At 44.3% G+C, this 69,980-nt stretch overlaps 5 protein-coding genes and 1 pseudogene across 6 annotated transcripts; 4 read left to right on the top strand and 2 right to left on the bottom strand.

The window, feature by feature from the left end:
- The first annotated feature begins 1,382 nt into the window (after positions 1–1,382).
- On the top strand, positions 1,383–7,698 carry Dnaaf2 (dynein axonemal assembly factor 2). Its single transcript, XM_032907849.1, has 3 exons — positions 1,383–3,270; positions 4,720–4,863; positions 7,139–7,698. The coding sequence occupies exons 1-3, from the start codon at positions 1,465–1,467 to the stop codon at positions 7,640–7,642; spliced, it is 2,454 nt and encodes an 817-aa protein (XP_032763740.1). The 5' UTR covers positions 1,383–1,464; the 3' UTR covers positions 7,643–7,698.
- Positions 7,699–10,795: 3,097 nt separating this feature from the next.
- Mgat2 (alpha-1,6-mannosyl-glycoprotein 2-beta-N-acetylglucosaminyltransferase) lies at positions 10,796–13,410 on the bottom strand. Its single transcript, XM_032907851.1, has one exon. It carries the CDS (start codon positions 12,907–12,909, stop codon positions 11,581–11,583), a length of 1,329 nt encoding a protein of 442 aa, XP_032763742.1. The 5' UTR covers positions 12,910–13,410; the 3' UTR covers positions 10,796–11,580.
- A 52-nt stretch (positions 13,411–13,462) lies between these two features.
- Positions 13,463–14,902, top strand: Rpl36al (ribosomal protein L36a like). 2 transcript variants are annotated; one of them, XM_032907852.1, is made up of 2 exons: positions 13,463–13,570; positions 14,474–14,902. In XM_032907852.1, exon 2 carries the CDS (start codon positions 14,503–14,505, stop codon positions 14,821–14,823), a length of 321 nt encoding a protein of 106 aa, XP_032763743.1. In that variant the 5' UTR covers positions 13,463–13,570; positions 14,474–14,502; the 3' UTR covers positions 14,824–14,902. The 2 variants fall into 2 exon arrangements, with proteins under 2 accessions (XP_032763743.1, XP_032763744.1); XM_032907853.1 differs by lacking the exon at positions 13,463–13,570 and adding an exon at positions 13,605–13,811.
- A 3,374-nt stretch (positions 14,903–18,276) lies between these two features.
- Positions 18,277–26,357, bottom strand: Lrr1 (leucine rich repeat protein 1). Its single transcript, XM_032907848.1, has 4 exons — positions 26,130–26,357; positions 23,721–23,819; positions 20,889–21,610; positions 18,277–18,517 (listed from the first exon to the last, which is right to left on the bottom strand). Exons 1-4 carry the CDS (start codon positions 26,334–26,336, stop codon positions 18,277–18,279), a joined length of 1,269 nt encoding a protein of 422 aa, XP_032763739.1. The 5' UTR covers positions 26,337–26,357.
- A 6,567-nt stretch (positions 26,358–32,924) lies between these two features.
- Rps29 (ribosomal protein S29) lies at positions 32,925–34,300 on the top strand. The gene is made up of 3 exons (XM_032907847.1): positions 32,925–33,060; positions 33,287–33,386; positions 34,182–34,300. The coding sequence occupies exons 1-3, from the start codon at positions 32,999–33,001 to the stop codon at positions 34,188–34,190; spliced, it is 171 nt and encodes a 56-aa protein (XP_032763738.1). The 5' UTR covers positions 32,925–32,998; the 3' UTR covers positions 34,191–34,300.
- A 16,023-nt stretch (positions 34,301–50,323) lies between these two features.
- LOC116906117 lies at positions 50,324–50,867 on the top strand (annotated as a pseudogene).
- The last annotated feature ends 19,113 nt before the right edge of the window (positions 50,868–69,980 follow it).

The raw sequence follows: 69,980 nt of genomic DNA, 5'->3' as shown, positions 1-69,980 counted from the left end.
GGAAGCTGTGACAGATGACGGGCAAGGAAAGAAAAGAAGGAGAATTCAATATTGAAAATGAGAGAGGAAACCAAGGCAAGGAGCCCATTTCCAGCCCTTTCAAGCTCCAGGGTGTATTACTCAAATGGAGACATCCGATGGACAGTTGGACGAGTCTAGAGTTTAGAATGTGAAACAGAAGTTGGTTACTTGAGTTTCATTTACTTGTTTTGGTTTTCCAAGGCAGGGTTTCTTTGTGTAGCCTCGATTTTTCTGGAACTTGCTTCCAGGCTGGCCAGGAACTCAGATCCTACTGCCTCTGCCTCTGAGTGCTGGGTTAACGGTGTGAGTCACTACTCTGGCCAAGTATATATATTTAATTTGTGAAAGAGATGGCCTATTAGAGATGAGATGCCATCCAAGTCTTGGGACACTCTACTTAAAATCGAACAGAGGAAGGCCTGCAGCTTGGGGGAGAGAATGCTTGTCTGGTACGTGTCAGGCCCTGGGTTTGGTTCTGTGGACATTCCCTTCCACAAAAAAGGATGAGTTAAGAGAGAAGCCAGGAAAAGCTCTTGTTATTGAAGTAATGGCAGTGTAAACTGCTAAATGCTGCACAGACAAAACCGGTGTGGGACTGACCAGCTATCAGTACATAACCATACTCTGGACTCAGTGGTAGAGCTCATGCCACAGGTGGGACGTCCTGGGTCCCACACCTAGCCCTGTAACAAAACAAAGTTTCTATAGTCTGGCGCTGTAAAACTCCATTATCTAACTACAGTGTCTGCTGCATTAGTTCCTGTGGAGCACTGTTAGAGACGACAGAATCAATCTAAGGATATGTGGTTTAAAAAAAAATAAGTGAAGTTATAATTCTATTCTCAACCCAGGGAAATTGATCAGGACAAAGTCTATAATTTTGCTAAGTGATTTATGAGATCTGACATTTACATTACAAAAAGTGAACACCTTTCCAGTGCTTACTGGACTCTGGGATCTGCTTGGGGAGTCATTTTTTGCCCCCAAGGGTTTCTGAGGGACAACTATGAGGTGAAATACCTGACAATGGAAAGAGCTTAAACATTGGTTCTGTAAAGTGCAAAGAGTCAGATAAAGTTAGGTTTGAGAATTGTAGCCTTGGCTAGAAAACTTCTCACTTGTCCGTGAAATTAAACAGTTAATAAGACACAGCCACAGCGCTGAAAACGAGGACAATTACCATGACAGACTGCAAAATACACGTATCCTGACGCAGTAGTTTAAAGCACATAACAGGGGAGCCTATTTCTAGCAATTTCCACTAGATCACTGCCCCTCCTCCCGGGTGTTACCATGGCAACAAAGCACGCGCTGCCCTGATAATTCAGCCGTTACCTTTCTGAGCTGGTCAGTTCCTCATGAACCTGACTCTGAAGCGCATCCTAGACGCTCGGTTCACGTTGATCCTTCACTGGGTCTGGGCAAGGGGCCGCGTGGGTCACCATGGCCAAGACGGCAGCCTCCTCAGCGCTGGAAGACTTGGATCTGAGCGGAGAGGAGGTGCAACGGCTTACCTCCGCTTTTCAGGACCCAGAGTTCCGCCGAATGTTCTCCGACTACGCCGCGGAGATCACGGACCCTGAGAACCGGAGGCGCTACGAGGAGGAGATCACAGCATTGGAGCGGGAGCGTGGGGTGGAGGTGCGGTTCGTGCACCCTGAGCCGGGCCACGTGCTGCGTACCAGCCTAGACGGGGAGCACCGCTGCTTCCTCAACGTGTGCAGCAACTCACTGGTAGGCGCGCCCAGCAGCCGGCCGGGCCCCGGGCGTGGCGGCACGGCGGCGGGCAGCCACTGGTCCCTGCCCTATAGCCTGGCCCCGGGCCGCCAGTATGCGGGCCGCAACGGTAATCGCTATACCGTCTACGACGTGGTCTTCCACCCAGAAGCGCTTGCGCTGGCCAGGAGCCACGAGCGCTTCCGCGAAATGCTGGACGCCACGGCCCTGGAGGCGGTGGAGCAGCAGTTCGGCGTCAGGCTGGACCGCAGGAACGCCAAGACCCTGAAGATCAAGTACAAGGGGACGCCCGAGGCCGCAGTGCTCCGCACGCCCCTTCCCGAGGGCGTCCGGGCTCAGCCCGAGGGGGAGCTGCCAGGGCTTCTCCCGTACCCACCATACCCGTACCGCTATCCCGCGGCGGCGGAGAGCACCGCCCGCTCGCCCGCGTCCCCGGCTCCGGAGGCTGTGCAGCGCCCGGAGCCCACCGAACCGCGCTGCTCCGTGGTGCAGCGCCACCACGTGGACCTCCAGGATTACCGTTGCTCGCGCGACGCGGCCCCAAGTACCGTGCCGCACGAGCTGGTGGTCACCATCGAGCTGCCGCTGCTGCGCTCGGCCGAGCGGGCGGAGCTGGAGGTGAAGGGGAAGCTGCTGTGCCTAGATTCCAGAGACCCCGACTACCGACTGCGGCTCTCCCTGCCGTACCCGGTGGACGACGGCCGCGGCAGGGCACAGTACAATAAGGCGCGGCGGCAGCTGGTCGTCACGCTGCCGGTGGCGCTGGCGGTCGCGCGCCAGGACTTCTCGACGACACCGGAAGGGCCTACGGCCGAGACCGGAACTGACAACATAACCTGCACTTCCGCGGGCGATCTTGCCGGGGCGCGGGAAGAGTCTGCAGATAGTACTGGAGCTGACCATGGGAGAAAGAGCTGTGTGGTAGCCCCAGATGCCGGGGCTGCAAAAGCTGAAGGGGAGCTCGTTCCCGAGGCGGAGCAGGACTTCGGAGGGGACTCAGTGACACCACTAGGCTCCGGGGAAGGGACAACTCCTGAGAACCGAAGCCTCCCTTATTCCGCTTTCCAGAGCGGCGACGCTGAATCCCTTGTGGAAAGATCGGGAGTGTACAGAGACCTCAGTGTCCAGACTAGTGAGGAGCAGGAGGGGACCTGCCACGACACCTCGGGCTCAGACATGGGTGGCCCGGGAACGGAGAGCATCAAACCCTTGTGCCCTCCTTTACAGTGTAATCAGGATGAAGACTCCTTGACTTTGCTCATCCAAGTGCCTGGGATTCAGCCGCAAAGTCTTCACGGGGATCTGAGTCCCTTCAGTTACGAACTGTGCTTCTCCACACAAGACTCAGGTTACTCCTTCACTTTGCAGTTTGCTCCGGAGAATAAGTTGAGTACCAAAGAACCTGAGATTAGCATTTCTTTAAACAATGCCGTCATAGTACTGGCAAAATCTCCAGAGAGCCACGGACTTTGGCGAGAGTGGTATTGTGGCTTGAACAAGGATTCTTTGGAGGTAACCGTTCTCACGATTTGAAATATTCTATCTTACTATAAACATTTTTTGTTACATGGACATAAATATTTTCTATTCATATGATAGTGCAGGTTAAGCTCATTCGCAAATCTTTTGTCTTAAAAACTACTTAGTATAAGTAACTATATACACATAAAATATTTCACTCTATACTATACAACTATATACAGTAAAATATTCCAATTCTTAAAATTAAAACATATGGTGACTTCTTTGAAAAGTCCACACTCATATTTCAAGTGTGTCTCTCCTGAGTGCCTCTCTTTCGCTCTCCTCTTTTCCTGAGACAGTGTTTCTCTGTAGCCTTGGGTGCCCTGTCACTCTCTTTGAAGACTACACTAACCTTGTCTTTTGCCTCCTGAGCACCGTGAGTAAAGATGTGAGTTGCTATGCCCAGCTCTGGGCACCTTACTTTTCCATTATCCTTGTTCTTAAAGTCAGTATTAAAATATTTTTGTTAAACCCTGACATTGCTTCAAAAATTAAAAATATGGAGAGATGGCTCAGTGGTTAAGAGCACCGACTGCTTTCCCAGAGGTCCTGAGTTTAAATCCCAGCAACCACATGGTGGCTCACAACCATCTGCAATGGAATCCAATGCCCTCTTCTGGTGTGTCTGAAGACAGCTGTACTCACATACATAAAATAAATAAATAATTCTTTAAAAAAAAAAAAAAGAAAAAAAATAATTAGAATGTACTTTTTAAAAATACTGTGATCAGCTCTTACATGGCTAAGAACTTTCATTTATTGTTGATTTCATTTTGTTAATGACACAGGATCTGAGGTGGCCTGAGCTAGCCTATGTAACTGAAAGTGACCTTGAACTTACAATCTTCCTGCCTCTACTTCCCAAGGGCTGGAAAATAGATGTTTGTGCCACAGTTAACAGTCAAGAATTTAACAGGTATATTTGAACAGATCTAGTTCTGTCTATTTCTTAGCTGGTTCATTAGGAATTAATAGGAGACTGAACTATAATGCCTAGGTTTCCTTTGTAGCCTTTGCTGTGAATATTCCTAAGACATCAAGAGGCACCAGCACTTAGGAGATGGAGACAGAAGGATTACCTGCAGGTACACAGAGGCTTCCCTGGGCTACCTCAGACACTATATATCTGGAAAAAATAAAAGAAAAATGCTATTTGTAAGTCATCCTGGTAGGAAAGCACACTTCTACTTTAGTAAACTTAGGGAAACCATCACAACTTCATTTTCTTTTCTCTGTCTCTTTAGGTAGATCTCACAAATACATGTTTTTCATATTCTAGGCAATACTAGATGTCTTTTCAAGACAGCACTTAGTGCTGGTGAGATAAGCATTTAAAAAGCTGTAACAATGAACGTGTAATAAACTTTTGAGCTGCTTTTAGTATGACTGTTAAGTGTGACCTGTATGATAGAGTATTTTTTTCTCCTTTTACTTTAGGAAAGGTTGTTTATTGATGAAGAAAATGTTAATGAGTTTCTTGAAGAGGTCGTTCGCTCCCCACTGAAGCCATCGAGGTCTCTGTCCCCTCCACTGATTGAGGTTCTTCAGGTCACTGAGGAGCAGATTCAGATCCATGCGAAGGTAAGACTTTAGTGGGCATTTAAAAATAGTGACTGATGGCAAGATTACGTCACGAGACTATTGGCCAGATGACTGTAGTTCAATTCTTGACGTCGGAATTGGAAATAACTTGTATATAATGGCTGGGCAGAGTGGTGGCAAGACTTTTTGCTTGTCTACTGTGTGATAAAAATCTTCATTTTCATGGTACAAATCAATTTCTTGTGAGTAAACACTAAGGGGATTAGAAAGTCAGACGAGGGGCTAGGGAGATGGCTCAGTGGTTAGAGCACCGACTGCTCTTCCAGATTCCTGAGTTCAAATCCCAGCAACCACATGGTGGCTCACAACCATCTGTAATGGGATCTGATGCCCTCTTCTGGTGTGTCTGGAGACAGCTACAGTGTACTTCTATACATAACAAATAAATAAATCTTTAAAAAAAAAAAAGAAAGTCAGACGAATTTAAAATTTACTAAACAGCAGTTGAAGGTGGAAGTGAACCTTGGAATCAGAATTTTAACCTAGACAAACTTAGCAGTTTGTCTTGTGGTTTGAAACCCAGAATCTTATATTCTGCATAACATTTATAAAAGTACCACAGCAAAAACATTTGAAGGCTCACACAACTCAAAAAGATATTCATCATGGCCTCACTGCTCAAAATATACCAACAGACAATTTAGTTAGCTAACCCAAGAAAAATATTTATATGGGAGCGACTTCTGCCTATGCACCGTGTCACACATGTGGGCACACAAACAGTGAAGAATTTTATCTTATGTGTATGAGCGTTTGCTGCATGTATGTCTGTGTACTACACTTGTGCCTAGCGCCCATGGATACTAGAAGAGAGCATCGAACCCTTGGAAGTGCAATTACACAGCTGTAAACATCATGTGCGTTGGGAATTGAACCCATGTCATAGAAGAGTAGCTATTGAGCCTCTTTTCTAGCCCCTAAATAAAAGATTTTTTAACTATGATTTTTAGAAGGATAGATGTTTTTAATCCAGGTATGCATATATATTTAGAAAGTTTGCAAGATAAGTCTCGGCTTTCCAATCAGGAATGACATCATAGAATTTACTCATTGTCTTTTAGCTGAACCTTGTTTGGTTATGCTTATGGCCTTCAACACTGGACAAAAACCACCTAGGAACTAGTATTCCTGACTGAAAAAGAAAAGTTGAGAAATTCAACAATGCCCTTGTAGTAATTAAAGGTGTTTGTAGGCACTCCTTAAAAGCTTAGTCTTGGGGGTTGGGGATTTAGCTCAGTGGTAGAGCGCTTGCTAAGCAAGCGCAAGGCCCTGGGTTCGGTCCCCAGTTCTGAAAAAAAGAAAAGGGAAAAAAAAAAAAAAGCTTAGTCTTTCATTGTGAAGGAGATGAGATAATTGGAAGGAATTTTCTTTTTTAAAAGTTTTAATCAGGCTTGGTAGTGGAGGCCTTTAATCCTAGAAATCAGGAGGCAGAGGCAGGCCAGCCTGATCTACACAGGGAGTTCCAAGACAGCCAGGGATGTGTAGAGAAACCTTGTCTCAAGAAAAGAAAGAAAAAAACAAGAACGAAGGAAATGTGCATATAAAGATTTTTAGTTTATGTGTATATGAGTGTTTTGTCAGCATGTATATAGCAAGTGTGCTGGGGGTGGGGGAGGGCTGCCATATGGATGCTGAGAACTGAACCTGGTCTTCCCAGCAGGTGTTCTTAGCTGAACCTTTTTCCCAGTCCTAACTGAAAGAATTTAATCACAAAATAAAGCCACCAACCATTTTGCTTAATTTCAGGCAGATCTCAAGTTCCAAGCCAGACCCTATCTAAAATGTCTTAAGGGCTGAAGAGATGGCTCAGCACTGACTGCTCTTCTGGAAGTCATCCTAAGTTCAATTCCTAGCAACCCTGTAACCATCTATACTGAGATCTGGTGCCCTCTTCTGGCCTGCAGGCACACATACAGGCAGAATGCTGTAAACATAATAAATAAATCTTTAAAAAAAATTTTTAAAGAAAAATTGAAGCTAGTTTGAGGTTGAGATGGCTCAGTAGGTACAGGTGCTTGCTGAAACCATGTGAAGGCCTCCAGAAAACACACACACACACACACACACACACACACACACACACACACACACACACACACACACACACTCTAAAGGCACTCACTGCCAAGCTTGAGTTTGATCCTTCTGACCTCTTTGGGCTTTATCATGCATGAACACATATACATACATAAAAGCTGTGATTCAATTTCTGTTGCTTCAAATAATTACTAATTTGCTATTTCTCTTGATACAGTTGCAAGAATGTAGTGATCCTGATGGACTTAAAGGAAAGGAAAAAGGAGTCAAAGAAGAATGTCCTCTAAGTGAAAAAGAAAACACTGAACATTCTACCACCTCTACAGCTGATTCGGATTCATCTGTAGCAGTTGAAGGACTAAAAATAAACACTTGTGGAGCTGTGGGCCTCCAACACGGCTGTCCTGATGTTCCTCATGTGCTGTCTGGAAAACATCTGCAACCAGAGGCAAAAATGGATCCTGAGTTTATAAGAGAAAGTAGTACTGCCTACTCAGCTGAGGAGAAGGAAAATATAAAAGAGCCAGTAATAACTAAGGAGAAAAAAATAGATGGAGATCACCTATCTTCATTACCGAACAAAACTGCAGTTCAAAACACACATGACTTTGACACTATAAAAGAAACCAATATGCAGGATGGTAGTGTGCAGATTATTAAAGACCACACAACTCATTGTGCATTCGATTTTCAGAATTCTTTGCTATATGATTTGGACTAATGTATATAATTTTGAAATTTAAATGTAAAAATGTAAAAAAAAACTGGGACCTAAAATAGCCTCTTTGTGTTTTTAACTATAAATTGATGTATAAACAAACATTTACAGTTGATTCTGTCTGGTGAGAAAGCTAGCAGATTACAGCAGATACCTGTAATCCCAGTGCCTAGCACTGGATACCTGATGGTCAGGTGAGGTCAGGCTCAGCTACATAATGAATTAGGGGCCAGCCTAGGCTACATGACACCATGTCTTTTTAAAAACAAAAAACCCCCTGGAGATAATTTTCTTGAACAGTTTCCTTAATAAGAGAAAATCTTTGTGATTTTTCCAATAGAAATATTTTTCTCAAGCAAAGTATTTTTTTTTTTAAACATTTGGAGTCAAGGAGATGTTGGACACATAGGTCACCACATGCATATGGAAGTCAGACAATGTGTCTCTGGGATTAAACCCAGGTCATCAGCCTTGGTGGGAAGGGTCTTTGCCCACTGAGCTATCTCTCTGGCCCCTTAGTTTGTGAGATATAAGTTGGTTCTATATTCCCTATGTAGCCTGGCCTACCCTCAAAGTTTTCCTGCCTCAGTTTCTGAGTGCTGAGACTATGGCATGCATTAGCATGCTGGGCTTTAAAGATGCTTAGTTGTTGGCTCAGTGGTTAAGAGTACTGACTGCCCTTCTAGAGGTCCTGAGTTCAATTCCCAGCAACCACATGGTGGCTCACAACCATCTGCAATGGGATCTGATGCGCTCTTCTGGTGTGTCTGAAGACAGCAACAGTGTACTAATATACATAAAATCTTTAAAAGATAATTAGTTGTATTACAAGTATATACTGGGTTTGTGCTCAATTTTTATATTAAAGTTTTTATATTAAAGTTTCAAGATAAAAATTCAGAGTTAACGTTTCTTACCTAAATTTTCAAGAATGCAATTAACTGGAATATGATGCAGGAATATAATGCTAAAATTTGTTCATATCGTATGTTCCAACATATATGTTAGAAATAGATTTTTAGGGTTGGGGATTTAGCTCAGTGGTAGAGCGCTTGCCCAACAAGCACAAGGCCCTGGGTTCGGTCCCCAGCTCCGAAAAAAAAAAAAAATAGATTTTTAAGAAGGGAAAGAACTCTACTAACAGATAATGATCTAAACCAGTAGAAATGAAAGCTATTTTGTATTTTTTGAATTTGTCACATATACAATGTAAGATAATTTGGGGTGCAATTAGACAGTTCTGAAGATAAAGGTACCTGCTGGCAAACTTGACAACCTGAGTTCAATCCCTGGTACTTGCATGATGGAAGGAGAGAATCTACGTCTGCAAGTTTCTTCTGATACCTACATCTACTGTGGCACACAAACTTGTGCACACACACAACACATACAAAGATAAAAATATAGTTAAAAATGTATCTTCAAGTTGGGTATGGTAGTGCATACCTTTAATCCCACTTGCTGTGGCAGGTGGGTCTGTAAGTTCAAGGCCAGATCTACATAGCTCCAGGACAGCTAAGGCTACAAAGAGAACCTGTCTAAAAAACTGATTGTCCTTTTAGGGGCTGGAGTCAGTGGCTGAGAAGTTTAGAGCCCTTGCTCTTGTAGAAGACCCAGGTTTTATCCCTTCCACATCGTAGCTCATAACCATCCTAATTCGAGGTTCACAGGATTTGATGCCGTCTTCTAGCCTATGTAGGCACCAGGTGCACATGTGGTGAACATACATAAATGCAGGCAAAACATCAATACACATAAAGATAAATTTAAATTTTTTAAGATAACTCAAAACCAACTCTTAAGTTCTTGGAAGTTAAACTATTAAAAACATTGTTTGGTTTTAAAGAATATGTTTAAAATTTCTGAAAAGGCTGGAGAGATGGCTCAGTGGTTAATGCTAGCTGCTCTTTGAGAGGATCCTAGCAGCTCACAACTATGTTAACTCCAGTTCCACAGGATCCAATGCCCTCCTCTGACTTCCACAGGTGGCAGGAAGATACATATGCAGACAGAATACCCACACATAAAAAAAATAAATTTAACTCAAAACAGGAATTAAAGTCTGGCCATTTGTTCTGACAGAAAAAAAATGTCTCTTATATCAAAATCAACTATTTTAAAAATCAATTTATAACTCCTAAAATGAGGTAAAGAGATCCTAACAGTTTTGTGTTGTATTTTAGAACAGCATGAAAAAGACGTAAAAGAGAAAGCCTCTGGGTTCATCACTAGTCCCAAGAACACAAGCTGATCTAGTTCTGTTTCAGACAAGGCTACTAATTACAACTAGCCTTTGAACGCTCCTGGAAAACACTTTCTTTGTCCTTTGAACTGGTGGTATCAGGTTAAGATACTATACGGGGGTATAAACCTGGAGAATGGATTTACATCTTTCCTCATACAACACTGGGCATTATACACTGGGAGTATAGCCCTTGTATTGCATGCAAGAGGCTCTAATCCCAGTTGAAGGCAGAGGTGGGAGGGTTATAAACACAAGGCCAGCCAGAGCTACGCACCAAACCAATCTTTAAACAAGCAGAAAGAATAAGATAGCTCAGTGGGGAAAGGCATCTGCCACCAAAGTGCCTGGGGTTCTGTCTCTTGAGAGTCACAGGGTAGAGAGCAAACATCCTCTGACCTTCAGCATGCACCACCAACACACGTGCACACCCACACATATGCACACAGGATACAAATGTGGTAAGACATCTCAAAAGCCAAAAACCAGACAACTTTTGTTTTCACCTTGAGAAAGCACACACATTTCCAAAAACAGTAATTCTTGAGACGTTGGTTCAAATGACCAACAGTCATCTTTACACACAAATAAGCTCTCTATAACTTTTATGTAATTATATCATGGAAAAGTAATATAAAACATGGAGTAAGCCTAAAGAATGCTTCTTACTCCTTGGAGTTGGCACCGGTCCTGCTGTACGTTGGCAGAACTGGACTTTGTATCATTTCTGGCCTTCAGAAACAGTTTAGGCCGTACTTCCCTTATGCAGCAGCTTTCCTCATGGTTCACTATCTGTGCCTGACTAATTTGAAAGCCAAACAATTTCTTCCTAAGAGAATGCACTGTCATGAACAAGCTTCATTTTAAAATCATACAATGTAGAGCTAGAAAATATTAAGATGTAATGCTCATTCTCAAAACTTCTAGAATGCCTTTATTGATACAAATAGAACATTCTGAAGCAAAATGATTATGGAACCTTTTATGCAAAAATGAGTATTTTATTTTGGCAGCACTAAAAAGAAAAAAGTCAAAACCACTGTATTTCTACATTGAGGTGAAAACATTGTTTAAACTTTCTTATTAATCAAATACATTCCAAAAGAATCATGTAATATGAAGGTTGAAAGCACAGGCAAATCTTAACACAATAGCACAGGGATCAGTAATACTGAAAATGACTCTTCCAACAGGGTGCTTAACAAACTTAATTTCTGAGTTATTAAACCAGTCAAACAATTCCTAATCACTGTGTCAATAGTGAAACTGGGTCTGTCCCAGCAATACTCTAATGATTTATTGTAATACTTTTTATATTGTTGACAGTTTTAAATAAATTTTGCTGTACTTAAAATAACTTTTGAAAGTGGAAAAGTATACAAAGTTTTAGATAAAAAGATTAACAGATGTGATTTAAATCAAATTTCCCCCTTTCTTTTTACCAATAATCTAATCATTACTTTTAAGCAGATACAGACTGAATTTTAAAACCCAAGTCTCAAAATGAAAATTTCAGTTTGAAATTTTAATCAGTCATAACTGAAAAGGATTACTATGTATTTGGACACCTTTTACAAGAAGTTTATGTATTAAAGCAGAAACCAGTTCCTATATCGTTTATTCAATTGTATATCCCATTGAGACAAATATAAAAAATAGAAGACTGTCACTGTTGCTTTTGCAATTGTGAATTTTTTTCTCACTGCAGTCTTCTATAACTTTTACAGAGTTCATGGTCCCTAATATCTCCCCACCCTCCATTTTTCCTAGGTGGGGAAATGGCTGCCATAGGAAACTTCTCACCGATAACTAGAGTTTCTGGAAACAGGTACTGTTTATTATTATTTAATAATGACTCAATTTGGGCACTCTGGGTGGATGGCCTACATGTTTTCTTGTGATGCATACCACAGTCTCCAGCATGAAAAATCCTAGGAGCTTGAGGAACTAAGACTTTCCAGACTTTAGGAAGACAAGCTAGAGTCAAATATTGAAGAGTCCAGTCCCAGTTATAATCATCATAAGTACAGAAAGTGTCCGTGCACTCGATAAGCTTCTGATATGCATCTCGGGTCAAGGCTAGCCCCATATTGTGCTCTGTCGATTTCCAAGCTTTCACATCTACTTTGTCAGCAATACCATAGAAACTCCGAATGGTGGTGTAGGTCCCTAGAGAGAGGACGTCACACCCAGGACACTCCTGCTGCTTCAATTTCCACATCTTTTTGAAGACATGGTAAAAGTCTGGGGCTAAGTAGTGGTCCTCTTCCAGGAAAAGTATAAGGCCAGTGTAATCTTGAAGAACTTTGACTCTTTCCCATACAAAATGCAGCTTCCACCACCAGTGATGTTTGGTTTGTGAGAATTTGGCCTCTCTGTAATGGCCGAAGGAGTCTGGGTATTCGGCATTGATGCACCCCAACTTGAGAGCTGCATTCTTCTTCAGGTCTCTGGGGCAATCTCTGGGATCACTACCCGGAAACTCACTCGGGTACAGCTGAATGCTGAACGGAAAGAACACTTGCAGAACCGGACAGAAGTCCACACTAGAGATCAGACTGTTGATCTCTGCCGACCAGAAGTCATGGCTAAAGATGACTAGGACTTCACGAATACCCTGGGCTTTTCGAAGCGAGTCTATCAGCAGCCTGAGGTATTCCGGCCTGTTATGCACTTGGACCACCAGCACCAGCTCCCCCGGACTCCAGGTGCCGTCTTTATCGACATTCCTCAGCATCTGATCAAAGTTCAACTGGTACACCAGGGACCGGTACCGCAGCGTTAGGTTGTCCACCTCCGGCCGCGGGACCGCGGGAACCAGAGGAGCGGCCGAGTCGTTAGAAACCCTGCGGATGCCTACGGACGCGGCGAAATGGCCCGCACCCCGTAGGGGCTCCGAGTCCAGCAGCGGCGGGGCAAGGGCGTCGTTCTTCCTTTGTCGCCCATTGCTACTCCAGAGGACGAAGCCGCAGGCGGCCACCACAAGCGTCAGGATTAGCACCTTCCGTTTGTAGATGCGGAACCTCATGGTCTCCAGGGCCGGGAGCGCGGGCGCGGAAAGGAGCTGGCGGCCTCTGCACGGAAGGGGCGGGCGGGCGGCGCCGTCGCCTTGGCCTGTAGCCCTAGGAACTGGCCCCCGGGGCGGCCCTCGCTAACTCATCCCGGGCCCCGGCGTCCTGGGGCCCGAAGGCTTTCAACTGCCTCGCGCCGCCCGAGCTCCGCACATCCTCTGGCAGTTGCAGCTCAAGCAGCCGCCCGGCCGCTATGAGCCCCGGCTTAGTGTCGCCTCGGTCCTCTCCATTCAGCACCCGGGGTCCCGGAAGAAGCCCAGCCGCGGCCGCCACACCGTGGTTTCTTTACCTGCGCTGCCCGTGGCCCTGCGTCCTCTGCGCGCTCATCCCTGGTCGCACGGCGGAACGCCGACACCGAACGCCGCAGCCTCGCCCCGCTCCGGCAGCGACCGTTCTGACAAGCCGCGACTGGCCTGCGAGCGCCCCGGCCCTCCGGCCCACACCCTCCGCCCCGCCCCGCCGGCCACTGGTTGGCGCTTCCCAGAAGCCTCCGGAGGAGGCTGCTGCTTATTGGCTCGCAGTCCCGTCGCTCAGGTTCAGTTCCGACTTCCGCTTCGTCCGTCCCTTTCCTGTTCGGCGCGTGCGGTTGAGGCGGGGATCGCTGTTGCTGGTCTCTCGGTAAGTCTGGAGTTGAGCAGTAGCCGGTTCCTTGGGGACTGCGGTTGCCTGGAGGCCGGGGCCGACCGAGCTCCTCGAGGCGTGGGAAAGGGGCAGGTGCTGCCTGCCGTGGCTTGAGGTCAGCCCTCGGCCCCCTCAGAAGAGACGCTCCAGTATGGCGGCTACTGGGCCGGGAGGCGCGCTGGGTGCTAACGACACGTCAGCCTTCGGACCGGCTGGCGGGTGACGGTGCTTTAGAGAGGTAAAGCCAAAACAAACTGACGTGGCTCGGGGGAAGGAACGAAGTCGGTTGTTGCAGAAACTACTGTATTTCGTTGTACGCCAATCAAAGCTAGAAAATGGAGAGAACTGGTGTGGGGTAGTCCGGAAAAAGTTCATCTCTACCCGGACGCCACTACGTTGTCCTTTCAGAGAGCTATAATAAATTGAACTCTGTTTTGAGAACTGTATTGGCTACTCCAACTGTCTGTTGCTTTTTTTTTTTTCTTTTGGATGCGGGTTTTTTTTTTTTTTCTTTTATATGATGCTCAGGCTGACCTTGAACTAGCTACCCTCTGCCTCAGCCTCCCAGGACATACTCTTATCAGGTCTGATTATGCCTCGTTCTATTTCAAAAAGAAAAAGAAAAAAAGCTCCGGATTTTCTCTAGGCTTGAAGTGGTGAGGATTGAATCCCCATGTTTAAACACACTAGGCAAGTGCTCAACCACTCAGCTGCTTGCCCTCTCCTGCCTCTAAGGCACTCATAGTTGTACACGTGCCTGGCCTTTTATTCATGTGAAAAATGAGTAATTAGTGAGTTTACACGTTTTTGATCATTACCTTTTTTTTAATATATTCCTACAAGTTATATCTGTTTAAAACTTGCATTTCAAGATCCATAATGCCTAAAACTTTATTACAGTTTTCATCGCAGACACTTCTGCTGCAAAGATGGTCAACGTACCTAAAACCCGAAGGACTTTCTGTAAGAAATGTGGCAAGCACCAGCCTCACAAAGTGACCCAGTATAAGAAGGGCAAGGATTCCCTGTATGCCCAAGGAAAGCGGCGCTACGACCGGAAGCAGAGTGGCTACGGCGGGCAAACAAAGCCAATTTTTCGAAAGAAGGCCAAAACCACAAAGAAGATTGTGCTCAGGCTTGAGTGTGTTGAGCCCAACTGCAGATCTAAGAGGATGCTGGCCATTAAGAGATGCAAGCATTTTGAACTGGGAGGCGACAAGAAGAGAAAGGGTCAAGTGATCCAGTTCTAAAACTTGTGTTTTCTGAGAGGAAAATACTGAAGCAGTAGAAAAATGACCTGCTAGAGAATAAAAGTTATTGTTACTGGTACTAAGCCTTATGTTTTGATTTTAAGTAGAATTGCATTATTTAAGGGGTTTTGTTTTCAGACATACTTTGAGTCATGGTCTGCCTCTGCCTCCTAAGTATTAGGATTACAGAATTGTACCGTGTCCTACTTCTATGATGCTCAGTTTGAACCCAGAGCTTCCTGCATGCTAGGCTAGGTGTACACTCTACTAAGTGCCCTACAAGAAGTTACAGAGATAACCAATAGCTACAGAATAATGGGCACAAAACATGTTGTGGTTATGTAATTCATTTCCCAGATCTGGTGTCGTCATTCCACTCAGAATGGCTTATAGACTAACATTTAACTGGTCATATCTTCCATTAGGTATTTTCAGATTTGCTATTTAATTGTTCATATTTTCCATTATTTTAGATTTGATGTTGATTAACTTACCATGGACAGTGATATATGTGTTGGGTAACTCATTAAAAAAAAAAAATCCATTAAAAAGGAGGAGGGTAAAATTAGAATTCAACCAAAGAATTACTCCTTGGGTGGTGGAGGTAAATAATACAATTAGGACTGGAGAGATGGCTTAGTAGCCCTGGCTGCTTTTTTTTTTTTTTTTAAATCTTTTTTTTTTGGTTCTTTTTTTCGGAGCTGGGGACCGAACCCAGGGCCTTGCGCTTCCTAGGTAAGCGCTCTACCACTGAGCTAAATCCCCAGCCCCTTTTTTTAAATCTTATGTGTGTTGATTCTTTGCCTAGGAGTATATATGTGTGAGGTTATCAGGTCCCCTAGAACTGGAGTGAGAGACAGCTATGAGCTGCCATGTGGGTGCTGGGAGTTGAACCTCGGTCCTCTGGAAGAATAGCCAATGCTCCTTACGGATAAAAGCCATCTCTTCAGCCCATGGCTGTTCTTTTTGTAAAACATCCGCAGATCTACATGGCTCACAACTGTAACTACAGTTGTAGGGGATCTAGCACCCTCTGCTGACACCAGGCATGCATATGGAACACAGACATCTAGAAAAAGATACTCATTTGAATAACTTCTGGCTCAGTGTTTTATCTCAAACCAACTCTTACGTAGAAAGTTAAAGATAATGTAGAAAGTTAAAGATAATAAGGAAAGCAAGCTTTTTCATTGGTGGGTGTGGGGTGCCAGGAATTAAACCTAAGGACTTGTATATACTAGGCAAGTCTACTACAGACCAAACCATCATTACCTAATTAAGAAATAAAATTTTTGGGAGACAGGGTGTCTAGCTTTGACTGTCTTGGAAGTATGTAGACTAGGATGGCCTCAAATTCAGAGATCCACCACCCTCTGCCAACTTTAAGGTTTGCCACTATAACCCTTTGAATAAAGTTCTAATAAAAGTGTTCTATCCTGCTGGGCAGTAACTTTAAGCCTTTAATCCCAGCACTTGGGAGACAGGCAGGAGTTCAAGGCCAGCCTAGTCTACAAAGTTCTAAGAGTGCTAATATACAGGGAAACTATGTTTCGAAAAACTAGGGAGAAAAAAAAAATTTAGTAAAATGAACTATAGGTGAAATCTAGAGGGTCTCCTTTCTAAGCCAAACAGCAGCACATTAACACCAGGGAGGGCCGTCTCCAGTAGCCTCCATTCCTCCAAATCAATTAGCTCTGGCAGACCTAGAACTCATTATGTAAACCAGGCTAGCCTCCAACTCTGCTGGTCTCTGCCTCCCAAGTGCTAGAATTAAATGTGTATCATCACACCATGACTTTATGATTTGGGGGATAGAATATTTAGTGATAAATACTCCTCCCTGCTAGATCCTCAAGTAACACAATCAGTAAAAATGTTTCCACTTTCTCCTCAAAGGTGGGAAAGAAAAAAAAATCACATTATGTAAAGGACATTCTGAAATTTATAAAAGCTAACCTGCTTCAGTATTTGGTGAGTTTATGGAATGTCTGAAAAACATTCTGAAACTATACTCTGAGAAACATACTATTCTGAATCTGTAGTTATGCACAAGGATTATGCATCCCTAATTTGGGAGAAGTGTTGGATTTTTTAAATTTTACTTTGTTTTTGAGACAGGATTTCTCTGTATGGCCTTGGAACTCAGGCTAGCCTCAAATTTATAGATCTGCCTACCTCTGCCTCCCAAGTGCTGGGATTAAAGGCAAGAGTGTTAGATTTTTGAAAGATTTCAGAAATTTTGAATGGAGACCAGAAGAGGTATTAGATCTCTTAGAGCTAAAGTTACAGGCATTTTAAGCTGTCCAAGAAGGGTGCTGCAATCTAAACTCAGGTCCTCTGTAAGAGTAGTATTAGCTACTAATCACTAAACTCTGTGACTTTTATAACATTAAAAGTTACTTTGGGGTTGAGAATTTAGCTCAGTGGTAGAGCGCTTGCCTAGCAAGCACAAGGCCCTGGGTTCGGTCCCCAGCTCTGAAAAAAAGAAAAGAAAAAAATTATTTTAAACATTTATGAGTACAGGTATTTTTCTGAATGTATTTCTGTGTACCTGGTTTGTGTTATCCCTGCCTGAGAACATCAGAAGAGGGTTTCAGATTCTCTGGAACTGGAGTTACAGTTATAAGCTGGCATGTGGGTGCTGGGAACTAGGAGTCTGCTGCAAGAGCAGTGCTCTTATATTACATTTCTTAAGTTATTTTGTATGCTTGTGTGCAACTTGGAAGAATCTGTTCTCTCCTCCCGTCAGTGTCGGTGACTGAACTTAGATGTCATGCTTTCCAACAAGAACCTTCACCTGCCGAGCCCAAGAACATTTTTTAAAAACTTTTTTTTTTTTTTAAGAGCTGAGGACCGAACCCAGGGCCTTGAGCTTGCTAGGCAAGCGCTCTACCACTGAGCTAAATCCCCAACCCCTTAAAAACATTTTTAAATGTACTTTTAAGATTTACTTGTTATATATAAGCACATTGTGGCTGTCTTCAGACACATCAGAAGAGGGCATCATATTCCATTACAGATGGTTGTGAGCCACCATGTGGTTGCTAGGACTTGAACTCAGGACCTCTGGAAGAGCAGTCAGTGCTCTTAACCACTGAGCCATCTCTCTAGCCCAGGTATGTGCTCTTAATTGCTGAACTATGAGCCCACTCCTAAAATTAAATTCACCTTTTATTAAATTAAAATTCCAGAGTCAAATGATTGAAAATGCTAACATAATATACATTTTCTTACTGTGAAAATATACAAAAAACTTTTTTTTTAAATTTATTATTGCTAAAGCACAAATAAATACTCAATTGATATACATCTAGAAACCTTTCTCTTTCTTTTTTTTCTTTTTTTTTTTTTTTTTTTTTTTTTTGAACTGGGGACCCGAACCCAGGGCCTTAAGCCTAGGCAAGCACTCTACCACCTCGCTAAATCCCCAACCCCTTTCTCTTATCACACTAATTACTTTAACATATCAGAGGAATTTACAAAACAGGTTAAAGAACAAAAGTAAGAGATAATAGGAGCTTCCGTTCTACCCATAGTATCTATTAAGACCACAGTGTGGGCAAGAGAGTGCAGATTCATTGTAGTCGTTCCTTGAATGAAAGATTGTAGACAAAATCTTCCACAGACACAGGTTTTGGCAGTATCCAAATCTTGGCAAAGGTGGTAAGGAATTATATCAGGGCCATATGGAATCCTATGGGGAAAATATATATATATTGTTACTAGATTCTTAATTTCATGTATTTAGACAAGAATTAGAATACTGAAGCTGGGTGTAGTGGTGCATACTTTTAGTCCCAGCACTTGGGAAACAGAGGCAGGCAGATCTATGTGAGTTGAGCCAGCCTTGTCTACAAATCTAGTTCTAGGTTAGCCAGGGCTACACAGAGAAACCCTTTCTTGAAAAACAAAACAAACAAAAATCAAAATAATCAGAACACTGAGTTATAATGAAATAAGAATAAAGTGTTTCAGGACTCAGTATAACTTTTATACTGCTAAGAATAAGACAAACAGATGGCAAAAAAAATAACAAAATGTCCCTGGATTTTGCTAGGTATAATCCTGGAAGCACTCTGGAGGGTAAGGCTGAGTGAGGTTGAGGCCAGACAGGCCTATACAAGGAGACAAGTAATGAACAAACAGAAACAAGCTGAGGTCAACCTGAATGCATGAAACCCTGTCTTAAAAGCAAGCCTTGGTGGCACAAGCTTATAATCTCTACTTTGGAAGTTGGAGGAGGAAGATCCTAAATTCAAGGCCTGACTGGGCAGAGGATATAACTTGGTGGAAGGGTACTTGTAGCTTAAGGTTCAGTCTCCAGTGTAAAAAAAAAAAAAAAAAAAAAAAAAGGAGGGGGGAGGAGGGTGTGGTACTGTGTAGCACTTAGGAGGTAAAGGAAAGAGGACTGCAAGTTTGGGGCCAACCTAAACTACACAGTAAAATTTGTCTCAAAACCACCAAGATAATCTTTTTGGGAGGTAGGTGCTAGGGAATAAAGCTCGGTAGGTAAAGTCCTTGTAGAGTAAGCACGGGGATCTGAGTTTGATCCACAGATCCCACATACAAAACCTCAGTACAGTGCAGCACTTGTAATCTCAAAGTGAAAGAGACAAAACAGGTAGAACCCTGGACTCCCTGTCTACTTGATAAGTTCAGGATAAAATAAGACCATCTCTAAAAAGGATGGTCCCTAGGGAATGATACTTGAAGCGACATTTGAGTCATACTTGTGTGAGCATAAATATATATACACTTTTCTTTAAAATAACATCTTTCCAGTATTTTGTAGGTACTCAATAGTCCTGTTCTAATTTCATTCTACTGCTGTGTCAAAAGCAATTCGGGAAAGTTTATTTTATATTTCTGGGTCACAGTCAAATCAGTAAGGGAAACCTGGTAGGAACCCAAGCCAGAGCTTGAAGCAGAAACCACAGAGGAACAGGGCTTGTTGACTCACTCAGTGGCTAGCTCAGGCTAATGTTCAGCCGGTTTCCTTTTATAACCTAGGACTACCTGCCCAGAGACAGGGGTACCCATACTGGGTTGGGCCCTCCAGTGTCAACTGCTAATCAAGACAACCCTTCACAGACAACGCCACAGGCCAATTAATTACTCAAATGACATTTTTTTTCAGCCAATTGTAGATTGTTAAGTTGACAGTTGATGCTAATAGGCCAGTTCACTTACTAGCTTCCAAATCTGTATGACAGAAACATAACAAACGAAAACAAATGCAAAAGCCTATCAAATAAACAAAACCAAGGCAATGGCATTCACTCTCACAAAACCACTGCACTTCAGAGCTAAGAGCAAGAGAACCAGCAGTTACTGAGTCCTTCATGTGTAAAATGTTTTGGTAGCTCATTTAGCCTCAAAATCTTGTAAAATATTATCCCAATTTCTGATGAGATTAAGAGGTTGACTAACACACTAAAGTCATAGTCCAATTCAAGTATGGCTTGACAGACCACACCTCAGCACTGTGCCAGACTGGAATCAAACTTCTTGGTGTATTAGGATCAGATAGACTGCTGACCCCAGTCTTTTTGTTTGTTTATTTTTTCCTTTAAAAAAATTTTTTTAAACAGGGTCTTTCTATGTAGCCTTGGCTGTCCTGGAACTAGATCTGTAGACCAGGCTACCCTTGAACTCGAGAAATCTATCTTCTTCTGCCTCCAAAGCACTGGGATAAAGGTGTATGCTACCACCACCCAGCCAGGCACCCATTCTTAAAAGTCCCTGTAGCAAGGGTCAGGCTATGCACATTAGGAGTTATTAGGATTCACTGTTGGGGTGGGTGAGATGGCTCATTGGGTAAAGGTGCTGTGGCCAAGCCTGATGACCTGGGTTCAATCCCTAGAACCAATGTGGTGGAAGGAAGGAACCTACTCCAAGTTGTCCTCCGACCTTGTCCAAATGCTGTGGTGTTGTAAATGCTCCCACTAGTCCCTGATTCTACCAAATAACTAGAAGGTTAAAAGCCCAAAAAGACTATTACTCTGAGTTTCATCAGAATGTTAGGATGCTATTCAAGTACCATACTGCATGACTGAAAGTCTTACCTATAGGATAGCACGGATTGTTCACAAGCTTCCAGTAAAGTTAATGGTACTTGAAGATTTATGATTGGAAGGACTTCTGGTTTTTCAAAAGTATTCCCAAAAAGGTCCAAGTATTCCAGGGATAACATTTTAAATTCACAAGGTAGATTTCTAAGTTTGTTTCGAGCTGCTGATAGAAAACGAAGGTTTGTTAACCGTCCTATCTTGAAGGGAAGGTGAATCAATTCATTATCATTAAGGTTTAAGTTAGTAAGTTCCCGGAATTGACAAAACTGCACAGGGAGTGCTTTGATTTTGTTCTTGCTGAGATCCAAACTCTGAAGTGACTTCTGAAGTGTGGATTTACACAAGGGCACACTAAACGACGCCAGCTGATTGTCACTAAGGTTAAGCTCTTGAAGGTGGGTGAGGTCTCCAATTGTAGCTGGAAGTTTTTTTATACAGTTGTGACTCAGGTCTAACTTCATAAGACTTTTTAAGCACAGCATACGCATATCAACTCGGGCAAGCCTACAGTGAGAAGCCTGAAGATGTTCCAGAGAATATGGAAAGTTCTTGCTTAGAGGATAATCCTTTTTGGATGTGATAATCATTTTGGTTTTAAATTTTTCAAATTCTGAAGTCTTCACTGGTTTTAGTGTTGAAAGTGATGTGTTCACATCAGAGCCTCTATGAGCCAGTCTCATAGCTGAAAGGAATGTCTTTAAATTGCCAGGATTGGCCTGAATAAACAAAAACAATTACACAATTATAAGTCCCACCTTAACTACTTCACGCTTGCTAGTTCTTCCCTTAAAGCCCTACAGCTCCATACACAGGCATGCAGCCACAGTTCTGAAACGGACTGTAAAAATATTTTAGTATTTGGTCTAAATTTTAACTTTGAAAGATTTGGAGCATAGTGAGAGGGCTGGTAGGTAAAGGTGCTTGTTGTTAAACATGACAGCCTGAGTTCCATCCCCAAAACCCACAGAATGGAAGAAGAGAACCAACACTTGCAGGTTCCCCTCAGACCTCTACCCATGAATAGACAGACACAGACAGACAGACAGGCAGGCAGACAGAAACACACACACACACACACACACACACACACACACACACACACACACACACGCACGCACACACGGAATAATGGTGGGACTGGTAAGCTGGCTCAGCAACTAAGAGCACTTGTTACTCTTGCCAAGGACCCGGTTCGGGTCCCAGCGCCTACCTTAGGCTGCTCACAATGGTCTGCTTCTCTGCCTACAGGTCAGAGATAAGGATGTCATGGTCTCAGGCACTGTTGCAGCACAGGTCCTTGTGCTGCCATTCTCCTTGCTACCATGATAATGGATTAACCTCTGAAACTGTGTAAGGGAGCCCCAATTAAAGGCTTCTTTTATAAAAGTTGCCTCCGTCACGGTATCTCTTAATGCTAATAGAACAGTGACAGAGACAAAAATGCTTTATAAATAAATTTAAAATGTATTAATAATAACAACAACAAAAACCAGACAGTGGAAAGCTGTATGTGGTGCCCAGGCCTGTCTTCCCAGCACTAGAGAAGTTGAAACAGGGTTGCTGTCAGTTTTAGGTTAGCACGGTCTCAGACCCTATGTCAAACAGACACCTGCATGAATCTGTCTCTAATGCACATCTCATTTCAGGGTCTGCCAGCTGGCTCTGGGTCAAACGGCAGATGCTCCAACGTTATGAGACATGAGGGGACTGTCCAGTAATCAGCAGTCTCTACAATTTAAGTTTTGGAAGTTGGGGTTGGGGATTTAGCTCAGTGGTAGAGCGCTTGCCTAGCAAGCACAAGGCCCTGGGTTCGGTCCCCAGCTCCGAAAAAAAGAAAAAAAAAAAGTTTTGGAAGTTATGTTTTTATGCTTCCTAATATATTCAAGTAATATTTTATTCGTTCTTAGATTTCTGACCTGGTTGAAGACTATAGTCACATAAGCAAACTTGTTTAGCATTGAGAGATATGATACAGAAATGAAAGCATGATTTTCAGATGGTGATACTGGCTAAAATTCAGGGATAGAATTCTAAGCTCTTTAGTTAGGATATGATGGTAGAGTACTTTATCTACTTGACAAATGCGATGGACTGGATGTTACCTGTCTATCATACTCTGCAATTTACATTAACTGTTATGGTTATGCTCAATTTATGCCTGAGAGAAGAGCTTTTTTTATTTGGAAAGAAAAGGTGAGGCATTGGGGACTGGATCTAATACTTTAATTGGGAATTGGCGTGTCCAAATGCTGAAGATCCTTATCCCCGACTGGTTTTTGATCGATCAATAAAGATGCCAACAGTCATGGCTGGGCAAAAGGAGACAGGCCAGGTCCTTTAGAGTATCATGGGCTAAGAACTGGGAAAAAGGAGACAGGATCGCCATGACTAGGGGTGGGGGTGGATGGGACACAGGAGCTGCAGGAGAGAAAGTCAACCAGCCATGGGAGAATTGGGTTGGTGGGTTTCCCCAATTGGGCCGAGGATAGGTAGCAGGGGAAAGTTTAGGAGTGCCCAGCCTTTGAGGTAGCCAAGGCATTTTAAAATTAACTGCTGTGCATGTAGCCATGACTTCCATTCTCAAATCCTGTGCAAGTCTTTGGGTTTGCTGGGAGCCAGAGTGGTGTATCCGAACTCACTGCTACCGGCTGGCTAGCAAGCCATCTGTGTGGATACAGTCTCCCCGTACATCCCGGGATGGCCACCCGCTTGACATGCAGATCATACTATCGTGGGCTTACAGAAATCCTCCTGCCTTCCTTCCAGTGCTGAGGTCACAACCAGTCCGTGGTTTGCATATTTCTGTTACTATTCCCAACACCGTACCTTACTCAGACAGATGTCCACAGGAGGCTCCTTTAACCGGACAGTGGCTTTCCCCTCATCCACAAATTTGGTGAAGAGCTGCTCAATATTCTCTCTTAGCTAATTAAAATCAAAGAGGAAGGGGTTGCGGGGGACATAAAAGGAGAATTACTATTTAGTAACACTCACTGAAACTTGAATGCACCAGCCTTATTCCAGGTTTTAGTTTAGCTTTTAGTCCCATGTCTAAGTGTTTTATAAGTTTTTGTTTTTTAAGCAGATGAATAGTTACAGCTTCCAGCCAGCTGACACTGGGCATTACTGCTGTGTCTGCTGAGTGACTTTCCTGCATTTTCAGAGAATGTTTTCCTCTCTTCCAACCCAGTTACATGGCTATGGTCACAAGAGTCAGCAGTAGTTCTCTTCCTTCATAGTCTCGTCCCTTAGTCCAAGTGACAGTGCCTTCCACTAGACTATATGCAAACTTCATGAGAGCCGAAAGCTTGTCTTATTGCCATGGCAACCTCTGAACTAGATAAACGACTGACATAACTGATGCTTTTTGCTTTAGACTTTAACTCTTTACTGAGAGGCTGCTATGTACCAGGCACCATAATGAGCGTGGAGCAGCGTTAATAAGAATGGCATGCTGACAACAGGTACTGAGTTGACAGTCTGAGGGAGACGGTTATTGAGAAAGCACGACAGGAGGAAAGCAGGGGTCACTATAACCTAAGAAAACCTTACCCACTTTAGAGTAGAAATGTGAATTTAAAGGTGAGAGAATTAAAAGACTAGGAACATGTTGGGATACTGGTCAGGTGGATAGAAGGAAATGGCACTTCAGGTGGGGGTAACATATTTTCATGTTACTTCACGTTACCAGAAAGGGAGAGCTTGTTAACTTCGAGGAGCCAAGGACAGAGAAATGTACGATAGACTAAAAAGTGGTTTTTTTTGGGGGGGGGGCACAGATGAGTATGGAAAGAAAACAGCCAAGAGTTAAGGATTCAAGAACCATGAAACTTGAGGGGTTGGGAATTTGGCTCAGTGGTAGAGCACTTGCCTAGGAAGCGCAAGGCCCTGGGTTCGGTGGTGGTGGTGGGGGGAAGAACCATGAAACTCACAAAAGGATTGAAGTTAAACACTTAGATCTGCATTAAAATTTCTCCTGGAAAGCTAGGTGTGGCGCTCAAACCTTTAATCCCAGCACTCGCCCAGGAGGGAGAGCCATATGGATCTCTGTGAATTCCAGGCTAGACTGGTCTACAGAGTTCCAGGACAGCTAGGTACAAAGTGAGGGCCTATTTTAAAACAAAAACAAGTTCTCGCTCTTGGAGCCAGGTAGTGGCACTCGCCTTTAATCCCAACAATTGGGACAGAAGGAGGAGGGACTTTTATGAGTTTGAAGCCAGCCTGGTCTACAGTGAGTTCCAGACCAGCCATAGCTACATAGCAAGACCTTGTATGAGTACATACATGCATACATTTAATTTTTTTTCTCCTAGAACTGCAGTGTAAAGTCTTAGCTGAACTTGGCTGAAGGAGAGAAAGACAGGATAAAAGAGAGACAACATAGAATCAGACTCCTTAATAACTCGGACAAGAAAGGGATAGTTTAGATTATAGCTCGAATGGAAAATGTAGTTAAAATGATAGAATCCTTGCCTACCATGCATGAAGCCCTAGGTTCTGCCCTCAATACAGCAGTGCAAATCAGGTGTGTAGTGGTAACTCCAGCACTTGGGAGGTAGAGGTAGGTGGATCAGAAATTCAAGGTCTTCCTTACCACTACTACCCTAACATGCACAAGGTCCTGGGCTCAATCCCCAGCACTCCAAAATTAAATGAATGAATAAAACTAAGTTGAATAAGATAATACTCTCTTCCCTCAAGTTAAGTAATGTGAATTATAATACGTAAGGGAAAGAATCCCAGAAACCATAAAATCCGATAAAAAAAAATGAGATGAAGGGTGATGAATCATTCCCTCATCTCCAGTCACAGCAGACACGAAGACATCTTGTTTTGACCAACTAGCAGTGCCTGGTAATTGAGGAAAATGGATTTTATAAATCTTGTTTTCAAACTTCCGGTTCAGTTTCAGACAGGCTAGACCTGAGTTTGCCATTAGTACTACAGGCACAAAGAACCTTTGGACCCAAGTCGGGTGAAGCATTTTCCAAACAAATAACGCAGATATATGTGGCAAACTTCTTCAACAACAACGCCAAGATTTAACCCAAACTCTAGCTGGATAGTATTCATTGTTATATGCACTCGCTATGTGCTGGAGATTTAACCAAGAACCTCATATAGCTGCTCAGAGGCTTGTACACGGGCGGGATCGCTATCTACCAGCTCACACCCGCAGAAGCCAGTAGCTGAATTAAGGAGTGTGTGTACGCTCAACGAACCGAGGACGCGTACCCGGTAGCGGGTTCCTTGCCTGTCCTTCATGGTGGAGACTAGCAGGCAGGCGCAGCCGCTGGTCTCTGTCCTTGCTCCAGGCTGCAGCTCATTCTTGCTCGGGGCCTGGCACAGGCTCACCACCGCTCGCACGCCCTTTCCTCGGCTCTTCAGTCCCAAGGTTGGCAAGTGACAGCTACGGACCTCCACCTCGCAGGGAAGCCTCATCTTGCAGCTAGCTTGCCTTCAGGTCCTTCAGGCTTTAAAATTTGGCGCCTCCGGCCCCACAAGGCCGCCGGGGGGTCCTCGCATTAGAGCTGTCCGTGGCGCGCCTGCACCCACCGGCTCTGTGGCTTCTCGGAATTCCACCTAAATTCCCTGTAGGATGGTGGAGGGCCCAATTTTTAGCGTTATTTAACGTTTAATGACCGAACCTCTGCGTGCTCGGCGTTCTTAGAGGAGCCTCCTTCTGTCTTTGGACAGGCGGCCGCCGAAGGCACCATGTGTTTAGCTGGGGGCGTGGTGGGTGCGGGTGTGCGCTGCGGGTCTGGCGCCCTCAGCTCAAGGCCTGCCTACCCGGGGTTAGGGATACCTGGAAGGCGGTTGTCACCTTGTTTATAGAGACAGACGCCAGCGAGCAAGTACTCTTGTTAAGCACCATTGCGAGTCAGAGCGGAGCTTTAGGTGACAATACTGGGCGACGCGATTCCTGTTGAGCAAGGTTTACTTTGCAGCCATGGTCGGCCTTGGAAAGACCCACCTTCACTCCTCATTTCTTTTATTTACTGAGCCCGTGGCGGTTGGGGATATCCAGGGTTGCCCCCACCCGCTCAGAGGAGAGGAGGAAAGGGATGAGGGAAGGGTTGTGGGAGGGGGTAAAAGGGATGTAAAATGAATAAGTAAAATAATTAAAAACTGCACGTATCGGGCTGTCTTACCTTCAATCTCTTGGGTATCAATTTTCAAGTAAAAGCTGCAAAATCCTCAGCGACTATATATATATATATATATATATATATATATATATATATATATATATATATATATACTTGGTTTTTTATTTATAATTTTACTGACCACAGAAGCGCTTACTCTCTAGGTGAAGTGGTGCAATAGAAACTCCTTTTGCCTTACCCTGATTGTACCTTGTAGTAAACAGTTCATCTAAGTTGCATATTTGTCATTGTGAAATGGGTTCAGAAATACCAATTTTCAATTTAACCGTGGCAAAATTGCGATTTAGGCCTCAAAGGGCCATCCCCGTTCACACAGAGGATGCTGTAACTGTGTGCGCATTGGTTTCGAATCCTCAAAACCACGTATTCAGGAGATAGGCAGAGATAATAAATTGACACCCCACCACAAAAATTCTCTTATACATTCATAGTTTTTGGTTGCTTAACATTTTTTTCTCCAGGTAGGTATTGTCACCTAAAGTTCTGCTCTGACTTGATGGAGAGAGCGTGTCCCCTGCTAGAGCATCAAAACATTTATTGGCAGCATTCTCAGGCTTATGGAAAAAATATATTTAAGCTAACCAGAATTTTCAAGGACCATCAGGCTTCGTAAGTTACCTATTTTTGGTATTTGGTGGATAATAGTTCAGAACAAAATAGAACACCATCCTGAAGTGTCACAAGTGTGCATTAGGTACAGTTGAGAGCTAGAATTTAAATTCAGTTTAAAACTTGTGATTTTAATTACATAGTTTCTGAAATGTGAAACAGTCAAGAACATAAGGGTTTTGGTTCAGTAAAAACATTAAGCAGCTTCAGTATATGTAGGTTATAGCCAATAGCGGTTTTAGGCTGACACAATGGTATATGCTGCCACATACCTGTCAGACCCTCTCTTGCACCCACTGGCCTGAATATTGGACTTACAGTCTCATGCATAGTAGGCAAGCAATCATGAAGTATACCCTCCACCCCCAATATAATTTGAGCTTGAACTTGAACTCGCAGAGATCTGCTTGCCTCTGCCTCTCGAGTGCTGGGATTAAAGGTGTGTACCACCACGCCTGGCACTGATTTTCCTTCTCCAACACCTAAAATTTCTTTTTATTTTCCTAAGTTTCTGGCATATACTAGGCATTCAATTGATAATACAGTGAGTTTCTCTGATGGCTCTCCACATCTTTGCCCATAATAACATCGTTTACTGTGGTGTGTAGCTAGTTAGATTGTGGCAAAATAGTCGGAGCTGGAGACTGAGGTCAGTTGACAAAGATTAGCAGCCCTGGCCCCCTTGAGCTTCATATAACAAATGGAGCATGCCCAGTTTGTGGAAAGAGACTGGAAGGCCTTCCTCCCCTGGGCTTCATGGACCTAACAGAACAAGTGCAGGAAAAACTCTGTGGTACAAACTTGGGAGAGACACTTGGCTATGTAAAAGGCCCAGGGAATGTCTTTTTTACTCAGCTCCCTGGCCCACTCCTGTAGTGATACTTCTGGAATTTTGGTTTCTTTAAAAAAAAAAAAAAAAAACCCACAGAAATAGGGCTAGAGACATGGCTCAGAGGTTAAGAGTACTGGCTGCTCTTCCAGAGGTCTAATTCCCAGCACCCACATGGGTGGCTCATGAACACCTGTAATGAGATCTGGTACCCTCTTCTGGGCTGCAGGCAGACATACGTGCAGGCAGAACGCTGTGTACATAATAAATAAATACAAACAAAAAACTCCACATAAATAGTATAAGAATATGCTTTCATTTTAATCCCAGGTATAGGGATATGGGACTGTTTCAGACTGTCTGCAGCAGCTAATTATAATTTGCCTTGTGCTCTAGCAGAGGCATGGTTTTGCCTGCTCTGGATGGTTTCTGTGATTGTGTAACATTTGGGATTCTGAGAACTTTTCAGAGGGTGTATAAATTCTAGAACCCCAAGAGGCAGGGTGGGTGGTTCTTGGTCATTCAGGAGGGTTGGCTGTAGTTTGTTAATAATAGTGCTCAAATAAGAAACAAGAAAGAAATTAGATTCAGGGATCTCTCTCTCTCTCTCTCTCTCTCTCTCTCTCTCTCTCTCTCTCTCTCTCTCTCCCTTCTTTCTCTCCTATCTAGTGACAGGGAATGAAAGCCTTGGAATAAAGGGTGGGAAAAAGAGGGACCCTCAACGCAAAGACCTGCTACACACTCCCATTCTCCAGAGTGCTTTCTCTCTCTCAATAAATGGTATTTATCTTTATTTTCAACCATGCGTCCCACTGGGTCAGTTCTTTGTCTTGGAACGCGAGCACTTTGAACCCTAATATACAGAGCTATGGTTACTCATGCATTTCTTAACCTCTAGACCACACGCTTCCTGGGTTCTGAGTTATTAGTGTTAGCTACAAGACTTAGGAAAGCATATTTGCGGAAGGGTAAATCAACAGCAAAAGTAGATAGGCTACTTAAATTAAGAAGCATGTGCTATTTGTTTAACAAACAGAGCGGGCTCATCTTAAATCCATATTCCTTGAATAAATAGATAGCCATTTGAACTCTATTCTGATTCATTCTCCCTCAACCTTGGGGTTGGGGCAGAAAAGTAAACTTTAATGGATTCAAGTTTAAAAATCAAATGTGGGGGTTGGGGATTTAGCTCAGTGGTAGAGCGCTTGCCTAGGAAGCGCAAGGCCCTGGGTTCGATCCCCAGCTCCGAAAAAAAAGAACCAAAAAAAAAAAAAAAATCAAATGTGAAAAGATAAAAACATCACAGGGAAATAATTCCTTTTAAAGAACAACTACCACCAAAAGAAAAGCAGTGAAAGGAATTGGGGACTTCATCTAGGGCTTTGGGGCAACTGGAAAGCACCCTACCTTAAGGATTCTCCCTCACACGCATGCACACAAACACATGACACACAAACCTAAAGGCAGCAATTTAAGAAATAGAAAAAATTTACATAAACTTGAAAATTTCCACATGGCTATCAAGACGTCCCAAAAGGTACAGTAGTGACATCTTGGGGATAACGAACAGCTGTCTAATTGGACACAAGGCTCATTGGAGAGGTGGGAAATCCCGCCTGATACTGGAATCATAGCCAATTACCCTTGGCTAGTGAGGTCATGAGCAGAACCAACCACCACCGCCTTTCTAGACCAGTATAATTCCTAACTTCATTCCAAAGACTTAGCTGCCGTAAGAAGGACGAGCGTAACTGCCACCCTTCATCGGAGATGCTCCTCTAAGAAGCAGATGGACCTTTACAGAAAGCCACAGCCAGACTACGGAAGAGATCAACTGACTGTGGGAATGTACGCCCAGCCCCAGCTGCTACATTTCAACACAACCTCAACACAACACTACACCCGAGGCTCAAGGAACATCTCAGATTGGAAGGACTGGAGGATAAGCACTTCTGCTTCCAGGAAAACTGCACCAGTGGAAGAGAAACCCCGTGCATCTAAACAAGAACAACAGCATTCACATGCCAGTGGGAATGGTGAGCATCTGGCAAGGGCACCATTGGAGGAAGAGCTACAAGGGAATTAAAGACTGTTGAGAGAGTCTTCCTCAGGCCTGAGCCCTCTAAATGGACCTCCACCTCAAGTGGCCTGCCCTGAAAACACACACATGTAGGCAACAATAAGTGGATTCAGCAAGATGTATTTATATGCTTATTTAAATGTGTATGTGTGATGAGAGCTCTTGGTGCTGCTTCAAGGATTTCAGACAGAATACTAGACATTGGGCTAGGACAGGAAAGTAGGCTCCAGATGTGTACAGCTGAGGAATGTGTCCCTTGAATCTTGATCATCTTGATAAATCCCTAGGCTTTGTTTACTGCCTTGTCTGTTCCGTGATTATCTTATTTATGCCTTGTTTGTTCCTTGACCCAGAACTGACTCTATTCTTTGCTTGCACTTAGAATGGTATAAAAGCAGCTTGGGAAAAAAAATAAACATGCGTTAGCGCTTGCTGGAGCCATACTATAGTGTTGTCTAACTGTCTTTTATTTCCTTAATCTTCACTCCCTCCCTTGAGACCCCGTGGACTGACTGTGCAGGCTTGGTCATATATGTGGCAGTAATAATTAAATGGGTCATGAGGTGGGAGAGAGGAGGGGGAAATGATGTAACTACACTATACATATATATGAAATAAAAATAAATTTAATTTAAAAATTGATGCTTTGCACTAGCACACACATGATTCCTCACTAAAATGAATTTCTTAAAAAAAAAACTTTGCATGAAAAACATAGTGTGATGGTTAATTTTGGCCTGGTACTGGATTGATGGAAGAGAAGAGAAGGCACCACTGAGCTGGTCACCTGCAGCACTGCAATCTTCTCACTTTGTCTAGCATCAATATTAGTCTAGGCCTGTGCTCCTCATTTGTTTAGGTGCATCGAATGCCATCAAAGCAAGATAGAGACAAACAACAATAATGAATAGAACTGTAATTGGAAGGCTTGAGAGAATCCTCCGTGTGTGTGTGTGTGTGTGTGTGTGTGTGTGTGTGTGTAAAACACCAGATTTGAATTGAAGAATTTGACAGCAGAAATTAAATTATATCTGGTCTTTAAATCTGTGACTCTTTCATTATCAAATAATGGGTAAGGATTGTCTACCAACATCCCAAAGTAACATATTTTGTTTTTAAGTTCTCATTAGAGGTCGTCTGCAAAGGGCTTTTTTTCTTTCTTAATTGTTGTATACTGAGCTACATCCTATGTCTAGTTAAAGCTTTTATTTCGGGGGCAGGGCTTGTGCAATTTTAGGTTTCTGTGTAAGCATGGCATGTAAGTGTTTGTTTTTCGTTAGAAACTTGCATTTTGAAATTTGTTGTTAGTTGCTGTTATCAAATTATCTAATAAAAGCAACCTTTATTTCGCATTATTTCTTTTCTTCAGATTCAGCCACTTAAACTGCTCTTGATAGCACAAGCAAGCCCAGTATTGGAGACTGAAGCATTAGAATAGGGAGTTTGAGTCAATTTGGGGCAAAATAGCGAGTTCTGGGCCTGTCTTGTCTATACAGAGGCTGTTACAAAAACAAAAGAAAAATAAATTAGGTAACTACATCTAGGTATCAAGTATACTAAGGGTGACATAATCACATAAACTGAAGGCCTTATTCCTCACTCCATTCAAAGATGAGGAGTGTGTCTGGTCAGAAGATTAAAAATCTTTTGTTAATGAGAGGGAAAGAAACCCCTACCGTTGACGCCTACTCATTACACTTGATTTAAGTTGTCTTATAATTTCGGGACAGTAGGTGTCAGTGTCGAGCGAAGGTAAAATCGTATCTCTAAGTGAACGTTTGAGTTAAAAGGGAAGGTAAATTACGGTTGGGAATGAGAAAAGGGTGAATTTAATTTAAGAAAAGGTAATTAAGTTAACTAATAAATAATATAAGTGGCCAAAAGAGACGGGGTCTCGCTATGTTGCCCAGGCTGGAGTGCAGTGGCTATTCACAGGCGCGATCCCACTACTGATCAGCACGGGAGTTTTGACCTGCTCCGTTTCCGACCTGGGCCGGTTCACCCCTCCTTAGGCAACCTGGTGGTCCCCCGCTCCCGGGAGGTCACCATATTGATGCCGAACTTAGTGCGGACACCCGATCGGCATAGCGCACTACAGCCCAGAACTCCTGGACTCAAGCGATCCTCCTGTCTCAGCCTCCCTAGTAGCTGGGACTACAGGCGTGCGCCACCGCGCCCGGCGATCGCGGAGGGCGGCGGGAAGATACTAGAGCTTCGGCGGGCGGTGACGTCACCTATTGTGCCCGCCCGGCCAGCCTTAGAAATGTCACTCAAAGCACAGGGACCAATGTTATCGCACTACGCACGCGTCACGTTTTAGCGTTGTATTCTGGGTAAAGTGTGGCTCCAAGAACTTTGAAGAGCGCATGCGTGCGCCAGCTCGTTCCTTTTTCCTCCTTGGGCGTCTGAAGGCAAGATGGGTCACCAGCAGCTCTACTGGAGTCACCCGCGGAAGTTCGGCCAGGGTTCTCGCTCTTGGTAAGAAACCGGTTGTGGAGACCGCGGTTAGAGGGAAGGGCCACTGTTGGTGGCGGGGTGTCCGAAATTCAAGGCTCGCGGCCGGCGCGCCGCGCAGGGCCCTCGGACCCGCCGTCGCCATTACCGACTGGTGCTAGGCCGGGTGGGTCCTGCTTGCGGGTGGTGCAAGTGGAGGAATGCTGCAACTTGTAGGGCCTGCATGAACGCCATCTCCTCCTCTCTCCAGCCGCGTCTGCTCTAACCGCCACGGTCTGATCCGTAAATACGGGCTGAACATGTGCCGACAGTGCTTCCGTCAGTATGCGAAGGACATAGGCTTCATTAAGGTACGCGCGGTTGGGCTGGAGCGTTAAGACCCACACCCACACAGCGGAGGGTTTAAGCAATCAAGAGTTCCAGAAGGGCAGGGTGAAGGATTTAATGCCCGGTCAGATTCTGGTGTCAGGTGGCTGAAAATGTTTAACGTACGAGATAGTATATTTTCTACATAGTAGCTGAATATTTTCTAACCGAATTTCTGACAGGGGAAGAACCATAGGTTTCAGGCCTTAATAACCACGAACCACCAAGGTTGTGGGTGATCACATTAGTCCTACTTGAAACGTTAATTCCTCAAAAGTCACTTTTTTGACCAAAGACATTTTCTAATAAAATTAAATTATAAAACTCACCTGCTTTTTAATTTACTCTCTGTAGCTCTGGCTGTCCTGGAACTCACTTTAGATCAGGTCAGGCTGACCTCAGTCCTCTGCTAGGGTTAAAGGTGTGCATCATACCCAGATGCAGGACCAGTTCTAAATAAGCTTGTGTTTAATGGGCCTACATGTTATCTTACACTGCTCTCTGAGGTGCAGCAGAGAGTTTTAAGCTAGTATTGATCAAATAGTTACTGTAGGCCTAGTGATACATTTTAAAGATTTGAATGACTAAATTCCAGCCTGTCAAGTTTGGAGAACCATTCCTTCCTCTGGTCCCAAGTTTCTTCCAGTTAGGATGAACTGTAGAAACTGGCTACTTAGTAACTCTCCAGAATATATGACATGGTGAATGTTAGAACAAGTTAAAATGCCACAATCACATTCTAAGTAATAACTTCCTTCCCCTGTGTGCTTTTTTTGCAGTTGGACTAAGCGACCTGAATGGATGATTCGACTGTCTACCCAGAGAAACCAACTGTCTACCCTGTGATACCAATCATGCTAGTCTTTGTGCACACAGAATAAAAAAACTGAAGGCCTCTGTGTGTGTGCTGGTTTTTTATTTATTTATTTTGGAAAAAGGAAGCGAAGATCTGGTGTTGCATTTAGGAAGCCTTTCTGTTAGAAGTATACTAGGAGCTGGGCTTATTGCACTCTAACCCAGCTTAAGAGGCTGAGGCAAAAATGAATTTGAGGCAAGAGGAAATGGAACCAAGACAATTAGAAATGATCTTGGGTGGCACAGGTTGGAGTAGCTTAGTCACTGACTTGGGGAGCGTGGGAGTCCTTAGGGTCCCAAGGGTTTTAACTTGAAACAACTGAATTACTGTTGGCAGGACCGAAGACAGGTTTGGAGAGGAGTAAGTGTTGGTGTGCTTAGTTTTAAATGCCTGTTACATAACCAGTGCAGCTTTCTAGGAAATACTTGTTAAAATTGGAGTACATAGAGTGGGGACTGGTAGTAGGATCTTCACTGTGTAAAGACTTGTATTTTTAGTTATCATCTGAGTGAATATACTTGAGAGGGAAGACTTAGTTTCGAAAAGTAGGCTGAGGGTGGATCTAAGCAGGGTGTGGTTTGTGCCACCACTAATCCTAGAATTCAGGTGGAGGCAGGAGAATCAAGAGTTGGAGATTTTACCTTCAGAAGTCCAGGTCAGCCTGGGCTACATGGACCAACAACAGACCAAGTGTGGGATTTGTTACAAATAGGGAATGAGTAATATTGGGTGCATCTGACTTGGAAGCAAACTGGCAGTTTGTGTGACTGGGAAACATTTATTTGCATGTATACCTACATGCCAGAAGATTATACTATAGATGCTTACGAGCCACCACAATGTGGTTGCTGGGGATTGAACTTGGGGACGAGCAGCCAGTGCTCTTAACCTGTGAGCATCTCTCTAGCCTGAGCTGATTGGATTTTAGACAGCTAAGATAGTTTTTGAAATAGAGGGTGAATATTGCTGGTGGACCAGAAGATCCCGAATCCAGTTTTAAGTTTCATGGTAATCCATCTTGGCCTTTGACAATCTAGGTGTAGTGCATTCCTACAAACTGCATTTGGTAGGTCGGGGTAGTAGGATCAAGAGTTGAAGGCCAGGGTTGGGGATTTAGCTCAGTGGTAGAGCTCTTGCCTAGCAAACGCAAGGCCCTGGGTTTGGTCCCCAGCTCCGGGGGAAGAGTTGAAGGCCTGTCAGTCTTCTCTGCACAAAATCAAAACCATGCCTCAGTTGCTGTCAGGAAAGTGTCTAGGAAAGCTCTATCAGCCAGGAGGGTGTAAGGGGCTTTCTTTGTTTTTGTTTTTCAGGCAGTGGAATGGGCTTATTGCACAGTGAGGATGGAGGAAGTCGGCTGAGCAAATGTATGGAAAATCTGGGAGCTGAAGATAGAGAACTTAACACATGTCATGGTTTAGTGTGAGAGCAGTCTAACTTGATCATGAATCTCATGGATGAGCTGAAGTCTGTTCCAGCCTGTGTAATGTTCAGTACATGTACAACATGTACGGTGACTTAGGAAACAGCCAGTCCCAACCTTGTGGTATCGGAGGGAAGATTGCTGTGGAAGGTGTCCTGGCTACTCTACTAGGGTTGGATGGGACTCTCAATAGAAATTGTTTAAAATTTCTGTTTTAGATGTTATGTGAAGGGCTTTACAGATGTTTCCTTTTCAAGGATTAGTCCCTTTCAGTAGACAATGATCCTCATTACATAGATAAGACTAATCTTAGACATGAGGTAATTTTCCAAAGATCTTCCCAGAAGAGACAAAACTGAACTGGAACTTGGGTCTGACATCATTGCTTGAGCTCTCAACAGTCATAGCGCACTCAATCTTATTTCCAGATTAACATCCCATCTAGGCTTTAATATTTTATCTAGGCCTTAACATTTTCCCAAAATCACTTTCTTGGTGATTCAACAAGAATTTTGGGGTGCCTCAAATAGTACTGTGTCTACAACTGTGAGGACTAAGGCCTGTTTTATGAATGAATAGTTGGTGGGCACAAGGGATAGTATACTGTGAAGTTTGAGTCAGGCAGTAGTCTGAAAACTGCTCTTGCCACTAAACTATTAATGCCTTTCAGCAAGGGAGAGCTTTAGTAAATATTTGTAGTCTAATAAATAATTAGCAGTAAAAACTAGGAAGTTGTGCATATGTAATATGATTTCATTGTATTGGAAATGCACAGGAGAGCAAGCATTAGCAGTGCTTGCCTTTCTGTGATAAATGTGGGTGCAGCATGTGATTAAGACTCCCATTAGAGCTGGGCAGTGCTCGCACATCTCTAGTCCCAAAACTCAGGAGGCAGAGGCAGGCAGATAGATATCTATGGGTTCAAGGCCAGTCTGGTCTAGCAAGTTCCAGGATAGCCAAGGTCACACAGAAACCCTGTTTTAAAAACAAAACAAATATAACCCAAACAAACGAACAAACAAAAGGACTCCATTAGACCTGGGGTGTCCAGTGACTGCTGTGTGTAGTATCCCTGATGTTAGTATTGTTAGACTTTTTTCCCTTAAGCCAGTTCATTCTTTTATTATTATTTTTATTATTGAAAATGGATTATTTTCTCATACAATAGATCCTAATTACAGTTTTTTCTCTCGCCACTCCTTTAATTTCCTCCCCACCTCTTCTCTCCAGATCTTCTCTCTTTTTCTCATTAGAGACTGTGTGTCTCACAGTCAGGAGTCCCATAACAATACTAAGCTAATCTATAATATCTATAATCTATGCAGAGGACTTGGTGTAGACTCAGTAGGGCCTATGCTTGCTGCTTCAGTCCCTGTGAGCTCGTGTGAACCTTGCTTCATTGATTTAGAGACCTCATTCTCCTGGTGTCCACCAGTCCCTCTGACTCTCATATTCTTTCTGCCTCCTATCCTCGGGATTCCCTGAGCTCTGAGGGGAGAAATTTGATGGATATCTCCTAGACTCTCTCTTCGTACAATGTCTTAGCCAGCTCATTCTAACCGTAGAGTGCTCTGACAGTGCCTTCTTTCTAGTGTCCTGATGTCCTCTGCTAGTTTCCCCTGCTACCCGAATTCCATGTGATCTGCATAAAACAAGTCTAACCTCTGCAAGACAAAAGGACCAAATACTCAGGCCTAAGGGCTCTAAAGTTTCTCACCCCCAGGATGACTATTGCTGGTATTTGTTTGGAGAAATTATTTGGTTTAAGAATTATTTTACACTATGTGCCTTAGTGAGGTTATTGTGCTTGTGGGGTGCTCACAGTTGTGGGGTGCTCACGGAGGCCAGGAGGACGGGTCTTGCTGCAGCAGTGTTTGAGGCAACTGTGTGAGCTGCCTGATATGCGTAGGACCTGAACTCAGGTTTTTTGTAAGAAGGATAAGTGCTCTTAACCTCTGAGCCATCTCTTGCAAACACAAACACACATGGCGGGTGTGCACATGCACACACAGACACACACACACTATAAATGTGCATAATTGTGTGTGTATATGTTGGGAGCAGGGATGGGCAGATGAGTTCAGGTACTCACAGAGGCGTGAAGAGCGTGTTGGATTCTCCACAGCTGGAATTACATATAGTTGTAAGCCTCTATGCAGGTGATGGAAACCAAACTCTAGTCCTGAGAGAACATTAAATGCTCCTACTGCTAAACCATCTCTCCAGCCCCAACTGCTGTTATTTCAACTGTTCCTCTAAGTATGGTTTGTAGGGATCTTATTTCTACATCTCATTCTCATACATCTAGAGCCTGATAATAGTACCCAATGCTCATATATATTCTATTCTATTTTATTTTTGTGGAGACAGGATCTCACCATTATAGCCCCGGGTGCCCTGGAGTTCTCTTGAGTGCTGGGATTTAGGGTGTGTGCCACCACATGCTGCAAATGAAATCTTTAAAACTGCTGGGCTTGTATTTGAAGGCCTGTAGCACTATGTCTTAGTTACTTTTCCTGTTGCTGTAAGAAAACACCTAGGCACAGGCAGCTTACTGGAGAAAGGGCTTTCTTACTTCAGGCTGAAGGTACAGTCCATTATGATGGGAAAGTCAAGGTGTCAGGAGCTTGAAGCAGCTGGTTGCAGCGCACCTGAAGAAAGGCTAGTGTTCCGTTCCCTTTCTCTTCCATCCAAGGGAATGGCGCCACCCACTGTAAGTGGGCCTTACCACATCGCTCAACCGAATCAATAACCCCACCCTGGGCTTGCCCAGAGGCACTCTCCCAGGTGGTAGATCTGATATAGATGGTTGAAAATCAGCACATGTGATATTTCCTCATTCATACACCCATTGTTTCTTACCTCCATACAAACATCCCTGCAAACCTATATAGTTTGAGAACCACTGATCTTGGGGAAATGACTAAACGTGACTTCTGGAAGTGACAGTTCTGTACCTCGAATGGACTCCACTCAGAGACTCCAAAGAATTCATTTCAGTAAGCTGTGTTCATTGCCAAAAATGACCAACACTTCTTCCCCCTTGGACACAGATTTTTCATAACCGAGGAGTGGGAGAGTGGAGATCTCTAGCGGCCACCATTAGCCCCACTGATTTTTTTTTACAGACTCACGCCCTTTGGTAAAGCAAAATCCTGGCTTTTCCACTGAAAAGAAATTTAGGATGCACTAGTCTGGATTGAGGTGGAGTTTATTAAAAGGCATTTTTAGCAGATTATAGAAAGAGGAGCTCTGGGGTAGAGAAAGCCACAGACTAGAGCACAGCCATGAGCTTTGGAAAGGAAAGTGGCACTTAAGTGTTTCTACAAGAGTCATTTACATTGTGTTTGGTGGCTTCTGGAAGCTACATGCCAAATGGTTACCAAGGAACCCTGTCTTCTTTGGTGAATCAGATCATAGGGTGGTTCCTGATCTGTATGGGCTTATAGTTGACAAGGTAAGATGCTTAGGTTACAGGGGCTGTTATCTTACTATAAGTAAAGGTTTAGTCCTATTTGTGAGATTTCCAGAATATCTTGGAAAACAGGCCATATTTGGAGGTCCTATACACTTAGAAGATAAGCATGGCTTATCACTACTTTTTAAGACTTTAAATGTATATTTATATAACATACAATTTATGTAATATATAATGTGAGATTTAGAAATATATTTATTTATTAATAATTATTCTCTAATACATTTATATATAACACATATATATATATTCCACAATGTTCTCTGAACCTTAGGTGAAAGGAGCCTGGTGTGAGTGTATCAGTTAGAACTAGATTCCATAACTTTGACTTTTGATCAGTTGTGGATTTCTGTAATGGTCTCTGTTGCAAAGAGACATTTCTTTGATTAGGTTGGGAACTACACTTCTTTGTGTGTTTAAGGATAAATCATTAGAGTGTAGTTAGGGATTGTGCTCATTTAGTAAGTGGGACAATTTTTTGCTATTTTATTTCCATATCTTCTCTAAAACTTTCCCAGAAAGTGTTAGTTTTGTTGGACTCTTGGTTCTCAGCTAGGGGATTCATCTAGACTCCCTCTTTACTGTTCCCTCACCTAGATACCCTTTTCTTGAGATGGGGTCTCTAGCTCAGGCTAGCCTCAAACTCGATGTGCAGTCAAGGATTGCCACACCCACTCCAGTAGAGTCTGTGTGACCTGAAGCTCTTATGCTTCGTTTCTATCCAGAGCAGAGGCCTGTGCCTGGAATGGCTTGGCCTCCTGGAGGCCCTGGCTGTCTCCCTACAAATGATGATGACTGGGGTCTATGCTTGCAGTGGAGGTGCCTTCTGTGTTCTAGCCTTGGTGATTTTAGCAACTTTAAGCCTGTCAGCAATATCTGATTTTTAGAAAATAGCAGTGTGGGAAGATGGTCATGTACCTTTAGATGTCTCAGGAACTGAAAGTTCAGAGACGGAAACGTCTCACACCATCATGATCCTGATGAACTCAACGGCTATGATGAATTCTACTGCTGTACCCATTAGCTCCCGTAAATAGGAGAGAAATTAATTGCAGTTACTAACAACATGACTGTTCCAGAAAAGCCTTTCCTCCCTTTTGGAAAAGTTTTGTTTAACATGATTCAAAACAGTACCGATTCTTTTAGAAAGATCATAGACAAGTTCCAACAAGTTGAACAAACTTATCAAGAGTTAACTATGGTTACAAAAGTTTCCTTGCTAATCTGAGGGGCCATAAATATAATTTAAACTTTATTATGACAAAGATAAATGATGAATACATACCTGGTGCCCACAAGTCTGGCAGTATAACTGCAGTTTTTAAACTATTGTTTGAGGCTGAGAATTGTTTCCTAGACTGTATGTTCTGCTTTCCTCCTTGCAAGGGACATTGGTGGCATGATGACTAAGAGCTGGATGACTGTCAATTATGATGGACCTGTTCTAACTGCTTAAATCTGTGCCAAGGAGTAAAGCTTTCCGCAGCAGCACACACCTCGAGTTGGTGTCTGTCTGTCGCGCCGAATCCCTTCTCTACCTGAAATCCAAGCCTTGGTCCCTCTGCTGACACACTCCCTGGGGTGGTCTGCGGCAAAGGATAGACTTGAATTTCTTGATCCTCTTGCCTCTATCATCCAGCTTGTGAAGAGTTGGAACCCCAGGCTTCATGTATACACTCTGGCCACTGAGCTAATTCTCACCCATGTCCTTTCAGTTATTCTTGTGTTTCTATCTTTTCTCTTACCATCTAGTTATTCTGTTACTGGGTTCCTGTATTTTCCCATTAGGAATTGTCTATAAGACTGAGGAAGTTTAGGAGGACATAGGTAGACAAGGATAGCAAGTGTGGGCTCCCTGAAATGATGGTTTCTTGTTCACTGACACTGAGGGACGAGACTGTAGGACGGCACAGGATTGAGCTTCAAAACAGGACCAGAAAAAGGAAGGGGAAGACCCAGGGATGCTGTAAAATACCTAAGCTATTCCAGCTATAGGATTCCCAAGCTTAGGGTTCCTCCCAACCTGAAGGGATAAAGCAGGTCTTTCCCTTTCTCTGGGGCTTTGTCCTCTGGGTTTCATTGACATTCAATTCTTTGTGATAGGGAAGCCTAGAGATTCCTGAATATCAGTGGTTCTCAATATCTAGGTGGAGACCTTTTTGGAGCTCAAATGACTCTTTCAAAGGGGTCATTTAAGACCATCAGAGTTGGGGATTTAGCTCAGTGTTAGAGCGCTTGCCTAGCAAGTGCAAGGCCCTGGGTTTGGTCCTCAGCTCCGGAGGACCAACAAAAACAAAACAAAACAAAACAAAACAAAACAAAAAAACAAAAACAAAAAACAAAAAACAAAACTATCAGAAAACAAAGAAATTTATATTACGAATCATAACAGTAGCAAAATAGCAGTTATGAAGTAGCAACAAAAATAATGTTCTGATTGGGGGTCACCATAACATGAGGAACTGTATTAAAGGGTCGCAGCATTGGGAAGGTGGAAAACCACTGGTCTAGGTGGCTATCAGCACCCAAGTTTCAAGACAATTCAGATAATCTTAGTGCGTTCACACAACGTCCTGAACAAATAGCAAAGGAAATCATTTCCGTTGCAAGACTGGTTGCTGAGGTCTCGAAGAAGGGACGACGAATGGAGAAGTATCTGGAGAAATGAACGAGGAGCCCTTGTACACAGAGAGAAGAAAGTCATACCCTTTTTCTTCTTGCCCCCGGGAATGTAGGCTTGTACTGATCAATCTGGAGATGTATTTGAATACAACCATATTTAGGAGATAACTTTGTAGTTTCTACTGCGTTTCATCTAAATTCAGAAGGGCGCGCCGTAGGCATGTTTAGCATTCCAAGTGTCACGGCAGAGAGAGAAGGGCTTAGTTTAATAATGCTGTAAGAGTGTAAGTACCAGTAGCGTGATACACATGTGCACCCTGATAGTAATTACGCTGATTGTGTAAACAGCTCCCCTGTGCAGACTCGCTGAGACTCCACTGCTAAATCTCAAGCCTTAACAGCGACCGCTGGAAAAATCAATAAGTCTTTTCCCCGGGAACCAAAGATATATGGGTTACTAAAACGCCTAACAATTCTCCATAAAGAGTAATGTCTCATTATATTAATGCTAAAGGAGGTTTGCATTTTATTTCCTAAATAATAACAAGATTGCAAATTAGAGGACTAGTTGACGGCGTGATAAACATCCTTGGCAGCACAGACGAATCAATAAGAGAATAAGGCAAAAAGGAAACGGAACCTGTTTCTCGCAGCGTATTCATTGAATTTCCTCGGCCGAGCGAGCCCTGTCCATGTTCTCGTTTCACCTAACCACAAAGCCCAATTCACAGGGCACTCGTGCATCACGTTCTTCCTTGGATGGCAATGAACTCTTTGTAACAGTCATGAAGACCGAGTGTGGACAGTCAGTATGGATGATGCATCCAGTCAGCTGCAAAAGGAGAGGACCGTGGAAACTAACACATAATTGGAATTGCAGCCACAGCAGAGAGGGTTCAATCCACTAGCATGACACCCTGGAGAAATCCAGGCAGGGTATGTTAGTGGTGGAGGAGCCAAACTTAGGATTTAGCTTGTTTAACGTCGTCGTCATCGTCGTCGTCATCATCATCATCATCATCATCGCCTTCATCATCATCACCATCATCATCATCACCACCATCACCACCACCATCATCATCACCATCATCATCACTCCTATATTTTACTTTTTTGAGACAAGATATTACTCTGTAACCAATGCTGTCTTGGAGCTCACCACGTAACCTAGGCTGGTTTTGAACTCACAGCAATTCTGCCTCAGTCTCTGAAGTACTGGGATTATTGGCATGAGATTTAGGCAAGCTCTGTCAGATATTTTAACTTTTGCCCAGGGTAGCCAACTTGTTGCAGTCAGGACTCATGGGAAGACTGTGTTCTATTTGGCCACCCTACTCCTGCTCCGGATGCTGCTTTTCTGCACTCCTCCCTGCATCTTCTCACCTTTACCTGTTGTCAGGACAGAAGGCATTCACAGCCCTGGGTGGTGGGGTGGTTAGGGGGAACACTACTGTTAGCAAGCATGCTGGCTGGGCATGCCCGCTAATGTCCTTACTCCTCCAGAGGCAAGAGGCAGGAAGGAGGCTCTCTGTGAGTTTGAGGCCTGCCTGGTCCACATAGCAAGTTCTAGGCTAGCTATGGCTATAGAGTGAGACTGTCTTCAAAACAACGAACAAACAGCAAAGAAAACAAAACAAAACCCAATAAAACACGTCTGTTCCATCTGGGTGTTCTTTGGGGTGCTGTATTTGAAAGAGATCTTCAGACTTGAGATTTTGCAACAGCAAGATTTCATCTTATTCAGTGTTGTAAGAGCAGTTTCTCATGCCTTGTCTCTACTGATCTTCAGACAAGCAGACAGAAGTTGTTATGTGCGTTTTATAGACCATAAAAATGAGACTCGTGGGGATTAAGTGACTTGAAGATGTACTGCTAATAAGCTCGTGGGTTGTAATTTGATCGACTGGCTGCAAGGCCAAGGCTTTCTGTGTTATAGGTGTTGCGTATAGTGCCCATCTTATTTTGTGGGGAGTATTATTTTGCTTCCTGTCTTTTTTTATGTCTTTATGTGGTATATGCACATGTGTGCTCACATGTGAGTAAGTGCCGTTCTGTGTTTGGGTGTGTGTAAATGTGTATGTGGAGACTGAGGGTGACGTCAGGTACCTTCTGTACTTTATATTTGGAGTCTGGGAGTCTCATTTGAGCCTGGAGTTTGCCAATTTGGCTAGTGTAGCTTGCCAGCTTGCTCTGGGGATCCATCCCCTGTCTCTACCTCTCAGGAACGGCTATTACAGTAGGCCAGCATTCCTACCCAACGTTTATGTGGATATTGAAGGTCTGGGATCCAGATTTTTTTCTTTTAAAGATTTATCTTATTTATTATATATAAGTACATTGTAGCTGTCTTCAGACACACCAGAAGAGGGCATCAGATCCCATTACAGATGGTTGTGAGCCACCATGTGGTTGCTGGGATTTGAACTCAGGACCTTTGGAAGAGCAGTCAGAGCTCTTAACCACTGAGCCATCTCTCCAGCCCTGGGATCCAGATTTTGAGGAATAGTGGCCCTGGAAAGCTTAGATCCAGGCATGGTGGTACACACCTTTAGTCCCAGGAGACAAAGGCAAGTGGATCTCTGAGTTCAAGGCCAGCCTGGTACAGACCAAGTTCCAAGTGGAGAAAAGCTTAGGTCCAGGTGTGTTGGCACACTCCTTTAATCCCAGAACTCAGGAGGCAGAGGCATGCATGCAGAGCAAGTTCCAGGATAGCCAAGTTTAGGAAGTGAGGAATGTAATAGAACAAGGGGTCCATGTTCCAGCTACAGCAGACAGCAGAACTTGGAAGCTTTGGCCATGTGGCTCTGGCTTTGGAGTCAGAAATAGGTGGGGTTACTGGAAGGCTGGTTAGCTGGAGCTAAGAAATCAGCAGTTCTAGGAGACCAGCATCGCTGAGGTGAAATCTTCTGGGAAAAGTTTTCTGAGAGCACAAAAAAAGCTATGTTCCAGAGAAGGCCAAGGTTGTGCCTTGTGCTGCAGCAGGACTTGGTAATGTGTAAGGGTCACCCAGGTGGTACTGGTTTTGAAGGTATGAAGGGGTCATGGAGAGCACCTGAGGCTTGGCATCGTGAGAGGTCAGGGAAGGCCGTTGGTGTGGTTCAGCTGCAGTTGCTGTTGATGGCCCATGACTAAAGGGGTCAGGCAAAGGAGTTGAGGCTCGGCACCATGAAGAGAGCCTGTGAGAGGCTATTGATGAGGCCCAGTTGCAGCAGAGACAGCAGTGTTTCGGAGATGCCAGCGCCATGAGATGACCACCAAGAACAGCAGCAGTAGTGGAGGACAGGCAGCTGGAGCCCAGGGGACAAGGTGTGTGCTACAAAGGGCAGAGCCAGAGGCGTGACTCGATCCCTGTGGAGGAGCGCGGAAGATCACGTGTGGACCCCAGACATTGGAACGACTTTACAGATGTAAAGTTGGAGTTGTTTTGGATACCTCAAGATGCTAGAAATGCCAGAGCCATAGGATATCTGCCGAGGAAAGCTGCTAATAGGGAGCGGAACCAGACAAAGAGAAAGTTTGTGGCAGTCATCAAGGCTGAAAGGAGATCTGAAGAGTGCTTTGTCATCAGACATGGAGATGCAGAATTTGGAGTTTGTCCAGCTGTTATGTTATTTATCTGTCTGTCCATCTGTCTGTCTCTTCTTTTAGGCAGCTAAGCATAGAGAATAATTTAAGAATCTGGGACTCCACTTAATTTAGGTTATAAACACCCCCCCCCTCTCTAATAACACACTGGCAGCCTCAGACCCTTACGTCCCACTTAAATAATGTTCCTAGCAACCTAGGAGCCCCACCCCCATCTGCCTTGAGTTGCACACACACCTGACTTCAAAAGTAGAATAAGTTTTTTCTTCTTAATGACCATGAAACTTTGACATTTTCTATTCGATCATACTTCCCAGTTATGTCTGAGCACCATGTGAGATGGACTGATTTGGCCTGAACTGGTTTTGGGTACATGTGCAGTAAGCAAAAACTACAGCTTCATGTAAACTTGTAGGGAGAGTCCTTTACTTACCATCTTATGCCTATGCATAATTGGCTATGCATATTATTAACATCAGATTATAGGAAGGAACTGTACAATAGAACAAATGACTATACGATAGAATTTGTCAATCAAAACAGGCAAAACCACCCTCATTACTTCTAGTAACCAAACTCCTCTAGAATAGCCTGAAAAAGAGACTCAAACAATAATCAGGATCCTTGGGTGTCTTTGCTGATGTGGCTGGATGCTCCCTCTCAGTCCAGACCTTAGCGCAACTGACTCCATGATGGAAGTGCCATTCAGGTTGTAAAACTCAGCACATAGACAGCACCACCTGCCACAACCAAAACAAAGACTGAATCCATCAAAGTCCATTGTTCTGGGAAAGTCTCTAAATGTGTTAACTTTTTTCTTCTTCTTTTTTCTTTTTTTGCTTCTGTAGTTCTGCTCTTGGCTAACTGTTTTTGTTAACGGAAGTATGTCAACCTAGAACATGGTTTTTGTGCTTATAAGCTTACTCGGAGAAAGGCTTGATGCTACCCTAGAATCCCGAACACCCAGTGTAGTTGCTGACGGGCTAATAAAGGCTTTCCATTGGTTTAAACCCATGTTCAAACAGTCTTCTCCAGGGGACATCCCACAACACCAGAGGATACCCCCACAACACCAGAGGACACCCACAACACCAGGGGACACCCCACAAACACCAGAGGATACCCCACAACACCAGAGGATACCCCATAACACCAGGGGATATCCCACAACACCAGGGGACACCCCACAAACACCAGAGGATACCCCACAACACCAGAGGATACCCCATAACACCAGGGGATATCCCACAACACCAGGGGACACCCCACAACACCAGGGGACACCCCACAACACCAGGGGATACCCCACAACACCAGAGGACACCTCACAACACCAGAGGACACCCCACAACACCAGGGGACACCCCACAAACACCAGAGGATACTCCCACAACACCAGAGGATACCCTACAACACCAGAGAATATCCCACAAAACCAGGGGACACCCCACAACACCAGGGGACACCCCACAACACCAGGGGACACCCCACAACACCAGGGGACACCCCACAAACACCAGAGGATACTCCCACAACACCAGAGGATACCCTACAACCCCAGAGGATACCCCACAAAACCAGGGGACACCCCACAACACCAGGGGACACCCCACAACACCAGGGGACACCCCACAACACCAGGAGCCTTCATTGTCTTATTTGGAACCATGTCCTGCTGTGTGACTATTGTCAAGGGAGTAGAGCATGGTGTCCCTGTTTGCTTCTCCGTGGGATCCACTATTATAGGTGTTCTAAGCGCAGCAGCTCCCTGTTAATGCTTTTTTTTACCTACTTCCTGAAAACCCTACCACTGGGATAAAAGCTGTTAAGTGAAAAAAAAAATCCCATTAGTTTTATTAGAAAACATTTCGTATTCCATCACACCACAAGATAAGTAATTTTTACAAGTAGGCAAATACACCAATCAAGCATAAAAAACATCTTATAAAAGTGATGTGCTATATCTGGGAAGAACTCTGACATCGACATATAAATTGTAGCTCTGTTTGGGCACTGACTTATAAAGTTAGCACAGACCACACAAATTAAAGGGCGCGGTCCCCTGTGAGTCTGCCGTCATTTTAGATGTCAGCTGTACTTTGGGGGTCTCTGGACCACAGATGGCCAACTAGCTACAAAGTTGGAGGTTTCCCACGGAGCCCAGCCTTGAGTGCAATCACAGCTGTTTTCTAAAGGCTCCAAGCAAGGACCAACCAGATGAAGAGGCATACAGTGAGGTGTGAGGAGTTCTAAGAGGCAGTGTCCATGCTCTCTCCCCATCGCAGCGCTCAGATCTGTTACTGCTTCTGCACCCTGAGTCTTCCCGGAAGGTCTATTATGCTTCAACATCTTTCATTTCATTGGAGTTCCATTATGTGGGCATGGTTGAATTATTAGCCAGGTAACTGATCTAACTTCCCCTTCCTTTCCCCTTTCTCAATTGTTTTTATTCATTTATTTTTGAGATTATTACGTAGACCAGGCTGGCCTTGAACTCACAGAGATCCACTTGACTCTCTCTGACTCCCAAGCACTGGGATTAAAGGCGTGTGGCACCAAGCCTGGCTCCTTTTCATTCTTTTTTTTTTTTTCCTTTTTCTTTTTTCGGAGCTGGGAACTGAACCCAGGGCCTTGCGCTTGCTAGGCAAACACTCTACCACTGAGCTAAATCCCCAACCCCCTGGCTCCTTTTCTTAATCCCTTCAAGTCAGGTTCATCCAAGCCTCAGTCCTGTAACCACATAGCTGGTATTTTTAATCTCATCGCTTGGCATCAACTCACATGTGGCTCAAGGGATGCCCAAGTGACAAAGCTGATGCCATGACACAGAAACGGCAGTGACTTTGGGTTTCCCTCCCTGGAATCAGCCAGAAACATCAGTGAAAAATATTATTATGGGACAGAAAGCGTATGAAAAAATATACACTATATAGCACAATGAACACAAGTTTGGGGTGCGTCAGTGAAGTCTGAATCTAGGAGATAGTAATCTCATTTATAAAACCGGCACGGTGATGCCACTTCACTGAAGTGTGGGAAGTACCAAGTGAACTCACAACTGAGTGTCTAGTGTGGATGGTTTTCCATGGTACGGAGCCTGGAGGTCAGCGGACTCCAGACAAGAGTCGCCTTCTAGGCATCTGAGCACTTGAGAGGAGGCCAGGCACACTGGGAGCGAGAATCCGGGTTCGGCCACTCTGACAAGCAGTGGTCACCCTTAATGCAGTCATTACGGCTTCAGAATCCTGAAGGGTGTGTAGGGCCTCAAGACGCATGTGCTCCAGGGAGCATCATCTTGACGCATTGCGCAGGCCCCGGAGGCTGCCGTTTCCGCTCACCATCGCCCCCACTTCCACTGCTGTTTGCTTTGCTCTCGTCGGCCATCACATTTTGGAGTTCGGGATGCAGGACTATCAGGTCTGTAAATACAGGGCCTTAGCACTTTGGCTGCTTCCTAACATGGAAGAGACGAACTGAAATCTCAGGGCAGCGCACTGAGGAATGTCAAAGTGAACAAAGCCAAAGTCAATAAATTGTAGCGGGCAAGCATTATTTACCGGGAGAGCTGTTGAGAGCGTTTAGAAGCATGTAAATGAGAGATTATGATTTAAGGCTTTGGAAATGCCGGTTAGTCACTGACCGGTCACCAGGCACATACTGGGTATTGCCTAGAATGTCATAAGCTGCTACAGGTCCAAACCAGAGAGTCAGTCCTTGATCTCACAGTACAAGGCGAATTTCGTTTCGTGCCCATAGCTGAGCAGGACAAACAGGCTACAGTTCCTCAGAGCAGTAAGGGACAACTGATTTCTCTAAAACAAAACTAATTATAATCCAGACAGCATCTAGGACCTTTTACAATATACACACCAGCAGATATTCAAGGGTGTTTTCCAAGGGAGATAAATTCATATGAAGGGAGGGGGAAATATTATTACCTGTCAAAACTCTTCCCCCCCCCCTTTTTGCAGAGCTTGGGAACAAACACTGAAACCTTGTGTGTGCTAGGCAAGTACACTACCACAGAGCTACACCCCTAACGCCTAGATAAAATTCTTAAGATTTATTTTTATTTTATGTATGAATAAATAAGACACTGTTGCTGTCTTCAGACACAGCAGAAGAGGGCATCAGATCTCATTACAGATGGTTGTGAACCACCATGTGGTTGCTAGGATTTGAACTCAGGACCTCTGGATGAACAGCCAGTGCTCTTAACCTCTGAGCCATCTCTCCAGCCAGATAAAAATTGTTTTATTTATTTTGTTGCATCTAGTTATTTGTGTGTCTCTGCGTGTATAGTCTTATCATATATACATGCATTGAATATGAATATTTTCTCTTAGATTGTGGTTTGCCACTTTCTTTAGGTTGATTTTACGTCTATTGCTTTATTGTGTGCATGCGTGCGTGCTTGTGCGTGTGAGCACGTGTGCCACAGTGTGCTTGTCCTATGGGAACTGGTCCCCTCCTACCATGTGGGTCCCAGGGAATCCCATTCAGGACATCAGGTGCCTTTATCTGCTGAACCATCTCACTGCCTCTTAATATTAGTATTATTTACTTTTATTAATGATAATTTAAAATGTTTATTGGTTTGTAAGGAGTCTAATATATTACTGCTTTTCTTTCGTAGATATGGTTTTGGCTTTTTAATTTGTTTATGATCTCTTGGTTTACTTCGAGGCTATGAGAATATTTTACCTACATTTGTTCTCAGTCTTTAGTGTGAATTTATTTCACGTCTTTGTGAAGTATGTATTTTTGATCATTTTGAAAAATCGTATTGTCGGGCAGTGGTGGCGCATGCCTTTAAACCCAGCCTTGGGAGGCAAGGCAGGTGGATCTCTGAGTTCTCTCGACCACTGAGCCACTATTTGGTCACTTTTAATACCTGATCTCGGTTTTAGAAACCGGATTGTGAAGCTTTGCACTTCCTCTTTCCAGCCAGCGCCGAGTGATGGGTATCTCTCAGGACAACCGGCACAACAGCTCAAGAGCGGCGGCAAGAGAAAGCCCTACCACAAGAAGCACAAATATGAGCGGGGACAGCCTGCTGCCAGCACTAAGATGGGCCCTGCCACGTACACACAGTCTGAGTCCCAGGAGGCAATAAGAAGTACCGTGCCCGGAGATTGGATGTCGGAAGCTTTTCCTGGGCCTGTTGTCCGCAATGCATCTAATAATGAGCTTGTCCGCACCAAGACCCCGGTGAAGAGCTGCACTGTGCTTATTGACAGCACACCGTACCGCCAAGTGGTACCAGTCCCACCATGCGCTGCCCCTGGGCCGAAAAAAGAGGTCCTAGGTAACTCCTGAGGAGGAAGAGATTTTAAACAAAAAAAGGATCAAAGAAAGTTCAAAAGAAATACAACGAAAGGAAAAAGAATGCCCAAATCAGCAGTCTTCTGGAGGAGCAGTTCCAGCAGGGCAAGCTTCTCGCCTGTGTTGCCTCAAGACCCGGCCAGTGTGGCAGAGCAGATTGCTATGTGCTCGAGGGCTAGGAGCGGGAGCTCTATCTGCGGAAGTCAAAGCCGGGAGAGGCAAATAAACCATCATTCATAGCCCTGGTAATAATGAAGACAAAACAAAACAAAACAAAACAAAACAAAACAAAACAAAACAAAACAAAACCTGAACTCTTTCTTTTTCCCAGATGTTAACTGATCTCCCTGCCTTTAGGCAGCATGAGTCCTCTTACTCGTCTACCCAGAATGCACTTTGCCCTTGAAGTCCTCCTTGGTAATTTCCCTCCGCTTACCTCTACACGTTCCTCGGCTATAAATGCTCCCTTGTCTGTGCTGTAGTGGAGGTCGAATCTAATCTCTCTTTCCACGCAACCCCATTCTAGAGTTTGCAGTGTTTATCTCAGTGATTCTGAATAAAGTCTATCTTACTATGCTTTCAATAAACGGATATTTCCCCTTAACTCTGTATATGGGGGACTAGAAAGATCTCTCCAGTTATTGGAGTCTACTTGCATATCCTGTACACGGGAACTTTTCTTGCCATCAGTTATTTGCAGAGGGATAAAAAGCTCAAGGAGAAGAAAACTCCGCAGAAGCAGATCATCCGGCAGCCCGAGCTATAAACAATATGGGTTTTTCTTCACAAACACTCAGTCACCCTTTTTGACCTAATCTAAGTCTTTCATAAGTGTTTTTAAACTTTTTATTGGTTCTTTGTGAATTTCACATCATGCCCTCCGATCCCACTCATCTTCCCATCCCTTTATATCCTCCCTCTGACCTTGCAACTTCCCCTACCAAAAGAAAATAAAAAATTCAAACAAACAAAAATTTGATGTGGAAGCTGCAGTGTGTCCCAGCGTGTACCCTTTTGTCCACACATCTTTACTTGCAAAATATTCATTGCAATGAGTCATTGGTCTGGGTTCAAGGCTTCTGGCTTCTGCTATATCCTTATCTGCTATGGGATCCTCACCAGGACTACTGTGAGATATCCTTTTGTTGGCTTGTGTCACAGAGATCCTGCAGCTTTGGATCTTCATGACTGCTACCGCGGTTCTTAGACAGGGTAGATGTGGGGGCTGGGCCAACTCAAAGCCCGGTGGTAGCTGAGTTGGTCACCCACCAACTCTCCTGAATCCACACCATCAGGGCCAGCTCGACAGCACTGCCCTGACTAGCTCACCCAATGTTGCAGCTGGCAAAGGGTGGGGCCGGGTCTCCTGCTCTCACGACCTTGGGCCAGACCTCCCACATGCTGCAGGTAGGAAGAGGTGAGGGGGGTGGAGGGCATTTCTCCCTAGCCCATGCCACTGCATGGCAGATGAATGGTGGGGTAAGCTCTCCCTCGCTCATGCCTTGGGGCTGGCTCACCCTTGCCCCAACCACCAGGTGCTGCTCAGGCAAGGTGCAGGGCTCACTCTCCAGAGTGCTGCAGCTGGTGAGGGGTGGGACCCGATAGGCAGCAGCCTAGACCAGGGATGCCCTGAATGGCCTTTCGTAGTAATGAGCAATGGACATCATCACAGAGCCCCCCACCCCTGTGGCTTCATGGCCTCAGACCCCAACATGGTCCTTAGCGGCAGCTTGGGCTGGGACTTCACCATGGCCTCAGGTGGCAGGGCAGGCTACTCAGGGCAGGCTGTTCCTCTCCGCCCTCGTCTCTCCAGCTTTGCCTCTCTTCAGAGTGCTCAAACCGTTTCTCTTCTCTTTCTCTCCCATCTCTCCACCTCTTACTTGTACGTTGTAGTGGCTCCCACTGTGGGCGGGCCACACACTGGGTGGGCCTCTGCATAGCTTCCTCTTTCATAAGTTCTATATGTGATCATTTTATAATTATTTCTTCTCTTAAACTTAATCATTAAAAGCTGATGGCGAAAAGTATTGTATTCCTATTCAATTAAAACATTTTCAAAATAGATGCTTCTTCTGAAAGAGCTGTATGTGTAGTGTGTGCATGTGTGTGTGCGTGTGTGCATGTGTATATGTGTGCACGTGTACCTGTGTATGCATGTTGGGGAGCTCCAGAGGAATATGTCAGAATACTGAGACCTCCAGAACAACCATGCACAAATCCTTTAGTAACAAAGGAGCATTTTCATAGGGTGAGATCTGGTTCCCACGCTGGATGAGAACAGACACGTTGCTGTTGGGCACTCAGCTTAGTCACATTCCACTGGCAATAGGGTCTTCCAGACTGAGGGAGACACTTATTTCCTAATATTGGTGACTCAAGGATCGTTCAGTAGGATCATCTTAAACACAGCTTCAGGCCAAAGAGAGTTCCCCTCCCTTCCTTGGGGGTATGTTACCCTTGTCTAGAAACACTACAATTTCTATTATAATTGTTATGCTTGGTGACTTAAGACTAGCAGGGTTGGTCGATCAGACACAGACTACTAGGAAAAACTTTGCACTTTTAAGTAAATGTACAAGATTCATCAAACAGCAAAAGGGTGGATATTCCATTTGATCTATTAGTCTTCCACATTAACCTGTGAAGTTTAAGTCCCAAATCTGCAACCTAGAGTCTAGGGGGAGAAGGTATGCTGTTCAACTGACCTTTATTTAACAAGAAGGAATCACATCTAACAACACTACAGATTGACCTTTCAAATAAGCGGTGTTTCTTGTTGTGGAAGAGACATGATGCACCGTGTTATTGTGATTTCTCTCCAGTATGATTGGACATTGGTTAGGTGTTCTGAAACAATATACTTTAAACCAAAGCAATGTTTAGTTCTAACATGGCCCAGGAGAATCTCAGGAAAAAACTATATAGGCTTAGGAAGCTAGATGGCAGAGTGATCACACAGTTAAAAGCTTTGTATGCAGTTGCAAAGAGAAGCTAAGCCCTCAAATAAGAGAGAGAGAGAGAGAGAGAGAGAGAGAGAGAGAGAGAGAGAGAGAGAGAGAAAGAGAGAGAGAATTCTTGTTTATAAGAATTATAGAAAAGAGGTACTTTAATTCAATGGTTAAAAGAGACATATTTTTAAAGGTTAAAGTCAGAAAAAATTTTTATGTCACAGAATTAATAATTATAACCTACTTCATGCATGAGAATTCTTTTTTTTTTTTTTTTTTTTTTTTTTTTTTTTTTTTTTCCGGGCTGGGGATCGAACTCAGGACCTTGCGCTTCCTAGGCAAGCGCTCTACCACTGAGCCAAATCCCCAACCCCGAGAATTCTTGAAGAGTTAGAAATCAGCTAATGTAAAACATTAATTAAAAGATAACAGGGGCTGGAGAGATGGCTCAGTGGTTAAGGGCACTGACTGCTCTTCCAGAGGTCCTGAGTTCAAACTCCAGCAACCACATGGTGGCTCACAACCATCTGTAACGGGATCTGATGCCCTCTTCTGGTGTGTCTGAAAACAGCTACAGTGTACTCATATACATAAAATAAAGTCTTAAAAAATGACAGAGTTCATTGGAGATGGTGAGTTTGCAGAGGCCAAGATAGGGAGTCTCCTTTTATTTTCCCATTTTTCTCTTTCTTCCTTGCTAACTAAACAGTTTTGCTGTTTAGCACAGGCTAGCCTCAGCGTTGACATGCCCTGCTTCAACCTCCGCCGTGCTGGATCTCAGGACTATTTCATCATTCTGGGCTAGTGTAGCCCAGATTGGCCTAGAACTTTTGATTCTCCTGCCTTACTCAGCTCCAGTGATTGACGTGTCTCTTCTAAGCCCTCCTGATGAAGCTTCTGTACTTAACGTTTCTATCCAGTGTATCTCTTTGTTTTTCTCACAGCTCTCGTTCAGGAGTGTGCACCAGCTCCTTTACATTATCCGGACACCGGCAAAGATACTGGATTAAAAGCAAGAAACTGTCAGTGACGACAGCAGCTGCTCCATGCTTTGCATCCAGGTACCAAGGTCTGCTGACCTTGGCTACATTGTATAATTTCTCTGATCTTGGTTTTCTTTATCGGAAGACAGGAGGTTCACAATACTGAGCTGCACAGCTGCCCTGTCACTGTGAGAACTGACTGCTGCGATACTATGATATATTAAGAAATGCATATTTGGGCTGTGCCCTCAGGCCCCAGCACATAGCTCCTAAAACCCTTGCTATCACTCAAGTGATGGATTTTTTTTTTTTTTGATTATAGAATAGGGTTTATTTAGGACATTTAGAGTTTATTTGGTAGGGGAGTTGAGAGGGTAGTAGAGACAAGGACACACACACATACAGAGTAGAGGAGTAGAGAAATAGAGGCTGGTCATGAGCACATGGAAAGAAAAGGGGGAAGGGAATGGGGAGAGAGGTGGGGAGAGAGGTGGAGAGAGAAGGGACGAGAGGACAGCGTGGGAGCAGGAAGGCAAAAGCTGATGAATTGTTTTTTAAAAATATATTTATTTTTTATTTTCTCTGTGTGTGTGTTTTAGTTTTTAATATGTCTAGCTTGTCTGTCTGAGTCTAGCTCATGTGTCTGAGGGCACCGAATAACTTGGAGCTGGATATTTATGACATTCACATGGATCGTTGTGAGCTGCCTTGTGGGTGCTAGGAATTGAACTCGGGTCCTCTAGAAGAGCAGTCGCTGCCCTTGGCTTCTGAGTCATCGCTCCAGCCCCTAAGTGATGGATGTTTTTGTAACCTAATGGCTGGTGACTGGGAGCGACTGGACAAATTGCGGGTGGGGGGAGGGGAGGAACTATTTCCTGTGCTTGGAGGATTGGGGCATTCATCCTCTTTCCTCGGCACACAGGAGGGGAGAAGCGATGCAGGCTCTTGTGATCAATGAGTAATGTTTTAAAAAAATATTTATTTTATTATTTTATGCTTCTATGTGTGTCTAAGGGTCCCTGTGTTACCCGTGTGTCTGTCTCTATGCCACATGTGTATGGGGACCTGGGAAGTCCATAAGAGGTCGTCAGATCCACCGGAAGTGGAGATACAGGGGATTGTGGGCTACCTGAGAGGAGTGCTGAGAACCAAACTTGGGTCCCCTGAAGGAGCAGCGAGAGCTCCTGACTGTAGAACCAACCACCAGTGACGAGACTTCAGTCAACCATACCTTTGCTGTGAGGCCTCACTTGTAAACCCAAGTAGTGGTCTCAGGAACTCCCGGATAGCTAGACACCTCCAGGAGGTGCCCTTTTTCTCGGAGACAGGCTCTCTCTGTCTGTGTAGCCAGGATGTCCCAGAACTTATGTCTCTCTCTGTAGATCAGGCTGGCTCCAGACTCACAGAACTCTGCCCGCCCACCTCCCGAGTGCTGGGATTAAAGCTGTGCACCATTAAGCTCGGCTCATAGACGGTTGTTGATGAAATCTCCCTGCCCTCCGCTTCACCTTGACGTGGGCGTCTCTTCCATCTGCTTCTATATCTGCATCCTTTATAACAAAGGAGTGGGGAGGGAAGACGGGGATCAAGTGAAGGGCGATGGAGGAGGGAGATGAATGAAAACAGAGCACAGTGACACATGCATACGGGAGATGCCGTAATGGGACCCATCGCTTTGTGTGCTAACTTAGGCTGGTGAAAGAGAAACGCACGGGGGGGTGAATGTAAGTGCTTTGACGCCAGTCTTGCAAGTGAGTTGAAGCTGAAAAGGGGACCTGGAAATGCGGATTTACTGCCCGCCCTCTGGAAGCCTGGAGCACAGCCTGTGTCTTGGACTCATCCTTTCAAGTGAGGAGCAGTTGCTGGGAGTGTGCTTCCTGGCTGCCATGACAGAAGCATCTTCCTCTGCCTTGATGCTACCTCACCATAGGCATCAGAGCAATGGGTTCACTTTCAGATTGTCATCCAAAATAAAGCCTTTAAACTTGATTATCATAGATCTTTCAATAGAATAACGGGAAAAAAAAAACCCATACCCTTAGAGGTGAAACATCTTAAAATTAGATAAGATAGTTGTTCATTCTCCAAACACTCAGGGATCTAGGGCTCTCTCGGACTAGGGACATCTAGAAGTCATGGTTTGCTGTGCAGAGGGGTTTGGGGTGCTGATGAGAAAGGGAGTCTTGTCATTGCTGGAGCACAGGGAGGTCACATCTTTCTCTTTGTTCTTCGGGTCCCTGTGGTCTGGGTGGTAGGGGCCCAATACTTGCTTGCCAATCTGTATCTCTTAATCCCTTAGAGAAATCACCTTTGCGTTATAAAAGCTGTTCAGATGGGATGAAAATGAGAAGAATTCAGGCACACATCAGTTCTTTTTATTTTAAAGAATTATTTGTTTATTTTATGAATATGAGTACACTCTAGCTGTTTTCAGACACAGCAGAAGAGGGCATCAGATCCTATTATAGATGGTTGTGAGCCACCATGTGGTTTCTGGGAATTGAACTCAGGACCTCTGGAAGAGCAATCAGTGCTTCTAACCACTGAGCCATCTCTCCTGTCCCCACATCAATTCTTTTTAAAAAAGGCATTAAAAAAAGAATTCTTTAAGGACTAGCCAAGACTGTCCAGTCTCCTCCTCTTCTTCACTGAGAGGCCTTTCTCTGTCTCTTTGTCTCTGTCTACCTCCTTCTCTGTATGCTGTGTTTGAATGTGTTACACAGTTATTAATTAGGCCCCTGCATTAGCCTATTCCAGCTGCCATAGTGGAATACCACAGATAAAGTGGCTTAGAGAGAAATTTATTTTCTCACAGGTCCTGGAAGCTACAAGTCCCTGACCAATGTAACCACAGGGTTAGTTTCTGGTGAGAGCTCTTCCCCTGGCTTTCAGACAGCTGGTTTCTAGCATTTGTGTCCAGACGGGCTTTTCCTCTGAGAGAGCATTTACTACCGGCTTCTTTTATTATCAAGACCAGCTTAGTGGGCATGATGGGACACACCTGTAATCTCAGCACTTGGGGAGGTAGAGGCAGGAGGATTGTGAGTTGGAGGTCAGCATGAACTATATAGGAGGACGTTATCTCAAACAAACAAACAAACAACAACAACAAAAACAAAAACATCACCACCACCACCACCACCACCACCACCACCACCATCATCATCACCAGCAGCAGCAGCAGCAGCAGCAGCAGCAGCAGCAGCAGCAGCAGCAGCAGCAGCAGCAGCAGCAGCAGCAGCAGCAGGAAGAGGTCTGGTGAGAAGGCTCAGTGGGTAGAGGCACTTTCTACCAGACTTGATCTCTTATGTTTGATTGCTGGTCTCCACACAGTGAAAGAGAACTGATTCCCATGGGTTGTCTTTGGATCTCCACATGGAGAAGCCAGGGCACTTTCATAAATGTATGCAGTAAAGGCAGGGAGAGAAGGAGGAGTAGGAGGTGGAGGAGGGGGAGGAGGAGGAGGAGGAAGTGGAGAAGAAGAGGAAGAGGAGGAAGAGGGGGAAGAGGAGGAGGGGGAAGAGGAGGGGGAAGAGGAGAGGAGAGGAGAGGGGGAGAGAGAACACAATCTCAACCCCCAGAATATATACCAGTTCTGTTGCAGCAGGAGCCTACCCTTTAGATCCTTCAGCTTTCCATATTTCTTCAAGGTCTTGACTTCAAACATAGTCATCCTGGCAGTTTAGCATGTAGATCTGAGATTTGGGGGGAGAAGGGAGAAGGTGCTTGTGGTGGTCCACAGTTCAGTCTGTAACAACCATTGCGTATGCTGGCTGAGACGTGTGGAGGAAGTCTTTTTAAAATGGCGTTTTGCTACACACTGACTTTGGACTCTGACACTTTACCTGAGTATTGAGGCATCCCCAAACTGGGGAAGCTGCCTACTAGCACACCGGTTTTGCTGGAGAAAGCTGACCTGAAATGTAAGTCCTTCTCCCTTTTGAAAGTCTCACTGGCCACTGGCCTTTTGATTCTCAGTACTAGTGAAATATCACCAAGGCAGACAGGCTTAGCACTACCTGCATTTGGTAATTGATCTGTGAACCGTGCTCACACTTAAAACTTCAGTGTCTAATTGCAAGAGACAAGTCTTTTTAGAAGTCAGTAAATGCGTAAGGGTGACTTCCTTGGGTGAGGACACTGGCAATGAACTTAGGACTCTTATTTATTTATTTATTTATTTATTTATTTATTTATTTATATTCTTCTGTCATATATTACATCTTGACCACAGTTTCCCCTCCTTCGTCTCCTCTTAGTCCCCACTCCCTTCTCTCCTCTCCCCAGATCCACTCCTCCTGTGTTTCTCTGCAGAAAAGGCCAGGATAGCAACCAGACATGGCATATCAACCTTCAATAAGATTAGGCACTTCCTCTCAAACCAAGGCTGGACCAGGCAACCCAGTAGGAGGAAAAGGGTCCCCAAAGCAGGAAAAACAGTCAGAGACAGCCCCTGCCCCCACTGCTAGGTGTTCCACAAGAACGCCATGCTATATCTCTATAACATGCAGAAGACCTAGGTCAGGCATACAGGGTCCCCGACTGTCCAGCCAGTCTTTGCGAACTCATATGAGCCTAGGTTAGTTAGTTCTGGGGCCATTTTCTGCTGGTTAGACCATTTATTATTTATTTATTTATTTATTTATTTATAGTATAAAATTTTATAGTATAAAATCTAACTGTAAACTCTTAATTCTCCTGCCTTGGTTTCTCGAGGGCTGGATTACATGCATATGCTTCTATGCCCAGTTTCTAGGCTTTCCTTTTCACTTTGCTTTTGAGACTAACCTCGATTTAGTCTCTTTGAATAGGGTCTAAAAGGGAGGGAGGGGATATCTTTCCCTTCCTGAGCCTCCCTGCTGTTTGTGGGGGCAACTCATCCTTGGACCCTGGCCCGCTCTACTTCAGGGTAAGGCAGAGCTTCCCTTCCCAGAGTCTTTCCTAGTGTCCATCGCCAACACTCTCAACTCTACTGACTCAGTTTGCTTTCTGTGCTATGACAGGAGCTAACAAAATCCTGAGTAATTTGTAAGGAATAAAGGTTTATTCATTTGCCAGTCCTGGAAGCTGAGAAGTTCACTTCGAAGGGCAGCGTTCGGTGGACTTCGTTCCGATAGGGACTCCACAGAGCCACAAGGTGGCGCAAGGCATCACGGGATACAAGCAAAGCTGCGAGACAGAGCTGGCTTTTTTTTTTTTTTTTTTTTTTTTTTTTTTAAATATTCCATCTTTAAAAAGAACCATTTAAACCACAATTTATATTTTATGACCTCATCGCCCCTTAAAGTTCCAACCTCTAAATATTATTAACAAGTGACTTTGGTGATTAAGTTGCTCACCAATCACTCAAACTAACCTTTTACTCCAACCTTGCTTTAAAGATCAAGATTCTCAGGTACACATTTACTGGCTAGTTGCTATCGCCTTAATTAAAATCTGACGGCTTATCTTCTCAAGATTGTCTCTCTTACATTATTCCTTTTCCTGATGAGTTTCCTGACAGAGCTGTATTAGAACCGCACCTGGAAATCAAAGTGCGCTGCAGGGGAAGCCTGGCCAGTTGTTTGGCCTTTAAAGTGACACATTTCACCAGGGAAGCAGAGGCAGATGAATCTGTGATTTGAGGCCAGCCTGGTCTACATGGTGAGATTCTGCCTCAAAACCAAGCAGCCAACCAACGTTTCTCCCTTCTTTGCTATTCATTGAATGTACTTACCTTTAGGAGACTCAGTGTTTGCTGGATATGGTAGCTCATGCTTGCAGATTTAATACTTGGGAGGTTGAAGCAGCGGCCCCCTGAATGCGGTCAGACGACCTGGCCTACAAGTCTGAGACCTTATCTCAATGAAGCCCGGGGCAGGGTGCGGGGTGGGGGGATTCAGCATTCACATTAGTGGTCCTGGGTGTAAGTCTGTTAGGTGAAGGCTGACAGCAAATCACAACATCGGCAATAGAAAGCACTTGCACTAAAGGAGACCAGGGGCAGAACAGCCCCTACCTCTCTGTGTAAGGAAGTATAGGGTGAGTTGTGAATGCACAGTGAAGAAGCTATAAGAGGTGCAGTAAATGCGTAGGGGAGACACAAGCTAGCATTTCATGCTGAGGAGTGGCGGGAAAGAAGAGAAAAGGTCAAGAAGGGGTTGTGAGGACAGGAGCTAGGCTAAACTGAGAGAGGGGCCGAAGTCTTGTGGGTAGCAGTTAGGGCTTGTTTGCTAGTTAACAGCTGTAGGTTAATCACTGAGTGCATATTTTAAAGCACACCATATTCTTTGTTCTTTTTAATGCTTAACTGGTATGATGGGTAACACTGACTATCAGCTTGACAGGATCTGTAATCAAGTTGGAGACAGACCTCTGGGCATGTCTATAAGGGAGTTTGTAGATTGGGTAAACTGAGGTAGAAGACTCACCCTCAGTGTAGGCAGCATCATCCCACGGGACTGGATATCCCAAAAGGAAGAATGCTTGTTGAGCACCAGCATTCATTGATCTCTGCTTCCTGACTGCAGGTGGAGTGTGAGGGAGGAGCTGCTGCCTGTCATCTTGGATAGGGAGCTAGCATAATCCTTCCATATGTTGCTCCTTGTCTAGTGTTAGATCACAGAGCAGGAAAAGGAAGTACCTCACGTAGGACTGAGAAGCAGGTGGCATTATTCTCACGGGGAAAACAGAATGCTTGCCCATGGAGGCCCAATCAGTTTTGAAACCAGTGCTCTTAATCATCAAGTAACTCCCTGGGGAAGCACACGGGGGTGGGAGAGGTGGGGGTTCGGGGAATACAGAGCTTTCAGAGAATGAGAAGGCGTTGGGTAGAGTTGAGTTTTTCTGGTCTTCAGTGCCCCAGGCTCACAGGAACCCTGCTAATTTCGAGCTGGTATTTAGGGTTGCATCCCTGTGGAGATTGAGTCCGTACTCTGCGGGTGGCCCTTTCTCTGGAAAATGAAAACAGGACGAGTCTTCTATGCTTTCCTCAAGGACAGGGCTGGAGCATTTATTAGTGGGAAATGTCTCCACTGGAAAGGAAAGCAGAGAGGGGGTGATAAGAAAGTTAGGGAGCCCTCTCCCCTTCTCTGTCGGAGAAGGCGGAAGGGAACGTGTGAACCGCAGGAGAGGAGCAGAGGCAAGCATGGGTTAAAGCATAAGGGTGCGGAGATTGCTATGCTCAAAGCAGGAGGCGCTGGAGAGAAACATCTCAGTGAGAGATCTAAACTGACTGAAGGGTTGTCCCTAGCTGAGAGGCGGTCTTCACAGAAAACATGGCTGCTGAAAGGATTGTTTTTTTTTTTTCCAGTTTGCACTGCACTTTACAGTTTGCCAAGTACTTTTCCATCTGTTATTTTACCTTGACGTCAGGGCTGTGAAGGACGCCATTGCTACTCATGTTTGTCAAATAAGAACATTCCAGAAGCAGAGCGTCTTGGTTGAGGACCTTGGACTGATTAGACGGTGCTGGGACCAGAATCCAAAGTCCCAGCCCCACTCCTCCCCCACTCCCCAGCTTTGCCCATTACACTACCAGGGAGACACACGGGGGTCATTATGGGGCCACTGCGTTTTGGGGAAGAAGGCTACAGGACTGCCTTGGAAAAGTGAAACCCTGGAGAATTTCCAGAGACCCTATTAATGTGTAATGACTTCAGAACGTTTATTGAAATCTCTCTAGCTAAGACTGAACTCGCAGCAGCATTTACTAATTTATACAGCCAGCTGACCAGAAAGAGCGACTCTTGAATTAGTTCAGAGTTTGCATTGTCCGGAACACCTTATTCAGGTCACAAGAGACTGAAGATATAAACTCTGATTTTTTTTTTTTTTTAAAGCCTAGTCATTTTCTTTTCCCGTTTTTCTAAGAAAAAGACTTTCTGTCTCTGTCTTAATAGTGACACTTTGCATCTGGCTAACAGTTCAGTTCCTCCAGGTTTGGATGTTTCAGGGACCTTAGAAACCGAGTTTTAATACTGAGTTTGTCATTAAAAAAAAAAAAAAAATTTATTATGTACAGAGCGTTCTTCCTGCATGTCTGCCTGCTGGCCAGAAGAGGGCACCAGATCGCATTATAGATGGTTATGAGCCACCATGTGGTTGCTGGGAACTGAACCATCTCTCCAGCCTGAGTTTGTCATTGTCAATGTTTCTTGCTGTATATTTTTTCTTTTCTTCACTTTTATTTTTTTCTTCTTTTTTCTTTTATTGGATTTTTAAAATTTACATTTTAAATGTTATCCTCTTTCTTGGTTTCCCCTCCAGTAAACCTGATATCTTCCACCCTATGCTTCTATGAGGGTGCTCTCCCCACCCACTCCCTCCTACCTCCCTGCCCTGACATTCCCCTACACTGGGGCATCTAGCCTAGACAGGACCAATGGCCTCTCCTCCCATTGATGCCCGACAAGGCCATTCTCTGCTATATATGCAGTTGGAGCCATAGGTCATCCCTGTGTTCTCTTGGGATGGTGGTTAGTCCCTGGGAGATCTGGGGGTCTGGTTGGTTGATGTTATGTTCTTCTTATAGGGTTGCAAACCTCTTCAGCTCCTTCAGTCCTTTAACTCCTCCATCTCTTTGCTTTTTTCTTCTTTTCACATTGGCATGCTGACAGTTGGGCTCGTCCCTTTGCTTCTCCTAGTGCTTTTTGGGTAATTCCACCCCATTTCTCCTTCCTCTTATTCATAGTCTTTGTGTTTCTTCTTTAGTTTTGAACCAAGTCATTGATATCTGGGATTTCATTGTCTTTCCACATTACTAGCTAGTTGTTGCTGTGTAACAAGTTGCCCCAAGTCTGACAGCTAACACAGCATTCTATAGGCTACTCATCAAAAAAGGGGACTCGTTCAGGGAGCTTTGGTTCACAACCTCAGGAAAGTTTGAGTCTGGAGTTCATGCCATTTCCTTTCTTATATCTCTTTCCATTTCCATTTGGGCAGGGATATACCACTGAGGCTGGATCCTCGAAACTCTGCCCTCCTTCAGTGCTCCCTAATGGCAGCTCAGTGCTCCCTAATAATGGCAGTAGGTAGTCCGAGTGACTGAGACCAGGAGACCAGCATTTGCAGGTAAACAGAAAATCACTTCAAAATTCAGGAATTGGTCTGAGGTTTGGAAAGCCGGGGAACTTGTGATTATTCCACAGTTCTTGAATATTGATGTGTGCACAAGTGCACTTATACGGGTGTATGTATACAGGGTGCATGCATACATGCATGTGCCTTTTTCCTGTTTTCTTTCAGTTTTGCAAGTTTCTATTGACTCAGAAACTCTCCTTAGCCCTGTTCAGTCAACAAACAAGCCTTTCAAAGGGATTCATAATTTATAATTATGTGTTTTAATCTTCAGCGTGTCTTTGGCTTTTTCCTTCTCTGTTTACATCGCCCGTGTAGTCGTGCATGCTGTCTGTTTTATCCAGACAGGCCTTAGCCTACTTGCTTTAAAGTCTCAGTTGGAGAATTCCGTGTGTTTCCGCCACACCAATGCTAATGTGTGCTGTGCCTCTGGTCTGTAACTTTGCATTTTCTTATGACTTATTACCTCCCCCCTTGTTGCTGTTGTTGAAAGCTGGACATGATATATTGGCTTTATTTGTGATTTTAGAATCAGGCAGCACTCCAGTTCATAAAACAAAACAGGCGTTCCAATGAGCTGAGCAGAGAAGATTGGTTTTATAGGAAGCAAAGGGCTGAAGAAAGCAGAAATGAACGAACAGGAGACTGCCCGTTTCTAAGTTACTTTCCTTTCGAGGAGGTGGCTGGGAGAAAGAATGATAGAAAAAAACTGACTGGTTGACATCAGGTTATTTTGGGTTAAGGTTTTGCAAGTGTTAGATTAGAAGAAGGCCCTTAGCTTTTATATAATATACTAACTGAAATGAGCCTGTCGAGGGGGAAATTTGGTTCTCTCCCCTTAGTTGTAAGAAAGCTAGGTGACAGCTTAGTGTCTGTTTGGTGATGTGGAACTTCAGCCTGAGTAGATACCATTTTAAATTTTAGTCAGGTTTATTGGGGCCTAGTGGGGAAGCATAGTTCCAGCACTGCCCTCAGCTGGGCATACTGGTGCATACTGCTAATCCCAACACTTGGGGTGGGGGCAGAGGCAGAGGCAGAGGCAGAGGAAGAGGCAGAGGCAGAGGCAGAGAGACAGAGGCAGAAGGCAGAGGCAGAAAGGCAGAGAGACAGAGGTAGAGGCAGAGAGACAGTGGCAGAGTAGCAGAAGCACAGGCAGAGAGGCAGAGGCAGAGGCAGAGAGGCAGAGGCAGAGGCAGAGGCATTCGAGGCCAGCCTGAGCTACACAGTGAGATCCTGTTTCAAAACAAAACAAAACGAAACAAAACACCCCCTTAACATGGGTAAAAATGCTAATAAATAACCCTTTGTGATGTGGCATTAAGGTATATTTTATGACTTGAATCTCAAACATCTCTCACAAGCTCATGCTTTGAATAGTTAATACTCATCTTGAAGGTGCTACTTTATAAGGCGGAGCCTGACAGGTAGAAGTAGGTTTTTGTTGGCAGTTTTTTGTTTTGTTTTTTGAGATAGAGTCTCTATGTAGCTCCTGTCCTGGAACTTGCTCCATAGACCAGGCTGGCCTCCAACTCACAGAGATCTGCCTGCTTCTGCCTCCCAAGGGCCTGGATTAAAAGTCTGTGCCACACACCTGGCCCTCTGTAGGCAAGCTTTTTTTTTTTTAATTTTTTTAAAGATTTATTCATTTATTATATGTGAGTACACTGTAGCTGTCTTCAGACACACCAGAAGAGGGCATCGGATCTCTTTACAGATAGATGGTCTGTGAGACACCATGTGTTTGCTGGGATTTGAACTCAGGACCTCTGGAAGAGTAGTCAGGTGCTCTTAACCTCTGAGCCATCTCTCCAGCCCTGTAGGCAAGCTTTTAAAGGGCATAGCATGTCTAACCCTCTGCTTCCAGTCTGATGCATTGTGGGAGAGCAGTGAGTGTGTTGTTGTTATGCCTTCTGTGTCACGAAGGACTGAAATATCTCTGAAACCATGAGCCTAAAGAAAGCTTTCCTGCTTTAAGTTGTTTTGTGAAGTGTTTTAGCCACAGTGACATGAATGCAATATGGTGTAGGAGAAGGATAGTTCAATGATCGCACAGTTAGATCTCAGTCTTCGGGTGAGCCTGAATCTGGGCTGTGAATTTCACTGTAGCCTGCACAGGATGGCTAGGGTGTGCTGAAGTGGTTATTTCCCTTCTTCTGGGTTTGTTAATCTCTGATTACAGAGCTTGGCAGAGCTCCATAGCTCTGGTTGTCCTGGAACTATGTAAATCAGGCTGTCCTCGAACTCACAGAAGTCCACCAGAGCCTTTGCCTCCCAAATCCTGGGATTAATGGCATGCAGTCACCATGACCAGCTATAGTGGCTTGCCCTGTTAAGAAGGATGCTCTGGCCTGGTCCAAAAGGATTCTTTTCCTTGATATTTGCAGGGAGAATCTGATAGGGCTCCTAGAGGTAAAACTCACCAAAATATTGATGTCTCCTGTGATTGGCTCCCCGAACGTTTTAGATTCTCTGGGTTGCCTATGCTGAGATTTCAGCCACGCAGCAGCAGTTTTTCTGCTCATCCTTGGCTCCTGCAGAGGCTTCTGCTGTGTAAGTTGTGATTCTCTGTATCTGCCAGCTTGTTTCTCCCACTTTGGGGGCAGCAGGTTGCTTGGCGATCTTGCTCCCCGTCAAATCCAGGAGGAACTGTTGATTTTTCAATTTGTTCAGCTTTTTACCTATTAGGGTGCAGTGGCAGCTTCCACGGGCCTAACCACTAGCCTGGGGTTTTATAACAACATCGCGATCATTTATCCCATTCTTCCTGGCCCACTTTCCGCTCAGACTTACAGAGCAATCACAGCGCCAGGCGTGGTATTCAGTGCCCTACCTGCATCATGAACCTGAGAAAGCAGAGTAGACTCACTGAGACTTGCCTAGAAGCAGAGGTTTCATCTATGTGCAGTAGACATAGAGATTGTTAAAAAAAATGCTTTTAGGAAAATTAAATAAGGGAAAGGAAGAATACTGCTAAGCATCGAAGAGCTGTCCATAAAAACTGTGATAAAGATGAGGAAAGTGTAGCTCTTCGCCGTTTGTTAATCCCTGGCTTCTAGCAGGGGCGGGGGGAGGATTCAGTTATCTTTAAGGGGCTTGTCACTGGGAGTTGGACCGTGTTCCACGGAGTGTATGGGCAGCACAAACTGGACTTGGTGTATGTCTCTTTTTTTTGGGGGGGGTGTCAGGGAGGGGAGGTCGCACGAGTTGGAGAGTGGACTTGGGAGGAATGGGAGTGAGTGTGATCCGGATGCATCATATGAAATCCCCAAATAATTAATAAAAATACTGTGTTGGGGAAGAAGAAGAAAGGGATGTGAGGTGTAATCTCAGCATGCCCCGTGGGTTCTCTGGGGTGTAAGTGATATCAGGTTTCACTGTTGATAAAAGGGGCCAGACTCAGTGAGGACCTCCTGCTCTTCCCGTTTTATAGATGAGGAAAGCAAGACACAGAAGTTGAATAATTTACTTGAGGCCACGTGGCCAGTGAGTATTTCAGTTAGATTTGGACTTGAGGTGTTCCAACTCTATACCAGCTTTTATATTGCATTTCATAAGGTATTTTTTCTTTTTTTATTGGATATTTTATTTATTTACATTTCAAATTTACCCCTTTTCCAGTTTCCTCTCCGGAAGCCCCCTATCCCAGTCCCCCTCCCCCTGCTTCTATGAGTGTGCGCCCCCCATCCTCCACTCCTGCCTCCCCGCCCTGGCATCATTCTCCTACACTGGGGCATCAAAGGCTTCATAGCACCAAGGGCCTCTCCTCCCACTGATGCCCGACAAGGCCAACCTCTGCTACATATGTGGCTGGAGCCATGGGTTGCTCCATGTGTACTCTTTGGTTGGTGGCTTATATAATCTCATTCACTCTTCCAAAGGTTCTAAGTAGTACTCATGGCAGGAACAATCACTTTGACTTTTCAGCATCATAAACTGAAGGTGAGGCAGAAATAATTTAATTGTTTAATTGTTTTTTTCCCCAGTTCTGATCTTCTGTCTCCCTATGATGCTCTTTTTCTTAAATCAACCAGAAGTAGTTTTACTGATATATAATAATAATAATAAAAAACTAGCAACCATCTCATTTAAAACACATCACTTGGTAAATAGACTCCCTACCTGTGTTCTGAGAGATCATATGATTGAAATGAAAAAGTTTATCACGGGGTTGGGGATTTAGCTCAGTGGTAGAGCGCTTGCCTAGCAAGCACAAGGCCCTGGGTTCGGTCCCCAGCTCCGAAAAAAAAAAAAAAAGTTTATCTAGCCAATGAGGAGTTGCTTTTACTCAGATGTATCTTTAAACACTGACTGGTTTTCTCTCAAGCCAATGGGTTTGTTGTGTAGCTGCAAAGTATTCTTGTCATTGAATTCCGATCTAGAGAAGAGTTAAGAATCCTATAAGAAGAGCTTTCATTGGAGGAATTGAGTTCAGGTTGTTTTCTGAAAAAAATCAGATTAAAAAAACCAAACAATGTTACTGTTCCGGAAGAAAAGATATGGTAAGTTAATGAAGAGGTTACAACTTTCACCCAGAAAATAAGAAAAAAGTTATTCCATATGGGGAAGAATAACTCAAAATGGAGCTCCTTCACAATAGACATTTAAGAATTGTTTTTTTGCAGGTTTGGGAAAAAAGAACAATGGATACTCACATGAGGAAATATTGAAACAAAATGTGGAGCAGAGACTGAAGGAAAGGCCATCCAGAGACTGTCCCACCTGGGGATCCATCCCACATACAGACTCCAAACCCAGACAATATTGTGGATGCCAAGAAGTGCTTGTTGACAGGAACCTGATATAGCTGTCACCTGAGAGGCTCTGCCAGAGCCTGACAAATACAAATGTGGATGCTTGTGTCAATCATCAGACTGAGCACTGGGACCCCAATGGAGGAGTTAGAGAAAGGACTGAAGTAGCTGAAGGGGTTTGTAACCACATAGGAAGAACAGCAATATCAACCAACAAGAACCCCCCGCCCCCCGCAGAGCTCCCAGGGACTAAACTACCATCTCAAGAGTACACAGGGATGACCTATGGCTCCAGCTACATATGTAGCAGAGGATGACCTTGTAGGGCATCAATGGGAGGAGAGGCCATTGGTCTTGTCAAGGCTAGATGTCCCAGTATAGGGGAATGTCAGGGCAGGGAGGTGGAAGGGAGTAGGTGGGTGGGTGAGGGAGCACCCTCATAGAAGCAGGGGAGGAAACCGGGAAAGGGGATAACATTTAAACTGTAAGTAAAAAAATCCAATTAAGAAAAAGGAATGGAAACAACTCAGGTTTGTGCTAGAAAATTGAATCAGCTCAAGTTACTGAAGTGTGTGTGGTCTGTATTTTCTGCTTCTCACTCTCTGTATCTCTCTCTACTTATGTATGTATGTGTGTATGTATGTATGTATGTATGCATGCATGCATGTATGTATGTATGTATGCATGCATGCATGTTTGCGTGTGGAGGTCGGAAGGAAACTTATGGGAGTTGGTTCTTTTTTGGCAAACGTCTGTACCTGTTGATTCCTCTTGCCAGCCAGCCCTACTACTATTTCTTATTCCCAAACCCCTAGTAAATCTTAGTCTGATTTCTACTAGTTATTTGCCCACTGCTTCCAGACTCCTGCTCTACATTTTTCCTGGTTAGGGTTGGACAGCGATGAGCTGGTAGCCTCATCAGGTGACTTCCTCAGCAGTGGCTCAGTTCACACCGTGGTTCTGATTCTGTAGACCGGGTCCTTTCTCTGTAGGTCCACCCGTTTTCCTCCTGGTTCCAGTATTTACCCTAGCAGTCTTGGCTCTGGGCTTTGGTATTCCTTTTTGTGACGTCTCCACCTCAGCAGTGGAAGATGTCTTGGCTCATCTTTGTGCTGCTCCCTTGTTCTCAGCTCTCCCATCATTCATGACTGATTCCCCCTGTTAATTCTTCCCTCCTGTGTTCCCCACCTCAGTTTTTAATTAGTTGTATCTCCCACAGCTCTGCTATTGCACTCTGTTCTAAGTCTCTATGCTCCTCTGACTAAGTAAACCAATCTATTCCCGTCCCTTTAATCATCATCCACTGCAGAGGTCTTCGCCTTCATTCTTTCCCTTGCCAGGGGGATTCCCTACCTGCAGTGTGGTAAACATGTCTAGATGCTTTCATTTACTAAGAGGACATTGTGGAAAAAGAAGGTCACAGCATAGAGATATATGAAGTCTAAAATCAGTGCCAAGATACAGCAGTAAACATCGACCACACCACAAGTAAGTTCTGTAAATTTGGATACTTTTCCTGCTTTCTAATGGCGTGGTTCTTGTCCAGGAGTTCA

The sequence above is a fragment of the Rattus rattus genome, chromosome 7, assembly GCF_011064425.1.
Source record: "Rattus rattus isolate New Zealand chromosome 7, Rrattus_CSIRO_v1, whole genome shotgun sequence".
Classification (NCBI taxonomy): Eukaryota; Metazoa; Chordata; class Mammalia; order Rodentia; family Muridae; genus Rattus; species Rattus rattus.
The sequence above is the reverse complement of the archived record's forward strand: the minus strand, read 5'-3'. Positions and strand labels throughout refer to the sequence as shown.

What these genes read in the sequence shown, in the direction of transcription:
- Dnaaf2 (XM_032907849.1), top strand. Translation starts at nt 1,465, where the DNA reads ATGGCCAAGACGGCAGCCTCCTCAGCGCTGGAAGACTTGGATCTGAGC. An exon ending in TGAACAAGGATTCTTTGGAG is followed by an intron (nt 3,271 to 4,719) that starts GTAACCGTTCTC and finishes CTTTTACTTTAG; the next exon opens with GAAAGGTTGTTTATTGATGA. An exon ending in AGATTCAGATCCATGCGAAG is followed by an intron (nt 4,864 to 7,138) that starts GTAAGACTTTAG and finishes CTCTTGATACAG; the next exon opens with TTGCAAGAATGTAGTGATCC.
- Mgat2 (XM_032907851.1), bottom strand. Translation starts at nt 12,909, where the DNA reads ATGAGGTTCCGCATCTACAAACGGAAGGTGCTAATCCTGACGCTTGTG.
- Rpl36al (XM_032907852.1), top strand. Translation starts at nt 14,503, where the DNA reads ATGGTCAACGTACCTAAAACCCGAAGGACTTTCTGTAAGAAATGTGGC.
- Lrr1 (XM_032907848.1), bottom strand. Translation starts at nt 26,336, where the DNA reads ATGAGGCTTCCCTGCGAGGTGGAGGTCCGTAGCTGTCACTTGCCAACC. An exon ending in GGCAAGGAACCCGCTACCGG is followed by an intron (nt 23,820 to 26,129) that starts GTACGCGTCCTC and finishes GATTTTAATTAG; the next exon opens with CTAAGAGAGAATATTGAGCA. An exon ending in CAATCCGTGCTATCCTATAG is followed by an intron (nt 18,518 to 20,888) that starts GTAAGACTTTCA and finishes TTTTCCCCATAG; the next exon opens with GATTCCATATGGCCCTGATA.
- Rps29 (XM_032907847.1), top strand. Translation starts at nt 32,999, where the DNA reads ATGGGTCACCAGCAGCTCTACTGGAGTCACCCGCGGAAGTTCGGCCAG. An exon ending in GGCCAGGGTTCTCGCTCTTG is followed by an intron (nt 33,061 to 33,286) that starts GTAAGAAACCGG and finishes TCCTCTCTCCAG; the next exon opens with CCGCGTCTGCTCTAACCGCC.